Raw genomic sequence first — 72,089 nt, 5'->3', positions numbered from 1 at the left:
GCTAGATTTAATCCATTATTATTCAAATAATTTAAAGGGACTGCTGCTCTTGCTATTTCAAAGACACGTTATCCTGGTTTGTATTCTCCTTCGCATCCAAATTTGACCCCAAATTCAAATTTATTGGCACCTCATTGCAGTGTCGTTTATGTGACATTGGTGGTGCAGATTAATTGCTGTATTTGCCTACATAACAACATTTATTTTCATTCCTCAACTGTATTTTATAGAATACATTGAAACGTCTATTTTATGAGAAAAGTGCTTGATAATTGTAAGTTGTTTTTGGTAACAACAAGAAGTATTGGTGTTTAAAATACAGTATTTCAGAATTCTATTCACCGTCCCTGCCATCCACCCCTCCTGATCCCAACCCCCAGCTCGGGTACAGATCCTTGACTGTGGGTCACCTTAGGACGTGAATGGGTTGTTCCTGGAATTAAATTTTATCAGGCGGAGTTTCTGAAAAATGGAGTGATGTACTTCCTGTTGCTGCATGACTCAAATTCCCTATTAACGAATCCTGTGAAAAATGCCGCATTTTTTACCCTATTATTTGTTAAATTTTCCTCAAAACAATATGCCGCGTTTGGCCCACAAAATATACAGTCAATTTACTTTACAATATATTATGTGAAGCACTTTAGATGTCTCGAAGACGCTAAATCAAATTTCAAAGATTATTATTATTATTACCTAAACAATAGGAATGCTGTTATCTCTTGATAGGCAAAAGCATGAAAGTTGAGAATTGACTAGTATTTTTCCTGTGATGCTGTCTTGCGCCAAAATATAATTGCCCTAAGTGGGATGGCTTTAGTAAGGGAGGGGATGGGGGAGGCTTAGAAGAGACGAAAATGTATACTGAAGAGTGAATCTTTTATTCATTCTTCCAATAGCACTGTGCTTATAAGAAATTGTTGTGGACATTGCTATAAATTAACCAGAATAAAAACTGAATACTTAATTTGTCCAGACTTGATGTAGTTTCACTTTGAGGTGGATCTCACAATGTGCGTGATTCTGACATGGAGTTTATGCTTTTCAATTGTGCTGAGTCCAGAATTTAGTTACCAAATGTGCGCAGAAATGGATGCTTGACTGAGACAATTAACAGAATGGCCATGAACATCTTTTATCAAGAGCTAATAGCATGCCATTGATTAGGTCAGTCTAAGCAGTGCTACTTATAGTAACAATGCTTAATCATATAGACACAGCCTTTACATAACTTAAACGTACAATCACTGCCTTTGAGAAATTTTCAGGGACACCGATTTAGCTGATTTATAAAGGAATGCATCCATCAAAATAACAATCCTTGCTTTTGATATAGTGCCTCATCACGTTAAAACAACTCAAAGCACTTCAGAGTATTCTGTAGAGTGTAATGACTGAGTATTTGTAGGCAAACACAACAGCCAATTTGTGCATAGCAATGTCCGACAAATATCCAGTAAGTGAATGAACTATTTTATCTGGAAGACTGTTGGCCAGGGCAGGGATATGAGGAAAGGGCAGGTAAATGGGAACTGAAAGGACTGCTCATTTCACTTTGAACAAAGGGTCAAATGGCCTTCTTTTATACTGTAAATTTTTATGACATCATGAGAAACTCCCTTTTCTTTTTAAGTAATGCCATGAGCTCTTTAACATCCACCTGAGCAGCAGACAGGTCATCAGTTTAACTTCCTATTTTTTGATATGATTAAATATTACTGATTACATCAGTCTAAGCAGTTCCACTTATAGTAACAATACAATCATATTTGCACAACCCTTACATTAATTAAAGATATTAACCACTGCACTTCATGGACACAGATTGATATCTCACAGGTGAGATCTCATATGAAGGACAGAGATTACAGAGAAAAATGGGTCGTCTTTTTTTCTATGTTTTTTTTCTCTAAATATCACTTATATAATTGAAATGAAGATTCTACGTCAATTTCTTAGCTGTTTCAGTTCCTGGTCTGTATCACTAATATGGTTATAACCGTAGGACTTCAGTCTGGTCTTCAGTTTGCTATTTAAAGCTAATTGAGAACCTTTGCTCTAATTACATGGAACTGCTGGTTGGCGCTGGACTGACACTAATTACAGACCATTGATATCATTAGCTGAAATCCATGTTGTAGCCCTGCAGTGTGACTGAGATGCTTTAACTCTTACACCATTTCATGTTTCAGTATTCATGGTTCTGTAATAATGGTCTGTATGTGACAGCATGGCTCAGTTGGTAGCACTGCCATCTCTGAATCAGAAGGTTGTGGGTTCAAGCCTTACATTGGGACTGCCAAATCTCAGCTGACACTCTCATACAGTGCTGGGGGAGGTGCTGCATTTTTGGGTGGTGGCATTTTTTCTGGTAAGATTTCCTGCCAGCCTTTTCAGATGGATGTTAACAATCTCGTAGTACAATTTGAAAAGAGAAGGGTATTTTTCCTGGTGCTCTGGTCAACAATCAGAGTGGAGGAGAGGCTTGCCCCCGAAGGCTGGGGCCAGTGAGCCTTGCGGTGATAATGGGGGATGGGGCAGTTAGAGTGGCTGCTGCTGGACAGCCAATAGCGAGTGCCACGGTGAGCCTGGCGGAGGATTCTCAGGCTGGAGCAGAGGGAGGCTGTGGGTTGTTCAAATGGGAATAGGAGGTGAGGAGGACGGAGGGAGAGGAGGACCGAGCCAGAGGGCTGATTTTGAAATGGCATCTCTGCACCTGAACCCATTGATGGCCATGAATCCCATGTCGATTCCGTTCATCCACTACTAGTTTTGAACCTCAAGACCTCGGTCCTGCTGCAACCTGCCAATATACAGTATATCCTGTGAAGCGCTTTGAGACATTTCAACGATGTGATAAGGAGCTATATCAAATGCAAGGATTAATATTAATAATAATAATAATAACAGTGCTAGGGAAGACACTGTTTTGTTGGATGTGCCGTCCTTCAGCTGGGACCTAAGCCTTGGTGCTGTCGACCTGTTTAACTGGACATAAAAAATCCCATGGCCCCATTTGAAAAAACATAAGAGAGTTTTTTTCCTGGTGCACTGGTCAACAATCCCCTAGTTAAAAATAAATTGTGATGTGCAGTATATACACTACATTAAATGCAAGGATTTTGTTTAAAACCCAGAAGACTACTTTCAGATGTACCAAGACAGAGAACAAGAGAACAGGTTTAGAGCAATTTCAGGACGGTCCCCATGGAGTGTTTCTTTACCAAGAGGGTAATTAACATAAGAATTTGCTAGAAGAAAGAAGACAAAGATCCATCTAGTTTGCCTTCCACCATCCTGGCAGTCACTTCACATGTCATGTCCCAAACTTTACACTGTATCCTGAGATATTATTTTCTCGCCGAAATCTAGCTAATTTGTTCTTGAAACAAATGATATGTTCTGCTTCCACTATCTCCCGAGAGAACCTGTTCCGTAAGTTTTCTACTCTCTCACTGAAATGGTGTTTCCACAGATTTGTTCTGAATTTACCCCCTTCATTTGTAGTCCATGTCCTCTGGTTCTACTGTTCAGTACAAAATAAAACAGCTTATCATAACAATTGGATCAGATTACTAGGAAGGGTGATTGAGAAGAGGATGCTGGACATCTTGATGCTGAGATGGGGGGAATGGAGTTCTTCATCCAAATTTTTTATCATCTGATTTAATTTAACGGCTTGCACATTATAGTCTGAGATGATACTCCAAGTCAGGGCTTTTGGGATAGCTGCAAGAGAGCTATCTCTTTATGTGAGATGTTAAATCCAGGTCCTGCCTATCTGTTCAGGGAGAATATTGAAGATCCCATGGCAATTCATAAAGAGAAGTTTCTCCTGGTATTCTGGCCAACAATCCTCTGAATAAAGTAACCATTCATTTGGCTATTTATTGGACCTTGTTGTGCACAAATTGACTGCCATATTTGCCTCTAAATACAGTCACTACACTTTGCAGAAATTACTTATGAAACATGAAGACATTTTGAAGTTATAAGCGCTGTATTAAAATACCAGGATTATTATACATACAGGTTAGCTTAGTTCACTCACCAAATACACACAATCACATTACTTTACTGCATATCCTTTGAAGAGCTTTAAGACAACTCAATGATGTGATACGGCATTATATCAAATGCAAGGATTATTATTATTGGTGCGTTAATCCTCATTACTTAGTTAGTATGGAAGTAGGATACACAATTCTTAGTTCAGGTAAGTTCCTCCCCTATATTAGTGACACTTCCTACAGATGTCTTCAAGTAATCAGGTTGGAGAATTTAATGCATTCATTTCTCCATCTGTTAAAGGTGTCTGTGGCATCAAATGAATTCACATTACAATTTGTGACCTATTCCAGCCTGTAAAATTGTACAGAACCTTCATTCAAACTTATGGACCCCAAATTCCCTATCACTCCTGTTTGTGATAAGCAATTCCTTCAGATAGAGATTCATTCAGTCAAGAATGATGGCATTTTCTGAGGAGGGCATGATTATAAAAATCACCCAGAGCGGGATCGATACAACCAAATATGTGGTGAGGTGCCCCACAGGTCAGTATCAATCATGTAGCTCATGTTGCTGTTCAGGTAGAGACTAGAGCTGGCTGCTGTGCACTAATAACTTTAAGCATAAGGAAAATGAATAAAATGGATGTTGTAAGAATGTGATTTTCAGATAAAGTGGTAAATATATCTTGCAACCTCTCTCTGATTCAACTTAACACATTAGCAGAAAACCCACTCTGCAAAGCTATAATAATAATCCTTGCATTTGATATTGTGCCTTATCACATCTTCGAGACGTCTCAAAGAGCTTCACAGAATATACTGTAAAGTGAATTGACTGTATATTTTGTGGGCAAAATGCAGTGAAATGCAATGAAATAAGAACATTATTGGGACATGTTTTTCTGTCATGTTACCCACAGGTTGGATAAAATCATCAAATGTTACAGAAAAGAATAAATTGTTATCACAAACCTCAAGGTTGATGAGACTTCAAGACATGTTTTTCTTCCGTTTGGTTTCTTCCATCAAAAATATAATTTCACAATACCTCTTCAAATGTTTTTGAGGGTCCAGACTTTTCCTGTAAAGATGTGAATGCTTTAATGCAGTAGTGGCCAGCTCATTGCCCACGGCACAGAAGTGGTTTACTCAGTCAATCAAGAAGTTGGCCACCAAATATTCACACTAGTCTAGGTAGTTTGTTTCAAATCAAAGTTTTGTTTCCAATTGCTACTGAGTGGCGATGTTTATGGTGTGACCATAAATCAAGAAATATTCAATCAAGAAAATTTATTTGGTTGGTCGACCAAAAATTTGTCCAACACTGCTTTAATAGCTTGTTTCATGGGCCTGTGTCTGATAGTAATTGCCTACGTCCTGGCAGGCTTCTTGCTACATTCGAGAACCCCTGGCTGATGGCTGAGGTGTGTAAGAGTCGTTGAATATGATAAAGCATAGACGCAATAGTCTATGAAATGCGCTGTTTAAACATTTAACTTGCTTTGTGCAGCTTTGCAAATATATTAATCAAAGCACTGTTGCGTGGAAAGCAAACTGTAGTACTGCAGACGCTGGAGCCGAGGTTAACACTTTGTTTCACTGCCCACCCCTTCCAATTTCTCTACACACTAGATCTCTACAATTGTTACCAGACTCCTGTCCTTGTGCAACCAAAAGAGAGAAGTTAGGGATAACTGCACTTTGTGATTAACTGACCAAAAGATGGCTCTCCCACCCCCCTGAAATTGAGCACTCTTCTGTGTCAGTAGGTTGTCAATAAAATCTCCATTTGGAATCCCTTGCTGGGAGCTTGGTAAACTCAATGAGCATTCAGTTTGAATGATAGTTGAGAATAGGTTTTGAACTGAAGAGGTTCCCTGCCATTTCTGTCTTTGCCTCCTTCAGTCTAATTCTATTTATAATAATCCTTGCATTTGATGTACAGTACGACTCACATAAGTCTTATCTATATAAATCGTATAATTTATATTAAGTACATTTACCCGAGTCCCGTTCAGTTTCCTATCGAAACCATTTAGATTTCTTTGCATTATTCATATTAAGCACCTCCTATCTAGTAACAAAGCTTCCGCAATTATCGGCTGCATTGACTCACGGGAAATGTAGCCTTTAGCCCGCGATTCTATGTGATTCCAATGCTTGCCGGTATGTGTGCATATGGCAACTGGTCAAGACGTATTGAACCCCATGTGCACGTACGTACTGGTTGTAGTGACGAAATGCTGCATTTGCACTTCTGGCTGCACTGATGAACTACCGCATGCATACATACCGGCTGCATTGAATTACACCTGCGCAGTGTAGATTATTGTTTAAATTGGATTTTATATGACTCATACAGGTTTACCTGAAACTCATACTTTGCATAAGTCATTATTACTTGTTATGGTTCTGACTGATACAACTTTTGTGAGTTTTACTGTAGTACTTTGTCATGCTGTGATTTGTGTAATGTGTAGTGACGGTGTATTTGTAAGTAAATCTGGCAGCAATTGCACAAAGCAATGTCCCACAAACAGCCATGAAGTAAATGACCATTTTTTTAATTTGGTGAATTGTTGGCCAGGACACCGGAAGAAACTTCCTTCTCTTTTTGAATAGGCCCATGGGATATTTAACGTCCACCAGAATTATAACAATTTGCATTGAAACAACACCGTTCATTCAGGGTTGTGTCTCGGTACACTTAGGCAGACAGGACCGTGGTTTATAGTCCCATCTGAAGGACGGCACCTCTGACAACATAGCACTCCACCAGCACTGCGTGGATTAGCAGGCTGGACTACAAGCTCAAAGTCCCAATGTGGAGCTTGAACCAACAACCTTCAACCTTAGAGGTGAAAGTGCTACTAACTGAGCCAGGCTGATTTTATGTTGTCCCGTTTGTCTATTTAGGTAGACATTTAAGATCGCATGATAATATTCGAAAAGAGAAGGGAGTTTCTCCCAGTGTCCTAGCCAACAACCTCTCCCTCAATAAAAATTGGTGATTCATTTCATGGCCTTTTGGAGTCCTGTAGCTCAGTGGTTAGAGCACTCGCTTTGCAAGCGAGAGACCTGAGTTCAATTCCAGGCAGAGGGCGAAACCTTGGACAAGTTTCCTTACTCCACACACCTAATAATAATCCCTCCAAAACCAAAAACAATAATAAATTGGTCATTTTCAATCTACGACTGTTTGTGGGACATTGCTGTGCGCAATTGGCTGCCGTGTTCGCCCACAAATATACAGTCAATTCACTTTACAGTGTGTTCTGTGAAGCGCTTTGGGACGTTCTCCCGACGTGAAAAGCGCTATATCAAATGCAAGGATTATTATTATTATTTTGTGGGACACTGCTGCACACAAATTGGCTGCCGCATTTGCCCACAAAAACAAACTTTATAGTATATCCTATGAAGCGCTTTGGAAGTCCTCCTGAAGTGAAAAGGCACCATAGCAAATGTAATTATTATTATTATTGTACATGGGTGTAAAGATTACAGATAGTAACCAAATTACGATACGAACATTCTTGCATTGCTATGCATATGGAATGCATGAGGAAATGGAAGATTTCTCAATTTTGATGCCTGGCATTGACTCCCGCATCTCTATGGGCTGAGGCAAATCACGGGTGGGAGTGCGCATCCCAGCGCATCTTAGTACCACGTTAGGCCTGCCAATAACGCACTGTGATATTCTGCACTGAATGTTAACAATGCATAGCATATACTCTCTTTGTGTTGATGTGATAATATTTTTTCTGAGTATAGCACATACCCTAATTTTAAATATGTTGTTTATAGATTATCTGGTCAGATCACAGTCAATTCTGATTCTGTACAGATAAACAAGGAAGGTGAGACTTTGAGCGATTAAGAAGGCACACAATTCCTAATATTAAAGCGACATCATAAATAATGAAACAACAACATGCCTGTTGTCACAAATTAAAGTTAGTGTGATGAATTGATCAACTTTGCCACGGCTCCTTTGCGACTGTTGTAACTAGCATTACCCTGTTCTGCTTTGTGCAGCATTAATAACAGAGATGTAATACAGGTTGGGGCTCAATATTGATTGATACTTGTATTGGGACACATGTCAGCTAATCTTATGGTAAGTGAGTAATTGACCCAAAAATGCTATTATTCACCGTAGGGACTGAAATCAGCAAATAGAAACGAACATGCTGCTCAGAAAATGCACACACTTTATTATTATTCATAGTCTAACCAGACACTCTAATACATTGTCAGAGGTGCCATTCTTCAGATGAGACAAACCGAGATCCCTTCCGCCACTATTCAAAAAGAGGAGCTTTATCAAATGCAAGGATTATTATTATTGAAACCTCAATGTTGACATGAGCGACACAATTGGTTGCCGCGTTTCACTCACAAAACTATACAGTCAATTCACATTTCAGTATATTCTGTGAAGCGCTTTGAGACGTCTCAATGAAGTGATAATATTAGTACTATATCAAATGCAAGGATTATTATTATTAATATTATTATTATAATGTCTTGCTTAAGAAAAGATTTACTCTAAATTATGAAATAACTTAAATAGCCTAATTATTATTAATTACTTTTATGGAAATACCATAGGGGGAGGGATTATATTGTTAATTTTATGGAATGGTTATTGTAATCATCTTTTTTGTATTCATGGAGTTTGGGTTTTGTTCATTCATTTTGAATTAATTTTAACATTTTAAAAATATTTCAACTTACTTTTAATTTTGGATAAATACAATGGTTCAGAGCTCATACTAATGCATGATCGTATAATGTCAAGATATTTACTCAAGAGCTAAGGATGAAAACAATTCTATCACCGTTATAGTATTGTATATATATTTTAGTATAAATCTAAATATATACTAATACAAATGTAAATTGCATTACATGAATTAATGTGCATGCCTTTCATTTCAAATAGAAGATATTTGAATAAATTTAACATCAAAACCATAATATATCATGGGCTTGTGCTACATTGCAGAGATATGAAAAACCCAGTGGTCCATGAGAACAATGACTGTAATATGTGTGACTGACCTGCATCAGTGATGGCTCTATCCCAATTAGGGATGGGTCACATTCAGATTAAAAATTACTATACCAGGGAAAGAAAAATTACAAAGTTGATACATGGACCTGACAGAAACCCTCTCAGCCTAGAACTATGATCTCAAAATATTTCAACAACGGGATAACCTGATTTAATGTATGTGAGCAGCCTTTAAATGATTCCTTTTATGTGAAACTGGAGATGCTGAGTTTATGAGCGTTATCTCAGCTCCAAAAGTAGTTTTCAGCGTACTGTAGTTGCTTACAGCTACAACATCAATAACACCTTGATTTAGGGGTAATAAATACAAGTTTTGATGCAACCAATAAAGGCAGCAAGAAACAAAAAAGACAGATATTCAGACCCTCAAATTTTGCTTGCAGCATCATTTGCTGGCGTCCTTTAATTTATGACCGCTGTTAATTGGTATTGCTGTACGTGGTGTTTGGTGCTATTTATCATTTTGATTGTCCTTCAGCACAGTGGGATCTAATGTTTCACTGTGATTCAGTTCATCTTCTTGGATAAATTACAGCAACAATACTGGAACCTATTTTGTCACTGATGAACTTGCCTGTCAATGTTAATTATCTTCACAATGCCTTAGGAAGTGTAGGCAATACCAAGAAGAGAACAATCAATCATAGTAAGTTCAGTCTGTATTTTCCTCTATTCCTCTACTTTCCCTCTCTGTCTTTCATCATTTCTCCCTCATCTGTCTTTCTTGACCTCTGCAACATACACAAGCACAGAAACTGACCCAGTACACACTTTATTCAATTGATAATATAAGGCTGTGATTCTACACTGATAGGATTTTTATATGTTTGCTGATAAGGCCACCGCATATGCGCAACAGTAACAATTTATATGATGCCATTCATCTGAAAGAATTCCCAAAGTATTTCACATAACTGACAGGGAGCCAGAGGGAAATCCTTTCATGCCCTAGCCCCTCCCTTCCTCTTTGACCTGTTTGTACCCTAGCTCCTCTGTCCGCCCCGGTGAGGGTCCCTCAACCCTGGCCGTGTCTTCAGCCACTATGACCCAACTCTAGGTACAAAGTTAGCATGACCAGCTTCAAGCCCAACCATTGCCATTGGAGTTGTGGAGTGGGGGCACCTGTCTTTTGTTGTTGACTGTCTCAATTTCATACATCAAAACATGCTAATAATCGCAGGTGATAATTAACAAATCACAAACCGTAATTTTCGCCCCAATGAAAATAAATTAAAGATCAGGAGGAAGGTTAATTGGATTTTTATGACCCTTTGATTTGCCAATAAGTGTAAAAATGATCAAAGAGGGAATAATGCTATCTGCAGGTGGATGCAAAGATTACAGATTGTAACCTACATTTTTGCACGTGTACGTGTGGCAGAAGTATAACAATCCAAATGCGTTGAATAATAGATAATAATATTTGCATTTAGTACAGTATCTTTCACGTCATAGAGTTTATTGTAACATTTTTTTTACTGTATTTTATGGATGAAATGCAGCACCCAGTTGCGCACAGTAATATCCCATAAACAGCCATGGAGTGAGTGACCAATTTTTTGGGGATTGTTGGCCAGGACACCAGGAGAAACTCCCTTCTCTTTTCGAATAGTGCCATGGGATTTTTAATGTTCGCCTGAACAGGCAAACTGGACCTCAGCTTAACGTCTCATCTAAAGGATGGCACCTCCAACAATGCAACATCTCCCCCAGCATTACATTGGTGTGTCATCTTAAACTATGTTATTCCAAGACCTGAGGTAGGACTTGAACCTACAACCTTCTGACTCAGAGGCGAGAGTCCTACCACTGAGCAATATTGCTACAGATACGTGCAACTCATTGAAGAAAATTACTGAAAACTGCATTTATTTTTCAACAAAACACATTATGAAAGATTTGTGCATCTAGAATGATGTGTTCATCAACTCTCTTGAAAAGCATCACCATTCCCGTCTCCTCCCTCTCCCTCCCTTCCCCTTCTCATTGCCCCACCGTTAAATTCAGAAAAACATTTTCTGGGGATTGATGGAAACTCCCTTCACATAGTACCCTGTGATCTTTTAATGTCCACCTAAATGGGCAGACAGGACTTCGATTTTAACGTCTCATCTGAAAAATGGCACCTCTAACAATGCAAAAACACCCCCCGAAGAGTGTTGAAGTGTCAACTTAGAGTTTAGACCACATGAGTTCAAGTCCAGACTTGTCTCTGACTCAGAGGTGTAAGCGCTACCACTGAGCCAAGGTGATATTGTTATTAATATTTAGTTGAGGGCCACAATTCTGAACAAGTTGGGTATAATAGGCAGTGAATTCTCATGGGATTCCATAATATCGAACCCCAAAATGGAAACAAAGTAAACATTTTGATAATTGTGTATCCATCATCGATTTTTTTTTAATAAAACGACAATGTCTGTCTGTCTGACTGACAATCACCCAATACTCGATTGACTAGGGACATGATTTATACCTCATCGGAAAGTTCTTGCAACTGACAGTACCATGGGCATTTTTTTTGGGGGGAGGGGGGCGGAATCTCCTATCATTGATGAGCTGCATTAAAAAATGCTTTAATTAAGCCCCTAAAAATGCTTTAATTAAGCCCCAAAATATGCATCATATTCTGCAACTACCTAGCAAAAGAGGAAAGCACACACCATTCAGAGAGATACATCTATATTCTGCAACAAACGTACGGCACTTTTTTCTGGTTGGCAGGGGAGCTGGAGTCCTCCCATGTGGGACAGACAGAGAGAGAGATTGAGGGAGAGAGACTGAGATACTGGGAGAGAGACACTGAGAGAGAGAGAGAGAGACTAAGAGAGAATGAGAGAGAGATAGAGAGAGAGAAAATATATTAAAGGAGTCCTCCCACAGGAGTCCTCCCAGCTGAGTATAATGTCTAAATGAAATGTCTGTCTGTGTGTCAATATGCATTCCATACGGGAACTTTCTCCTCGTCGGCCTTCCTGGGACTTCCCTCCACAAGCTGCAGGTCATTCAGAACTCTGCAGCTTGTGTACTGTCCCGCACCAGGCTTCGCGACCACATCATTCACACCCTCGCTCGCCTCCACTGGCTCCCCATCCCCCAGAGGATCGAATTCAAGATCCTCATCATCACCTACAAGACCATTCATGACCTTGCACTCTCCTACCTCTCCAACCTACTATCCCTCTACTTACCTGCCCGTACCTTCCGTTCCTCTGTCTGCTCCATATCCCCCGCCCTAACCGCCCTACCATCAGTGGCTGGGCTTTCAGCCTCTTAGCCCCTAGGCTCTGGAACTCCATCCCCCATTGCCTTTGCCTTGCTTCCTCTCTTTCCTCCTTCAAGGCCGGTCTCAAGACCTTTCTCTTCAAGCGTGCCTTCAGCTCCCCTCTCGACTCTCTACCCCCTCCTCGCTCCCTCCCTTCTTTCCCCTCACCCTGACCATTTCCCCCTACTCGGGTCCCGACCCAACTATCCAGCGCCTTGGGACGGCCTCCCGACATGAAAGGCGCTCTATAAATGCAATCTTGTTGTTGATGTTGTTGTTGTTGGATCCTTTGGTGCAAACAAAGCTGCAACTGGTACAACTAGTTTATAATAAATGGCAATGCTGTATTTCCTATTAAAAAAATTAGGCTCTGTAGATTTTTCAGAACTGTCACCCGTACAAACCAACACTAAATTGTAATAATAATATCAAAACAAAACAGAACTTTTCAATGCCTTTTCCTTCAATCCTGGTATGGTATCTTCATTCACGCACACACCAATGCCCTTCCCCCAGACCAGATCTCGTAATAATAATCCTTGCATTTGATATAGCGCTTTTCACGTCGGGAGGACGTCCCAAAGCGCTTCACAGAACACACTGTAAAGTGAATTGACTGTATATTTGTGGGCGAACGCGGCAGTCAATTGTGCACAGCAATGTCCCACAAACAGTCGTAGATTGAAAATGACCAATTTATTATTGTTTTTGGTTTTGGAGGGATTATTATTAGGTGTGTGGAGTAAGGAAACTTGCCCAAGGTTTTGCCCTGCCTGGAATTGAACTCAGGTCTCTCACTTGCAAAGCGAGTGCTCTAACCACTGAGCTACAGGACTCCACAATGGAATGCTGCATTCAATCACCTCATTGAACCTGGCACTGAGATTTCAAATGTCAAAAAATCCTGAATTATAAAGGTCTGTTTGCCCCTTCACAGTGAGATACAGCAGTCCTCTGCCATATCACACTTTCCCTTTTCTCACTGAATAGCTGAGAATGTAGAGGAAGCAGTAATGAATCCCAGTTCTGACATCACCTCTTGGCTGAGCAGGCAATGCATAAGCCCAGAAACACAGTATAGAAGGTCTGTCGAGGGCCACAGGTGACGTGTAGCTGCACCACAAATGGCCAACAGGCTGTTTAATGATCACCAGTAGTTTAGAGTTTTCCTGGAAGGAGCTGTTATCTTTTCATATCCGTTGGACTTCAGTTATGTGAGTTGAAACATTACTGCTCTGAAGGCCGAGAATAATAGCAGGCACATGGCCCTTGCTCCCTGATCTACAGAACCTGTGAACAAAACAAAGACTGGAAGATTGGGTTCACGGTGGAAGAGGAGGTCATTCCATCACCTGATTTTAATTTTTAAAAATCCTGATAAAAAGAGAGAAGTAATCCCAAACTATTCATTTCCCCCCCTTATTTTGAATGCTAAGTAGACCAGGTGGAATGCATCTGAGAATAATTAACAAAATGAGGATAGATGTAAGCTGCAACTGAACCTTTTGCACCTCATTAAACACAAGCTCAAAGTCCAAGAAACAGCCCTGGGGCTTGTGTTGAGTCTGGGATCCTGTGAAACTTATATATCATCACTTATCTAAATGTTATCAGAAACAATTCATTATTACAGTAGTACAAGATTGGGAAACAGGTAATGTTGTTGCAATCTTTAAAGGAAAGTTATAGGGATCCTGAGAGGTCTGTCATCTTGCTATTTGTAGTAACAATAATTTAGTTACTCTACATAGCGTTTTCACATGTTGAGACCGACCATCCCGAAACACTTCACATAGCTAACTGGGGGCAGGAAGTTGAGGGAAGAGAAGGGGGCCCAAAGCCCAGTCGAAAGATGGTCTGAAGGTGAGGGAGAACAAGGTACCAAAACTCTGGAATGGAGTTCCACAGAGTGGAGGCAGAACGGTTTTAAACTCACTCAACAATGGTAGGGTGAATGGGCAGGGGCTACGAAACGGGTCGTTGTTTCAAGCCTGATATGGACATAGTAAAGACATTTTTTGGTATTCTTTGAGGATATTAACAGATTTTGTGAATATTGGTTGTTGGTGTTCTTACACTTCAGCATGCAAGTGATACCTTCTCTCATTATTGACGTTACTAAAGTGAAAGTTTTGCGACAAAGGTAAATTGGTTAATACTGTTAATTATCTGAATAATAGGAAACAAGAGAGCCATGATCATCTGTGGTGAATATAATTTGATAGCTGTGAATATAGTTTGATAGCAACATACAGTCCAAGAAACAGCCCTGGGGCTTGTGTTGAGTCTGGGATCCTGTGAAACTTATATATCATGACTTATCTAAATGTTATCAGAAACAATTCATTATTATAGTAGTACCGTGTTATCAGTGTTACCTAATCTGAAACATACTGAGTCCTGGAGCTGGGCTTAATCTTGGGGCTGCACTGTACCCGGTATGGCTATAATCAAACTACTGATAGAAAGCTGTCTAAAATTGAAGATGATAATTCAATGTTTGAAAAGAGATAATAATACTCATGTTTGCTACATCACCCATACGAAGCTCACTACCTGATGCCTCAACTACTAGATGCTGGTCAATCAACTCCCCTCCTCTGTTTGATGCCACCTGCTGGCAGATGCCATCAAACAATCCCTCAGTCTCAATCCCACTCCTCCCTCAAAACTCTTGTCATCACTCCCCTCTTCAAAAAATACTTCTTTGATCCCTCTAACCTTACAAACTATGGGCCCATTTCTAACTTGCCTTTCCTTGCTAAAGTTCTGGAACATGTTGTTGCAAATCAACTTCTCTCACACCTCTCCTTCCACTCCCAACTTAAACCCCTCCAGTCCGTTTTTGCCAGCAGACACAAGGTCAACTTCCACATGTATGCAGATGATGCCCCAAATTTGCTTCTCCTCCAGCTAGAACTACATGTCCGCTAATGCTCTGTCAGCGTGTTTGTCAGACATCAAGGCCTGGATGAGCACAAACTTCCTGCAGTTGATTGTCAACAAGACGGAACCCACACTCCTTGGCTCTGATTAGTTCTGACTTCCTCAACCTCCCAGGAGAGGACACGAGCTGCAGAGTTCTGGATGATCTGCAGCTTGTGGAGGGAAGAGTTGGGAAGGCTGACAAGCAGCAAGTTGCTGTAGTCGAGCATAGGTGTAACAAATGTATGGTGACCATTAATTTTGTCAACCAGTAGATTGGCAATTAGTGGGATACCGCTTTGTAACTTTGATTCTTTGTGGTTGAGTAAATGGTATTCCACTGATCTTCAATCCATGGGTTATCTTCTTCAGTCAATAAACCTTAGACATGCAACACATTTAAATAATATGAGCCACATTTTCTGGAGTGATCACTGTTCTTCATATAAATAATATGTTTCTAAAAAAGAATCAAAAAGTTCCATGACCTGAAGGGTAAACTCTGTTAGAAATAAAAAACTCTACTGAGAATCAGTTTAATTCAACAGAATGCTCAGATTGGTTTTGTAAAAAGTCAGGTTTCCGACAATCTTTACTGTCATAGGAATCTTTTCTATAACCCTTGTAAGAAATATTATTGTACTTTTCTGAACATCCATTATTCAATAATAGCAGCACTGTTTGATAGTACAATACAGCACTAGTATAATGATGATACTGAAATGAATTGTATATTTAGACAGATAAGTAAGGGTGTGTTTTTCATGATACTATTTGAAGAAATAGATGTTTCTTTCTAGCATATCATTTTAGTTCCATGAAGTTGTGTCTTTGTGTGTTAAAAAGCCACATAATATATATTGAAGGATGTTGTTTCGGAAATAGTAAGAGCTATATCTTTGCTCTGACTTAATTCCATAGTTCCATGCTTTCTGAATGATTGTCCCTTTGAAATGTTTGCCTTTAAGCACATACCAGTACAATTGATGTCCCCATTATACTCCAAGCTCCTTAAAAGCCCCCCAGGGAGTCTTATTCCTGATTCCATGCCACTGTACTCTTAAAGATTATTTCTGCTTCATTGAAATGAACCTTTTTATTTGTATGCATGTGGCAGTGCCATTGATATCTCAGGTGATCATAGTTGACTGAATCTGTTTGGACCCAAGGGGCCAAAATGGTTTTAGATCCATTGTTGAATTCATGTAAAGCTCCTCAGAGAACAATCAGTTCTTTGAGTTATGTAACAACATCAGATTGACTAGCTGGGAGCTTTGAACTCAAATACGCAGATAGGAATGGCTTCTAAATATTGAACTCTTTGAAAGCCCATCATGTATGTTTTGATGTTTATATTTAAAACAAATTTGCAAAGCTTTCTGCAAGTTCGTATAGAACCAGATCCATTATAAAATGCATTGAATATCAATTATTTTTGGTCGATGATCATTTGGCACATTCATTTATTTATGGATGGCTGGGGAGCAAGGAAAGTCTCTTGTGGAAACAGAATGAGATCTAGATATAATAATCCTTGCATTTGATATAATGCCTTATCACAACTCAAAGCGCTTAACAGAATATACTGTAAAGCGAATTGATTGTATATTCTGTGGGTGAAACGTGGCAGCCAATTGCACACCGCAGTGTCCCACACATAGTCATTGAAGTGACCAATTTTTTTTCAAGGAACTATTACCCCCCCGGGAAGTAATTCGCCAATCGGCCAGCAACCGGGTTCATAAGAACATAAGAAATAGGAGCAGGAGTAGGCCATTCGACCCCTCTAACCTGCCCCACCATTCAATAAGATCATGGCTGATCTATTCTAACTCCACCTACCCGCCTTATCCCCATATCCCGTAATCCCAAGTTCCTACTTACTACTAGGTAAGCAGAGGTGTGCGCACAGGGCGCAATATATGAATATCACGGTTTCTAAAGTGGCATTTTTATGCAGATATTTTTTGTTAAAGAAAAATGCCTTTCACAAACTAGAAGACTCCTGAATATACTAATAGTAGCATAACATAACATTTGTCATCTTCTTTGGATTCTTGATTTGTTTTTAAAGGAACCATGTTTTTAGTCTAAAGAACTCCCTAAGATTATTTGTGTTATATAGGTTGTGAGTTCTCATTTGTTTCATCAATGAATTCCATTAAAACTCTTTAAAGGACTTTAAAATTCAAATATCAAATGCAATAATTATTAGTAGTTTGTACTATTAATAGATTTGTAAAGCAAAATTGCCATTATTATTATGAACTTAAATTTTACAGGTACAGTCTTTTTTAATTAAAAAAGTTCCAAAGCAATATTCAGAAAACCATATCAATTTTTAAAGCACTCCTTCAGAATAATTTCTTACAATACAATGAATATAAAGTGTGAAGTGTATCATATGAACAATCATTTTTGTTGACATTTCCAATCTTGCTCACTTGTGCACAATTTTATCATGGTAAAAGATAGTTTAGCTTTGCATAATACAGCCAACTAAGTACATTGTATTCTCAGATAATTTACAAATCAATGAATCTAAAATTACACAGCAATCTTTCTCATTTCCCACTTCACCTTTATAAAGTTCTTCTGGCTTTCTGTTATGATCACTTATCAAATGCTTTCATTCTGTTTACATTCTCAATCTATTTCAACTCATCCATATTTAATGTTTTCCCATTGTTCAAAAGAGAGGTAGACCACCCAAATGCATACAACATAAAGGATTCTGTTTCAGTGATCTGGATAGATTGTCACTCGAAGATACCAACCATGTGAAAGGCCCTATATAAATGCAACTTGTTATTATTGCAGTTTGAGTACTATATTTATAATGATTTTACAATAAAATTTTTACAAATTTTGAATTTTACAAATAGATGTTTGTCTTGTTTTTTCACTTAGTAATTTTGCCTCCCAATGCCTTTGGTTATGTCTGTCTGACCATTTCCTGCTATTCTGTTTACAGCCATTTGAAGTCTTTTTTTTGACCACCAGGAAATTGCAGACTTCTGGCTCTGCAGTCAGACAAGCTAAAAAATCACAACTAGGAACATAATGGTCAAGAGATGAAAGTCAACTAATATTTAATGCATTAACATTCCTAGATTCAGTTGGCTGCCCTCCTGCTACTGAGTCAGAAGCTTGTGCGTTCAAGCCTGATAATAAGAATTGTGCTCACAGTTCAGGCTGACACTCCTCCAATACACTACTGCTGGAACTTAGCCCACTAAAACCGCATAGCTTACCATTGAGAGCACTGTCTGGCAAGCTTTCCTGCTACCTGTCCAGCTGGGATAACCCTATCCTTCAGAGCTTTGACTTGCAGGGTTAACGGCAGCTGAGTGGAAAGAGTCCGTGCCCCCAGTGACTGCTCTGCCCTTTCAAGTCTTGCCAATGAGCCAGCATGGCAGTGCTGTCATCAGCCATGCCCTGAAATACTACAGAAATACCTGGCAGAACTCCATTGCCAAACTTGGAGCCAATTCAGCTCCAAGGAGATCCCACTTACATTCTGCTCAGCCCCCACTACCCCCTCCCTCCCCCCCCACACCACCACCACCAAGGAAGATCATCACAAGTTGGCGATTTGACATTCGGCAAGTGCGGATTTGAACCCTCAAAAGGGGGATGGATAGAGGGTACCAAAAACTCCCTGCCAGATTCCTGATGGGCAACACAGCTCAGCATGAAATGTCACCATCTTCCTGTCCACAGCTCAGACATACCTCCCTTCCCAGCAATATAAAATGCTGTAACAGTGAACATTAATGAACTATATGTTCTTTTAATAGTGAAAAATGTTGTTTTGTACAATCATCACCACAACATCGTATAAAATTCTCCATTAAGATATGGTGAAAGGATCCTTAATTGTATTTAAAAAAAATAAAGTTAGCTAGATTCTCCTGGACAAATTGCAAACACCACAATATTTTACATGTGTTAAAAAGATCTTCAAGATATCTGAACCATATTTTTACAGCATGAAAAATAATCTAACACAGTATTCAAAGGATGACATGAAATATTTATCAGGTAAAATATTTTGAAATGATTACAAAGTTAATAGTGCTGCTGTGACTACTGTCTGTCATATTCCTATCACTGGGGATGACCTTGCATTTGAGATGAAGAAATCATATTTTGACATTTATCAGTAGAACTAATGAAAATGAGTGCCATCTCCCCCGTCAGCTTCCTTTCACTTATGGCCTTCTCAAATTGATTGACTGAAAAAATATTTTAATTGTGTACTGGACATCTGGAGTGCAGCATCAATCACAAACATACTTGGATTGTAATAAATGACTCTGTTGTGTCCAAAATTGCTTAGCATTTTGGATAAACCAGCCACCGGTCTTTGAGAAAGAGTGCTGTGGGCGGAGGTGATAGTGGGGGTGCATCTCGAACCATATCAATGTTGATAGACACTAAAACCCCAATGAGCCCGACTAATAGGGGGGGAAGATCTGGTCTGACAAGCTGAAATGTCTGGCTAAGTGTAATTATATCTACTGGCACCAGGTTTTTACAGTATCGGTAATTGCTGGCACTGGCATTGCAACTGATTGAATCCCACAAGCAGAAGATAATGAATAAGCTATCAATATTAAGTTAGCGAATAAGGATTCAAACAGAGTCAAAGTTGATATTCCTGGCCACTGAAGGCCTGCGAGGATGGTGATTTGGAGGGTGGGGTGCACTAGGACTATTGTTGGGAGTCATTTTATTTGCCTTTATTTGCCTGCTTATTGTTAGCTGATTTTGTGCTATACACTATGAAAGGTCCCAACACTGGCAGCAACAGCAACAACAAAATTACATTTATAGAACGCCTTTCAAGTCGGGAGGACTTCCCAAGGCACTGGACAGTCAGGGGTCAGGACCTGAGCATGGGGGAGGGGAGCGGTGAGGGAAGCAGAGAGGTGGGAGGGTGACTGAAGGCACGATCGAAGAGGAGGGTCTTGAGACTGGCCTTGAAGGAGGCAAGGGAGAAAGTGAGGCAAAGGGACTGTGGGATGGAATTCCAGAGAATGGGGACAGAGAAGCTGAAAGCTCAGCCACTGATGGTAGGGCGGGTCGGGCGGGAGACATGGAGCAGGCCGGAGCCGGCAGAACGGAAGGAGTGGGCAGGTTGGTAGGGAGTCAGCATGTCAGAGAGGTAAGGGGGCAAAGCCATGGATGGCCTTGAAAGTGAGGACAAGGATCTTGAACTCGATCCTCTGGGGAATGGGGAGCCAGTGGAGTCGGGCGAGGGTGGGAGTTATGGGGTCACGGAGCCTGGTGCGTGAGAGTACATGAGCTGCAGAGTTTTGGATGATCTATAGCTTGTGAAGGGAAGAGTTGGGAGGCAGAGGAGGAGGGAGTTTCCATAATTGAGCCTTGATGTGACAAATGCATGGGTGAGGGTCTTGGCAGCCTGAGGGGTGAGGCAGTGGTGGAGTCTGGCAATGTTGCGGAGGTGGTGGTAGGTAGTGCCGGTCATGGCGCGGATGTGGGGGAGAAAGGACAGTTCAGGATCAAGCAAGACACCCAGGTTCCTGACTCTCATAGTGAGGTTGAGTGTGCAGCCAAGAAGGCTGATGCTACCAGCACCTGAGATGCGGAGGTGCTGGCGCGAGCCAATCAGGAGGACCTCGGTCTTGCTGACGTTCAGTTGGAGAAAGTTGTCCCTCGTTAGGACTTGATGTCAGACAGGCAGTCGGTCAGGACACCAGTACTCCTGGATTTGAGGGTGGAGGCAGAGAAATAGAGTTGGGTGTCATCTGCATATATGTGGAAATTTACCCCATGTCTGCGGATGATGTCGAGCTTCATGGAAGATACGGTGGTGATGACAGAGGAGGGGTTGACAGGTTCAAAGGTGTGGGTGCAGGATGGGTAGTGATGGGGTGGAAATTGGAAAGGCAGTGGCAGCTGAGTGGATTCCCTCGATTTTGGACTTGAGGAAGTCCAGCGTTTCCTCGCAGTGGGAGTCGGAGGAAAGAATCTGTGAGGCATGGCGGGGAGGATGGAGGAGCTGGTTGGTGGTGGAGAACAGGAGCCTAGGGTTGCCCTTCGCCTCCAGGACGATTTGGCTGAGGCGAGAGTGGAGCGGGAGGTTTTGATGTGGTCCAGCCAGATGTGCCGGTGGATTGTTTGGCCAGATTTGAGCCAAGTGCGTTTGGCAGCCCGCACCTGGCCCTTGAGCGAGCGGAGATGGCTGGTGAACCAGGGTGAGGATCGGGAATAGAAAGCAGTTCGGGAGGTGAGGGGGGCAAGGGTGTTGAGTGTGGTGGAAAGGGTGCTGTGGAGGAGAGAAACGTAGAGGTTGGGTTGGTGCGGGAGGTGGGCCAGAGGGGGAGGAGTTCAGAGTCTCCAGGGCAGCGGAGAGGGATTGTGGGAAGATCTTCTTCCAACGGTGGTAGAAGATGGTGGTAGAAGATTTGGAGGCAGTGGGGGGAGGGATATAGGAGTTGAGGGAGATGAAATGGTGGTCAGAGATGGCCTTGTTGGTGATGGTGATATCCGAGATACTGAGACCCCGGGTGATCACCAGGTTGAGCGGGTAACCGTGAACGTGGATAGCAGAGTGGATGTGGAGTGAGAGGTTGAGAGAGGAGAGGAGAGGGGAAGTCTGAGGAGGTGGAGCAAGGGTGGGGTGGTGGGAGGTGTGAAGTGGAGGTTGAAGGTCACTTAGGATGATGAGGCGGTCGGAGCAGAGGCAGAGGGAAGCTAGAAGGGTGGAGATGCATGGGCAAGGTAAAAAAGCATCAAACTTATGTGTTAGATAATAGTATTTACATCTGATATACCGCTGTGCCTTTCACATTGAGGGGACGTTTCAAAGTTCTTAAAAGTCCTAAAATGTGGTGACTGTACATTTGTAGGTGACAGCAGCAGCCAATTTGCACAAATGTCCACCTTTAATGTCCACTTGAACACCCGATTAAATCTCAGTTTCATTCCTAAGGATGGCACCTTCTTGCAATACTCCCTCAACATTGTATTGGAGTGTCAGCCTAGACTCTGAGTTTAGCAGTTCTGACATGGTGCTTGAATCCACATGCTTGGGACTCAGGCGAGAATGGTACTAACTGAGTCAGCCTAACCATTAGTCCAGGGAAAACCTAATGTCACCACCAATAACACCACAAGGTTTATAAAGCATCCCTCACATAGGGTAGCATCCCAGAGCGCTTGACACTGGCGGAGCATGTCACTAAGCCAGGGGGATGGGGGAAGTGACTGTAGACATAGTCGAAAAGGAAAATCTACAGAGATGACTTGAAGATGGGGAAGGAGAGGTCAAGATGGAGGGTGTTCCAGAGTTGTAGGACGTAGTGGCTGAAAGCGCAGCCACTGATGGTGGAACAGAGGGCACAAGGGACAAGGAGGAGGCTGAAGACAGTTGAGGGGAGGCAGTAGGTTGTGGGTTAGAGTAAGCAGGTCAGAGAGGTAGGGAGGCGCCAGGGTATGACGGGATTTCACTAGCCATTCTTTGTGTAAAATTATTTTTTTTTAACTTTCAAGGTGAAGGGCAAAGCCCGCACTGCAAGACACTAAATAAAGTTGACAAAAATAAAAGAACATCAATCAAGAAATAATGGTTAAGTAATGCCAGGCTTTACTTTTAACAAGATTGCTGGAGAGGGTTGAATGAATGCCTGCTTCCACAATATAAACCTTACTGTCCTTACAGAATTAAACTACTTAAATGCGTCCAGTGTCCTGGCCTTGACAAGACCTGTGACATCAGAGACAATGTACACAAACTTCACCCATCCTCAGCAGACCAATCACAGAAAATAAATATTAGACAACAAAAATCTTTGAGGCTGATGTAGCCTTGTTTCAAAATCATTGTTTCAAGTTCAATAAAACAAAATAACAGATGCTGGATGTGAAAAGGGAGAAACCACTTACAGGGAGAGGTGTGCTGCCAATTAATGGACAATAATAATCTTTGCATTTGATATAGCACCTTATCACATCATTTGAGATGTCTTAAAGTGTTTCACATGATATACTGTAAAGTTGTGCGACTGTATTTTGTGGGCAAAACGTGGCAGTCAATCTCGTAAACAGCAATGGAGTTAATGACCAATTTTATTTGGGAGATTGTTGGCCAGGAAACCAGGAGAAACTCTCTTCTCTTTTCAAATAATAACATGGGGTCTTTAACGTCCACTGAACAGGTAGGCAGAAACTCAGTTTAACTTCTCATCCGAAGAGTGGTACCCCCGACAATGCAGTGCAACCCCAACACTGCATTGGAGTGTCATCGTAGACTACTGTTTCCAAGTACCCACATGGGGCTTGAATGAATAACCTTGTAACACAGAGATGAGAACGCAATCAACTTTGCCAGGCTGATATTCAATGCGACAGATAGTTTTGAAATGCCACAAACCTTTATTCCATATTCTCATTTTGTCAATCAGATTATGTTTGTGGTGGAAATACACTTTTCAAATTCTAGTCAACAGCTTGGCTTCCTCTGTGAATAAAACATCTACATTACTAAATAATCACTAATCTAGGTGAATTGTATTTGATCAGTTCGGGATTAGATCAAGGATCTAGGTGAATTGTATTTGATCAGTTCGGGATTAGATCAGGGATCTGCTTGAATGCATCACGTTAAGACTACAGGGTTCAGACTAAAAATCAACTAGAACGACATTTACTTTGGCTACTCTATTTGAAACTTGCATTAAAGTTGGTAAAATGCCAGTGTGGGTAAGCAGAGAAATGCACATGGTGGTGCAGTGCAACACATTTTAAAGCTATTTGTGCTCTCAGACCTGGAAGAAGATTCAACAAATTCAGTGAATCTACCTGTACTAACCCAATGGGCAGAAAACTAAGATGAGGCAAAACCTGTTATGAAATTATAACTGGGAATGTGAAAGAGTAAACAAGGAAGAATTGTTTTTCCCAGAGTGTTATCAAATTATGAAACATCAGTGCTGGTTGTTGGTCAATTCTGGCACTTAAAAGGGAACATACAAAAGATTTACAAAGCATGGAAATAGGCCCAACTAATCTGTGGAGTTTATACTCCACACAAGTCTCCACCCACTCCTTACTCCTTCTATTCCACTCTTCCTCACGTAAAGGTCTAGCTTCCTCTTGAATGCATCTATACTATCTGATTCAAACACCATCTTGGGCAGTGAGTTCTATAAACACACTACCGTCTGTATGAAGTAGTTCCTCCTACGTTTTCTTTTAGATCCCTGAGTTGCTCTTATACTGGTGTCCCCTGGTTAAGGACTCCCAAACCGGAAGGGCAGCCTATTTATGCAACCCTTATTGAACCCTTTTATAATTTTAAACACCTCTATAAGGTCCCCTCTTACACATCTCTTCTCTAGCAAAAAAAGGCCAATTTTAGTCAGTCTATCTTGATAGCAGTAACCTGTCAGCCCAAATATCATCCTAATTGACCTCAGCTGTACTACTTTCTTTGCGGCTATATCCTTCCTATATTATGGAGAACAGATTTGGACATAATATTCCAAATGTCAACCAACTACAAATTCAACCTTACCTCCTCACTTTCTTTGTTCTTTTAATTCTCTTAGGTTCCTACCATCTAGCCTATAAATGGCTTTTTTATTTTTTCTACCAAAGTGAATTCCTTTGCATTTTTGTATATTAAACTTGATTTGCTATGTGTCTGCCCCTTTTCCTAGCCTGTTATGTCTTCCCATATTCTTCTGCAATCCCCTTCACCACTTACCACAGTACAACAGATGGCCAATTTGGCACATTGATGACGTACGCAGTGGGACAGCAACAGACCTGCCCCGAGCATATGCCTTGCCTGCCGTCCTTCAGGTGAGACTTTAAACCAAGAACCTGTCTACTTCTTCAGGTGGAAATTAAAGATCTCTAGGCACTATTCGAAAAGAGAAAGGAGTTTCTCCTGGTGTCCTGGCCAACAATCCTCCAAATAAAATTGATCATGGGTGTTTATGCGACATTGATAATGTTTAACACACATTTGCCCACAAAATATCTTGACAATGCGAAGGGTACAAATGCAAAGATTATTATGATTATTATTATTTTATGGACGTTCCTTGTGTGGGATTTCAAGACACCAAATGTGAATTTGCAATTGTGCTGGCCAAATACTACAACAGCAACTTACATTTGGATAGTGCCCTTCAAGATGGATAATGTCTTAGTGTGCTTCACAGTAGTAGGGTCGGATATCAAGCAAGGGAGGAGTGAGAAGTGACCGTAGGCACTGTCGACCAAGTAGGTTTTAATGTTGGATTTAAGAATAGGGGATGAAGCGGAGATGTAGAGGCAGGGTGTTATAGATATCAGAGACATAGTGATTAAAGGCTTGACCATCGATGGTGGTGCAGTGGGTTGGGCACCTGCAGCAGGTCTTTGTTAGCTGAGCGCAGAGGGTGAGCAGAGGAGTGGAATATGAGAAGATCAGAGAGATAGGGAGGTGCTAGGGTGTGAAGGGCTTTTACGTGAGGATGACAACCTTGAAGTTGATCCGTGGCGAGACAAAGGCAGTGAAACCTGGGAATGTTTGGGGTGATGGGAGTGCGGAGCTTGACACAGGTTAGGATATGGGGTACCATCTAGTTTTGTATCAGCTGCATCTTGTAAATCGAGGAACTGGGGAAAACAGGAAGGAAAGAACTGAGAATCAAAGTGGACGCAGAGGTTGTGCAGAGGTTCAGTGGATTTGAGAAAGAGATCAGGGAGTTCAAAGAGGTCAGAGCTAGGCTAAAGACAACCGAAGAAAGCATTTCCTTTGGATTTTTTCAATGATTTTTTTCAACAGAGAATGAGTGTAACACAAAATCCTTAATCAGACACACATTAAACACACTTGAAAGCAATGACTTCACATTGCATCCAAAGTTTGCTAATCATTCCGTGCAAAACAGATTTTAAATTGAATTTTAATTGAATAAGAACAACATTCTTCTTGGTTCCAGGAATTCTGCCTTGGAATTGCAGTGCACTAAAATATTTATTTTAGAATCACAATTCATTTTAGAATGTTTAATGAACAAGAAGCAGCCTGTTGTGGATATTTTATGAATATATCATCGAATGAAAAAAACAATATATTTCACCATCTGCTTCCTAAAATTCATTAGCTAATTTTGAGTATTGTGCTATTCCACAAATAACAGACCAGCACATTGATTTATACAATTATCTTTGACTCCTCAAATAAAAATACCAATAAAGACAAGATCTATAGATGTACACAATAGACATCCACAAAGTCTGACTTATCTGAAATGTATCATTTATAACACTCTACATTGGTTGACATATGTTTAGAATGCTTTGAGTCAAAATAATTTTTTAACATTTCTCTTTGTCAGATTATGAAAAATAATGTGAAAATCTGTGAGGATGCTCCAAATATAATTTAGGCAATGTTATGGTTGTATGTCTCTTCTGCAAATTTAACCAGTTTTTTTTCACAATGCCTTACATCCCTTCACATTTAAACCAGCTTGGAAATCTTGAAGGTAACTTGGTTACTTGCACCTCAGAAGGGTAACAACAGGTTAGGGTTTAGAACCTTAGTCATGGATATAATATACACAATGCCTTTAATACTAACTATACTGACTACAATAACATTAGTATTCTACAATAATACTCCCCTACACCAGGCTCCTCACTACCATCCTTGCTAGGCTCGTCTGAATCACCTACACATACACAGTTAATATTACTTTACAGATAACTATGTAAAACACTTGAGATGCTATATCAAATGCATTATTATTATTATTATCCCAGTGGATCAACTCTCAGAATCTTCAAGGAGGAGAAATTCGAATTGGGTCTAACCTTTCACTATTTTCTTAGCATTTCAGAGCTGAAGAATTAATCAAAAATAGGATTGAACCTCACTACCTCTGAAATCTCAAACCTAATCTGCCCATATCATCCAATTCTGGTCTATTGCTTGTTTGTCACTCACTCCAACCCACCATTTGGAGCCTTCAACTACTACAGCTCTGCCCTCTGGAACTCTCTGCTAAAACCTCTTGTCAAGCTTCTTCTCTGTGTTTTCAAAACCCTATTAAAAATGTATATTTTCCACCGTGCTTTTAGTCAGCATTGTTAAGTCTTTTGATTCGGTGTTCCCTATTGTTAAGCATTTTTAGATGTTCATTCTAGTTAAAGGCACTACTTTAAGAAAGACCTCCATCTCTATTACTTTAGGCTTTGGCTTCTCATAAAATGTTGCATTGGAAAGTTCTGATGCCTTTTCATGGCATAACTAAATGATTAATGTAAGACCTCAGGAATATTTATCATTTTACAGTCTTGGATTCATTTCTGAATTTCGCATTGCAGATAAATTGCCAAAGTAACATATTTCTAAGATTTCTAGCTAAAACTGAACTTTGGCAATCATTAATGACATTTTTATCAGGTTTTGCACTAGCAAAAAAATATTATGTTTTTACTGCCAATATGGAATAAAGCTATTAATAAAACACTACTCAGTTCAATTCTACTTTACTTTGTAAAAAAGTCTGAGATACAAAAATTAGAAATATTAAGTAAGAACTCCAAAACCAGGTTAATATATTCTACACATAACACGTGCAAACTTTCGTGAACATAGAATAATAACTTGTATTCATACAGTGCCTTTTACATAAATGTCTTGAAGGTCTTTACAAAATAAAATGTACTAGAAATGAATATTTTGTAAGCAAATATAGCATCTAATCTGCAACAACAACATCCCATCAACCACTAAAATTAGTGGACAGTTAAGTTCAATGGGTGAGTGAATTTGGATGAAGAGCACCTGTACCTTTGCATTTGATGTAACGTCTTTCACCATGTCAGGAGGAAATCTCAATTTTTTTTGCAGGATTTACTGTAAAATGCAGTGACTGTATATTTTATGCATTCTGTGTATACAAAGCCAAACTAACTGAGAAAAACTTTGGAAAAAATGATTGGGAGAGGTAAAGAATGTCAGTTTAGGTATACCTGAAGTGAGAAAGGGTTGTATAGTAGAAAAAATGTGTGAGATTAATAATTTTCCCTATAGCTTCTTGAAAATTAGTTAATACATAAGACATTGTTCACAACAGCTGTCCCCAGCTAACAGGCTTGAATTCTAATATAATTCAAATAAAGTATGTAATATGTGAGCTTCATTGGGGTGGGTGTTGAAAGTATCATTATTTCACTACAGGAGAACATGGGTAATCTGGGAGGTAAATGGAATCTCCTTGGAGCTGAGGTAACACCAAGGTGACATGTTTGGCAACAGAATGTTAGAACTGAGTTAACCTTCTATGGTAGTCTTTGTAGTCCAGTGCCTCAGCCAGGTGGGTCCGCACTACTCCAGGGCACTGATGATGACAAAACAGCCAGTCTGGCTTCTCATCAGGACCTGGAGGGGCATCCTGGTCACAGGGATTCTTCTGAGGCATTCCTCTTGGCCTCTGTTAACACTGCAAGTCATAGCCCTAATGGATAGGGTGGCCATAACTGAACAGTGTTTTCATAGGCAAGCCGTACAGATTTAGCTGGTTAAACTCCAGTGATATTCCAATGCACATTCTAGGTCCCCTAACCTTGGGGTATGCTATCTGTGCCTAATTCTCTCTGGAATTAGGCACCCAGGGACAGAGTGGCATTCCATTCCAGACAGGAAATTTCTATGTGCAGGTAGCATACACATTTGCAAATTTCAATCTGGTTTAGCTACTCTTAAGCACGGTGATTAATTTCCATATGTTTCAAACAACCGATTGTACAAAACAAATATTGATTATATGTACACCAAATATCCATATGTTCATTTATCTAGATTGGGCTCCAATGCTAAAATAGACATGAGGCAGTGAAATACTGAAAAAAAATCCATTTGTATGTGCACTAGATTACGCTATTCTGATTTCTCAGCATGGAGAAATTTGTGAAATTTGTGTTTATTCAATAATCTATTAAAGGAATAAAAAATGAATAGGCGTATAATAATAATAATAATCCTTGCATTTGATATAGTGCTTTTCACGTCTTCTAGACGTCCCAAAGCACTTCACAGAATATACTGTAAAGTGAATTGACGGTATATTTGTGGGCAAACGCGGCAGCCAATTGCGCACAGCGATGTCCCACAAACAGTCATGGATTGAAAATGACCAATTTATTATTGTTTTGTTTTGGAGGGATTATTATTAGGCATATACATAGATGTAGAGAAAGACATAGCGGTAGATAGAATGTTAGAGATACTCAGAGAGTGAGAGAGAAAAAGAAAAATAGAGACAGAGAAAGATACTGGCAAGGAAGAGTAATGAGAGAAAGAAGGGGTGGCACAGTGTGGGATAAGGCCTGGTGGAATATTTTTTTGTTTGCACTGAAACCAGCTTCTATTTTGTGTGATATTCATTTATCAAAATATTTGCTTATCTGCAATGGGGCCAATCCCAATTAGTATGGATAATTGTATTTCTAATGCAATTACAACAGCAGGGCTGTGATTTTCTACACTACATTATTTGTGTATATGTATGCATGTAAAAATGTAAATATGTTTGAAATTGAAGGGTAAAAAGTTATATCTAGCAGCAATGAATTATTTGTTAAGTCCACTTCATTAATGAATTGAATAATTTTCTATTTCACACAAGAGAATAGAAGAATGTGCACAAATAAGCTGATTTGATTGCCCTTGATATTCAATCATATCCCTTTTTTAAGGCTCTATGACAGTACAGGTAAACTGTGATATGTATCTTCAGTTTGACTGTATAGGGTAGCAATAGTCTTTTACCTACCCAAATTTTAAAAAAATCATCTTGATTTGGTATTTTTCATGGATGCATTTTCACTTAATACTGTTTAACAGTATTAAGTGAAAAATCATCAAGGGACCACTGATCATAGACACCTTTCCTTCAGTTGGTAAACGCCCCTGAAACACCTCATGTTACATTAATATAATATTCTTGTTTGATTACCATTGCATTGAATCTCAAGGGGATAAGTGAATCATCATCTTCCTAAGAAGATACAGAAGTTGACTCAATGTTCTCAGATGCTTTATTGTTAGTATCAAAGGGCCACTATGCTTTGACTCCACTTGCACCATTTTGGACAAATTGAAACTGCCTTGGTTCACCATGCCTGTGTTGTCCACGGTTTCTTTGTTTTGTTGTGAAACAATACTGTTTAGAAAGTCAAACTTTGGTTTCAAGATTCCATGTTCAAACAGATAGTTGGTCAGGTGGGAAATGACAATGATGCTCAAAAGGGAAACTAACATTGCCATGCTTTTAAAAGGAAACCTTTGAATATACAATTGTTGGTTGCTTTCATCTAAATAACATCCAGGATAACAGACAAATGGGTCCAGTTGTAAATATGGTTCGCCTCCACTGATTCGCAGGATTAACCCAAGAAAGAAACCAACAATTGAGCCGTATGCATTGCTTGATTTGATAAAAAGTACTGATACCAACTGAGGAAAAAGAATCACATAAACAAAATCCGAGCTCAGATACCACAAACCATAGACAGAATTGGACAGCAATGCCAACACTGTTGAAATTAGTCCAAATACGCATATGCTGATTCGCATGACCCACTTCATTTCATTGTCTGAAGCCTGTAACAAATAAGTTATATTGTGAAAAACCATCACTTGTGGTGAAATGAATATTATAAAATGAATGAAATGTTTATTTTTTCAAGTTATTCAAATATTATTATTTGAGGAATAAATCTCATTTAATAATACAGTACTTAATACTTGCATTTGATATATCTTATCACATTGTTGAGATGTCTCAAATCGCTTCACAAGATGTACTGTAAAGTGATGCAATTGTGTGTATTTTGTGGGCAAAAGCAGCAGCTAATTCGCAGATAGCAATGTTCCACGAACAACCATGGAGTGAGTAACCAATTTAATGTAGGGGATTGTTGGCCAGGACACTGGAGAAACTCTCTTCTCTGTTTGAATAGTCCCATGGTTACGGTTAGTTTATGCCTGAACAGGCAGATGGGACCTTGGTTTAACATCTCATCCAAAGAATGTCATTTCCAACAATGCAGCATTCCTTCAACATTACACTGGAGTGTCAGCGCAGACAATGTGGTTCCCAAGTCCCGAAGTAGGGCTTGAACTCACATCCTCCTGATTCAGAGGCAAGAGTTCTACCATCTGAACCAGGCTGACACATGAATGATAATGGTAGCTCAACGGCCTTTTGACTAAAACATACTTATATAATAACAGCAACAGAATTACATTTGTATAGTGTCTTTCACGTCGGTTTAATCCAAACAATGATACTAACAAAAGTCAATGGTTTTAATCTATGTAAACATAGAAATCTATATTACAGAGGAGACCATTCACTTCTATTAACTTTCTCAACTTTCTAAAAAAGCATTTTGTCATACGTTCTGTTTTGTCTCCATAACTTGTAGCTCAATTGTAAAGATGATTATTATATAACGGAGCACAAGTCCTTTCTTAACTCATCAATTTATTTACTAATTGTTGCTCAGTGGTTAGAGCACTTGCCTCACAAGCGAGAGGACCTGGGTTTGATTCCCGGGTAGGGCGAAATGTTGGGCTGTTTCATGTTATGTGTGTACAACAACAATAAGATTACATTTGTGTAGCACCTTTCATGTTGGGAGGATGTCCCAAGGCGCTGGACCGTGTACAGCATTTCAGACCCGAGCTGGGGTCAGAGAGGGAGAAGGGAGGGGAAGGGCAGGGGGTGACCGATGGCAGGGTCGAAGAGGAAGGTTTTGAGGCAGGACTTGAAGGAAGCTTAGAAGGGGGCGAGGCGGAGTGACTGGGGGATGGAATTCCAGAGGTTGGGGCAGAGTGGCTGAAGGCTCTTCTACCAATGGTGGGACAGGTGGGTCGGGGCACATGGAGCAGGCCAGAGCCGGCTGAGCGGAGGGAGTGGGCGGTTTGGTAGGGGTTAGGAGGTTGCAGAGGTAGGGTGGGACGAGGCCATGGAAGGCTTTGTAGGTGAGGACCAGGATCTTGAACTGGATCCTCTGAAGGATAGGGAGCCAATGGAGTTGGGCGAGAATGGGGAAGATGGGGTCATGGAGTTTTGTGCGGGAGAGGACATGGGCTGCAGAGTTCTGGATTATCTGCAGTGGCGGAGTCAGGCGATGTTACAGAGGTGAGGGAAGGCAGAGTGGGTCCTGGCTTGGATGTGGGGAAGAAAAGACAGTTGAGGGTCGAACAAGACACCTAGGGTCCTGACTGGCTTGGTGAGTTGTAGTGTGCAACCATGGAGGTTGATGTTGCCAGAGCCTGAGGCACAGAGGTGCTGGCGCGAGCCAATCAGGAGGGCCTCAGTCTTGTTCACATTCAACTGGAGGAAATTTGCCCTCATCCAGGAATTGATGTCCGACAGGCAGCCTGTCAGGACAGTATTGTACAATGTATTTAATAATTTAATAAATCAATTGGCTGCCGTGCTTCACCCACAAAACAGTCACTACACTTTATGGTATATTCTGTAAAACGGTTTGAGGCACCTCAACTATGTGATAAGATGCTATATCAAATGCAAGGATTAATATTATTATATATTAAGTATTTCTGGTTTGTAAGTCCTCTCAGGGTAGTATTGTGTGTGAATTAGCTATTTCAAATCCTGAACAGAATTGAATTAACTTTTGGAATCTCACATAATATAGTTGATGGAGCTAATGCTGGATTTTACATTGCAGCACTCGGCTCACTGAAATTACTGTACATTAACATATTCAGGTTCAAAGATGATAAGCATCAGAGGATGCTAGGCCTATAATTGATCTAATATTTCTTTAATCATGGTACTGCTTGATTTCCTGTTTCGCAACTGCAGTTTCTTTACTCCACATGTGTCTGTTTACCCAGCAGTAAGCAGAAACCCGGTTGTTAGTCAATTGGCGGATCACTTTGCTGAGGGTAATAACCCCTTATAAAAAATAATAATAATAATATGGTCACTCAACCCATGACTGTTTGTGTGACACTGCACGTTTCGTTCACAAAATACGCAGTCACTCCAAGTTAAAGTATGTGAAGCGCTTTGAGATGTTTCAACGACGTGATGAGGGGCTATATCAAATGAAAGGATTATTATTAATGTTATTATTATTATTATTATTATTATCTGAATCCTCCATCCTGGAGTTGCTCATGGCTGAACGGAGCCGCTCGAGATACAGAGTAAGGAGAACCAGCGGCAACCAGCACGGCATTTTGCCTGGATTAATGGGATTTTCATTCAAATTAACAGGCATATTTTAAACAGGTAAGAATACAAATGAATCGGGGTTGGGTGTTTCATCCGATTTACTCAGTGTTTGGGGTTTCTACACCTGGGCCCGGGGAAAAAGTAGTAATGATTTGTATTTTGTAATTGATTATTAAAACTAGTTTGATTTATGGGTTTGTATGTGCAATGTATTTTTCCATACACTTATACACTTAGAAATTCTACACACACCAACAGCTACCTTTACATAAAGACCACTTTGGTCCAATCCGCTGAGTGTTTGCTGAAAACAGGCTTGATTGTTTTTTTCACACTGGCTCTCTCACTTTTTCAGACTTGTGTATGTGAATCCTATGTCTCTCTGTTCTCCAACTCTTTTTAAATTTTTACCATTTACTGTATATGTCTTTCCTTATTCTTCCTCCCTTCCTGTATTGCCTCACGCTTTTCAGCATTATATGTCATTTGCTATCTATCTACCCAATCCAGTGACTATTTATACTTCACAGTTAGTTGCGGTCCCTATGTCATCTGCAAATTGTTACCCCCTTTCCAATACTTGAGCCCAAGAATAACAGTGAACAACTGCACTTAGAATTTAGAACATGACGATTCATTTTACGGGGTGAGGCTGTTTCAATTCTCCTCTTGTCCTCAACTCAGTGAAGTACAGACGGGATTCATTGTTAGCATTCAATCACAGTTTCTGCTCCCTTTTCAGCGACTATTTATTTATTTGCTCCTTTTCCACTTCCTCTGAAAATAACACCTACATCTATAATATTTCTCTTGTAACCTTGTCTTACCTGGCGCCTGATTATAAGTTGGTAGACGTTCCGAGTAAACATAGAACTTGCAGATAGGATACATGAGTCCGCTGATGACATCACGGCAGCAGAGACTGCTCCAAGGCCAAAAATAGAAATGGTTGGCGGACAAAGATAATGGATCACTATTGGCAAAATCATATCAGATTGATTGCTGTTCTTAGGATCTGGTAAACCATAGGAAGTCTGATTCCAGTCTATGTGGAGAAAAAGAACATCTGAATGTAAATCATGCTTGCCCTTCAGATAAAATAATCTGCATTTGATATAGCATCTGTCACATCAGGAGGATGTCTCAAAGCGCTTCACATGATTTACTGTAAAATGTAGTGACTATGGTATGTATTACAAATGTAGCAACCAATTTGTTCATAATGACCTAAAGTCATGAAGTGAATGATCAATTTTATCTAGGGCATTGGTGGCCACGACACTGTGAGAAACTCCTTTTTCTTTTTTAAATAGTGCAATGGGATCTTTAATATCCACCTGAAGAGGCAGACAGTAACTCAGTTTAACATCTCATCTTCTATCCTATCTGCAAATGATGGCATCTCCAACAATGCAGTGTGTCCTAAGCCCTGCACTGCAAAGTCCCAACATGTGGCTTGAATCAACAACCTTCTGATTCAGAGGCGAGAGTACAACCAAATGACCCAGGCTGACACTTGATTCAAACTATTCATCTGCTTTTAGATGAATACTGGATATGGAAAAATATAAATGTTTGGCACCTTTGTAAGTAACGTTTGTGGTAACATTTGGCACAATTATTTTTTCAGTCAGACCACTGTGTCATTCCTGTGAAGTGATTTGACATGCGAAATGTGGCAGCCAATTGCGCACAGCAATGTCCCATGGAGTAAGTGACCAATTTTATTTGGGGGATTTGTCGGCCAAGTCACTGGGAGAAACTCTGCTCTGTTTTGGAATAGTACTATGGGATCTTTAACATCCATCTCAACAGGCAGATGGGACCTCAGTTTAATGTCTAATCCAAAAAAAGAGATCATAGTTTACTGAAAAGATTACATTACCAGTTGACGCGGCTATTGCACCGATAAGTATGGATGGAATTGCCATTATCGCGCAGCCAAAGGCGGCCGCAATAGATAGGAGTTTTGCAGAGCTTACAGAGGATGTTGCGAGAATTCTCTGATAGTACACCTGCCATGGAATTCCTCCCAGTATCTGAAAAAGAGGAGTTATTAATTGCACCGTAAGATCACTGTGTAAATATTATTGTGTTGCCAACATCATGGTTTAAATTGAGACACAAAATATAAATTAATACTGCTAGTTATGATATGAAGCAAGGTGTGTCAAACTAATTTGGCCTTTGTGGACAGATGAGAAGATAAACATGAACCATGATGCTGGGTAGGCTGATTTATATTTATATTTAAATTTCCACCTACTAACTGCACCACATTATTTATTTTCAATTGTCTTTAGTAATGACTAATTACATATTGCTGTGAAGTTTAACATACAAACATCAACTAATCAAGTTACAAGAGAGCCTATGTGTTGGAATGGAATGCACACTCTCTCCCTGGAGGGATGCAGGCTGCTTACCTAATTCTGGAAAGTATTAGGCACATTATCAAATGTAAGAATTATCATCATTATTTATAGTAGTCCAAAGTATTATTGATGGATGACCATCCTGTCTGGATGTAAAATATAATTTGCACAAAAAAGAGCCAAGGTTTGGGGACCCCAGATGCAGAGTGTGCTTTAGGGTACTGCTGGAGTCTAACCAGCTTGTCCAGCTTGGGCTATCCTACCCATTAGGGCTTTTGCTTGCAGGGTTAACAGAAGTTGAGTTTGTCCTTCCATGAGCCAGCATGGCTGTTTTGCCAGCAGCTGAGCCCTCGTTCAGGTACAGGATATATTGTAAAGTGTGATGACCGTGGATTTTAAAGGGGAACAATATCGCGTTTCGCCCACAAATATACGGTCAATTCACTTTACAGTCTATTCTGTGAAGCGCTATGAGACATCGATAAGATGAGAAAAACGCTATATCAAATGCAAGGATTATTATTATTATCAAATATCTTGGAATTATGTTTGGTTTTCATGCTTATCTTATTGGAGCCAGATCAAAGCCAAGGAGTCTTCTCTCAGGCAGTTATTTTTAGACAGAATAAGAGGCTCAGTGGTCCCTCAGAAACTCACATCCAAAACTTGGTTGCAAGTCCAGTGCTCAACCAATATTTCACGTGGGCTGGTCTATATTTTACAATTATAATATGAATAGTAATAAACATTAACCACATGTGCCATACCAATAAAAAGAAGTTGTCGAACCACAAGAAGAGATCTACTTTATCTATATGTCCAATCCAAGACTCCTGGTATACCTCCTTCTTTGCAGTGATGCCGATGTTTGTAACTGCTGGATGAAGCATGGCATTGGGTATACTTAGCCACTGAGAAAAGATAATTGAAATATTACCATACTGGCTTTATGTAACCAAGAAACAACAACTTATGATCATACAGTGTTCTATTCAGATAAAAGTAAATGTTTTAAAGCTTTACCGAATTGAAGTTAAATGAATGTTGGTTGTATAGGCCAAAAAAGCTCCACAATTCTTTGAGGTGGTCGAGACATAAGGGGCGTGGGGGAATTAAGGGGAGTTCCTTTAACCTCCAGTTGAATCAGAGGCTGATGGAACCTGAATTTTGGTTCAATCAAAAAGAATATGTGAAATACATTATATTTTAGTAAATATAAATAAAATAGACCAGAAAGGGGTTGGGCCACTTAGAATTGAAAGTGGAAAATTGGTGGTAGAGGAGCAGAGTGGTTTAATGAATACTTTGCCTCAATTTTCACTTAGGAGAGCAGTACTGCAATGGTAGAATTAAAGGATGGAACTTTGGAACAGCTACTTGGGATAATAAATAATAATAATCATTGCATTTAATATAGTATCTTATCACGTCAGAAGGATGTCTCAAAGCGCTTTACAGGAATTACTTGGAAATGAAGTGACTGTGTATTTTGTAGGAAAATGAGGTAGCACAATTGCTCCTAGCAATGTCCCACAAAAAAACGTGAAATTAATGACCATTTTTATTTTTTGATTTTGTGGGACACTGAGAGAAACTCCCTTCTCTTTTCAAATAGTGGCATGGGATCTTTAACATCCACCTGAAGAGGTAGGTTAACGTCTCATCTGAAGGACGGCACCTCTGACAATACAACACCCCATCCCCCCCTCTCACTCACACATACGCATTGCATGTGCGCACACACACACACACGCACACACAAAGTTTGCCACACATAGTTAGGTTTTAGCACTTCTGTCTTATTCATCAACTTCTTTTTTAAGTTTAGCAGTTTAGTAATCTATTGTATAGTCAAATATTCAAATGTGAATAAATCATTCAACACTTAATTCTTGTTTCTTGGTTACTCTACTTAACATCTCCTTCCCCTTCTGCACCAATGAATTGGTCAGACAACAAGTGGAGGACTGTGTTCAGTTTTGGGCACCTCACTTCAGGACAGATGTTAAGGACTTGGAGGAAGTGCGTAGAAGATTTATGGGAATGATAACAGATATGAGGAGCTACAGATATGATGAGAAGCTGGAGAAGTCGGGTCCATTTTCATGTAGCAGCAAAAGTTGAGAAGTGACCTGATACAGGGGGTGTACAAAATTATGAGTTTTGACAAGATAAATAGCAAGAAACTATTTCCACTGATATAGGAGTTAGAAACAAGAGGACATATATATATATTGTCAAAATAAAAGCAAAATAAGAATAATAATCCTTGCATTTGATATAGTTCAGAGTTTAGGAGAATTTTATATGATACATAAATGCGACATGAGAGCTTAGGAGAATTTTGTTCATGCAGAGAGTTATGGAATACCATACCAACTAAGTGTTAGAGAGTCAGAGTCCATTGTGTGTTCAAGAGGGAACAACAACAACAAAATTATATTTATAGAGCGCCTTTCACAACGGGAGGATGTCCCATCGTGCTGAACAGTCAGGGGTCAGGATCCGAACATGGGGGAGGGGTGGGGTAGGGGTAAGGAAGGCAGAGAGGTGGGAGGGAGACTGAAGGCATGATCGAACAGGAGGGTCTTGAGATTGGCCTTGAAGGAGACAAGGGAGGAAGCGAGTGAAGGAACTGTTGGATGGAGTTCCAGAGTGTGGGGGCAGAGAGGCTGAAAGCCCGGCCACCGATGGTAGGGTGGGTCGGGCGGGAGACATGGAGCAGACTGGAGCCCGCTGAACAGAGGGAGAGGGCAGGTTGGTAGGGAGTCACAGGTCAGAGAGGTAGGAGGGGGCAAGGCCATAAATGGCCTTGAAAGTGAGGACGAGGATCTTGAACTCGATCCTCTGGGGAATGGGGAGCCAGTGGAGTCGGGCGAGGGTGGGAGTGATGGGGTCACGGAGCCTGGTGCATGAGAGTACACGAGCTGCAGAGTTTTGGATGATCTGCAGCTTGTGAAGGGAAGAGTTGGGAAGGCCGATGAGGAGAGAGTTTCCATAATCGAGCCTTGAGGTGATGAATGCGTGGGTGAGGGTTTCGGCAGCCTGAGGGGTGAGGCAGTGGTGGAGTCTGGCAATGTTGCGGAGGTGGTGGTAGGCAGTGCCGGTCATGGCGCGGATGTGGGGAGAAAGGACAGTTCAGGGTCAAACAAGACACCCAGGTTCCTGACTGGCTTAGTGAGGTTGAGTGTGCAGCCGTGGTGTAGGTATACGAAAAATATAGGCTTGAAGGAGTAAAGGAATAGGGCTGGTAGTGGAACAGTTTGAACAGTTTGCTTTGAGGGCTGGTGCAGACTCTGTGGGCCGAAAGGCCTCCTTCAGTGTAAATTTCTATGATTCTATAAATAATAAATACGGTTCATTTCAATTATACATCAAAAGTCCACTTTCAAATAACTGCCAAGCTTACCAATCCTGTGAAGATAAAGAATAGTTGGACCACATCCGTGTATACTACTGAGTACAATCCACCTAGCAGTGTGTAAAATACTGTGATCACAGCAGAAATGATAACGGCGACTTTGACGTCAATCGCCGCAATAATACTCAACGTTGAACCTGAAAAATTGCTCTGGTTAATGTTGACCTCTTAATGCATATCAATAAATATAAACCTTTGTTTGCTTCACATTGAAATAAAAGCTATAATTTGTTATGTCTATGCAGAAGTGATTCACTGCAGTTAAACTTGTAACATGTGTGATCTTAAAATTAGAGGTAAACTGGGAAAGAGGTGAGAACAGAAACAATTTCTTCATACAGAGGGTTATGAAAATGTGAAATGCATTATCGAAGAAGGCTCCAGAGACAGAATCAATTGGAATGTTTAAAAGGAAAAACATTGGATAGATATTTGGGAAGTAGGGAATTAAGGGACATGGAGAAATGATAGGGGAATGGGATTAAAAGACCTACCATTATCTGATACTATAATAGGCTTGATGGGCTGTGTGGCTTCCTCCAGTTCCTGTGCAATTCAAGTTTTTTAATTTTTAAACTTAAAAATCCACAGCTCTGCACTCCAAGTACAACAACCACAAATTACAATTGCATAGCTCCTTTCACTTAGTAGACTGTCTCAAAGCACTTTACAAAGTCAGAGCCTGAGTTGTATAGATGATAGTGGGGAGGTGGTCAATGGCAAGGTCAAAGAGAAGTGTTTTTAGATGGGGATTTGAAACCAAAGAGGGAGGAAGTAAGGTGGAGGGATTTTGGAAGAGAATTCCATAGAGCGGAGGCAGAATAGCTGAAAGCTCATCCGCGAATGGTGGAACAGATGAGGGGCAAATGAAGCAGATGACCCAAAAATAGGGAGTTTAACTAAGAATGAAAAAGATTGTAAGCAACTTCAGGAGGACATAGACAGATTAGTTGATTGGGCAGAGAAACAGCAAATTAAATTTAGTGTGGACAAATGTGATGTTATATGTTTTGGGATGAAGAATAAGAGAGCAATAAATAGAATAAGAGAAGAATAAAAGAGTCAGCAATCGGGGTAAGGGGAAGTGGCAGACAACTGTGCCTGAAAGGATTGCCCTTGAGGCACATACACGTCTTCTGTACTGTACGTTTCTATGGTTCTAAATTTGTATTATATTGTACATACAATGAGGCATATACATGATGATTGGGAGAAAGTCTTTACCTAGTGCAGAAAGAATAGCTGCCGACCAGAACAGCTCACCCAGAACAGCAGGGATGAAGAGCATCCCTCCTATCCATTTGTTATAGATCTTCTCAAAGGGATCCAGCATGGTTAGATAACCTTGTAACCGCATGGGTTTAGCAAAAAACAACCCCCCTGCCAAATAGAGAAACAGCTCTTAATTTTGGATGGCAAAATTCATACCTAACTTAATTGGCATTTACAGTTACTAAAATCAAGGGCAAAAAATTGCCACTTAATCATCTTCCCTACCATTAATCTACTGCAATCCTGTAACCGAAAAAATCAGCAGGAAGTCTTAAAGCGCTTCACAGCTTAAAGCAAAGTTACTTTTTTTTGTGTGGGAGAACATGGCAGCCAATGGCAGCTAATTTGCGCACAGCAATGTCCCATTAAAAGGCTTGCCACTTGAGGATTTGTTTCCAACTTCCTGTTTTAATACCTTTGTCAGAAATGAATTAAATATTCCCAGTGGCAAACAAATGAACAATTCTAAGTTTTCCTCCTTGTATTATCTTATTTTCATCCTCCCATAACCATATCCCATCCTTGCAAGTCTCGTCCTCCATAGCGCCAGGCTCCGCGAGCACCCCTATCCTTGCTGGCTCCACTGACTCCCAGTACTGAAGCGCATTGAATTCAAGATCCTTGTCCTCACTTTCAAATGTCTCTATGGCCTACCTCTGTGACCTCTTTGTGAGCTCCTTCCACTCAACAAACACTGGCCTGCTTCATTTCCCTCGCCTGATCTGCCAATGCTTGTGGATGAGCTTTCAGCCATTTTACCCCCACTCTGGAACTCTAGCCCAGAGTGGCTCTTTGCCTTCAAAACGTGCCTTGCGATCTATCTTTTTGAATGTGCTTTCAGCCACTCTAACTATGGTCTAATTGGTGATTTATACAAGTCAAGCATCACCTCTTTGGTTTTATTGTCCATGCCCCAATTTACAGAATCTATTAGTTTAAGCTGGGTTGCTCTCTGATTGACCTGTTGCTAATTTTGAGCTTTGCCAATTAATAAGCTATTTATATTAGACATAGCAGTACAGCATTTTCAAGTAAGTGACAGGATAACTCTAATTACACAAGTGAATAAGTTAATATGTTTGACAGTATAACCAAATTATAGTGTTATGTAAAAATAATATTTGTCCTTTGTGTACTACTCTAAGATCGCCTTGGATATTGACTTTAATGCTTTCAAAATGTTTAGGCAACCAAAGCTAAATTATAAACTGTTTGAGTTAAATGGCCATGATATTTATTGACCCTGAACATACAGTTTAGATGGTTAATAATCCATAAATATTAAATATTTGCTCACTCCAAAACATTGCAAGAATCTAGTGGTTATTTATTAAATTATATGAAAATCATTATCAGTGTTAGTAATAATAATAATAATCCTTACATTTGATATAGTACCTTTCAAATCAGCAGGAAGTCTTAAACCGATTCACAGGATAAATCTAAACACTGTAAAGCGATGTGACCTGCAAGTTTATCACATCCAGGCTATACCACTCCAACTTTCTGATTACCAGACTACCTGCCTCTTCCCTTTACAACCTGCTGACTATCCAGAACCCTGCAGCTCATGGCTTTTTCTTCACTAGGCTGTGCGAGTCTATCACTTCCATCCTCCCCAGCTCAAGTGGCTCCCCATCTCCCAGTGGATCATGTCAAGTCCTTGTGCTAACCTTTAATCGATCTACGGTCTTATCTCTTTGCAATCTCCTTAAACCCTACCAACACGGCCACTCCCTCCACTCAGCGGACACAGCTTCATGACCGCTGGCCTAACCTCCCCACCATTGTGGAGTCCTGTAGCTCAGTGGTTAGAGCACTCGCCTTGCAAGCGAAACACCTATGTTCAATTCCAGGCAGGGCAAAACCTTGGGCAAGTTTCCTTAATCCACACACCGATTAATAATCCCTCCGAAACCAAAAATAATAATAAGTTGTTCATTTTCAAGCCACGACTGTTTGTGGGACACTGCTGTGCCAATTGGCTGCCACGTTTTGCCCACAAATATACGGTCAATTCATTTTACAGTATATTCTGTGAAGCACTTTGAGACGTCTAGAAGACGTGAAAAGCGCTATATCAAATGCAAGGATTATTATTATTATTATTATTATTATTGGCACTCTGGCTTTCAGTGATTCTGCCCCCACTCCTGGAACTCCATCCCAGAGTCCTTTTGACTCATCCCTTTCTACACCTCCTTCAAGGTCTGCTTCAAGACCTTCCTCTTTGACCACACTTTTGGCCATCTTTCCCCCTCTTTCCCCGATCCCCTGGTCCTAACCCCCAGCTCAGATGCAAACACTGGACTTACCAATGCCTTGGGACATCCTACTGATATGAAAGGTGCTATATAAATGTAAATTGGTATTGGATTATATTGTAAACCCATCATCATCCTTAAGAATATCCAAACCAGAGTTCAATGCATTCAATGTATGCATAGAATTTTTTGTGGATTGGAATGGAATGCGCATTCTCTGCACGGAGGGACGCATTTTGTTTACCTGATTCCAAAGAGTATTAGGCACAGGTTAAGAGCCAAGGCTTTGGGGCCCCAGAGTGTTCGTTGGGTACCTCTGGTGTCTAACCAGCTAAAACTGTTCATCCTCCACCGAACACCCACACCAGTCTTAGGCCCGGGATGACCTATGCCTAACTAGCCCCTCTGGTTAACTAGTTGCTGAGTCCTTTTCCCTTGGGTGATGATTTATCAGGAGTTTACTATAATTCCGATAATCGCTCTTTGTTAAAGCTTCCTGCAAAATAGCATCTCGTTCATTGTTATAGGCATCTTTGTCCACAGATTGCTGATGATATAAATGTGAATGGCTGATACTGTACTTGATTTCAGTTATAGATTTGTTTTCATACCTATAAACAGGCTAAGCGCATATCCAATTGGAGCCTGTGCCCATGCCAAGCCGTGCCCAGGGATGTAAATTGCCTCTGCTGTGCCATTGATATATCCACCACCAACCCAGGTCGCTGTAATATGAAATAAGTAAACAATTGTTCTAGAGCAGCACAAAAACAGGCGAGAGAGGCATCTACAAATTGAATACAACGGCTACAGAATGTGAATTGTGCTGTACAGTCAATGGTGACAACATATACATTCTAACATCAGTTTATATATGAGATTAATCTTAGGTCTTATAAACTGCTGGAAATGTTAAAAGGAAACTGTGAGAGGCAACACACAAAATACAAGCAAATGTTGTACTGAAAGATCTAAACAATTTTTAAAAAGTGGGCAAGGTACTGCAAATGCTGGAATTCTGAAATAAAAACAAAAGTCGCTGGAAACACTCAGCAGGTCAGGCAGCATCTATGGAGAGAGTAAGCTTAATTCTGACAAAAGGTTATCAATCTGAAACGTTGATTCACTTTCCTCTCTCCATAGATGCTGCCTGACCTGTTCAGTGTTCCCAGCAAACTTCTGTTTTTATTTGTTTTTAACGTGGGTGTGAGTTAGGGTGAGGCATTTAGGTTTACCTAAATTATCAACACTCAAAAAAAACTTTGACTGAACAAATTGAATTTTGGCTAATTTGTAATATTTGATGATTAATTAATAGGAACAAAAAGCGACAGGGCTAAATCTCTAAAGGTACATTGCTTAATTTATCTATTATAGTAATCAAATTTACACATCTACAAAAACTGGTGATTAACTTTAGTCGGAATTGCCATCTCAAACATTAATGTATTGCTTCTTCTGCACAATATAAAGACAAGGGAATAAACATTCAACAATTGCTATTCTGATTGACTTAATCTTGTACTTAGGGATAATGGCTAGCTCTTTGGATAGCTCTTTTCAAAGAGCTGGCACAGACAGGGTGGTCTGAAAGGCCACCTTCTGTGCTGTATAATTCTATAATTCTATGAATGTACAATGTTAGTATTTTTTAATGAATACTCACTTGAACACCTAAGAAGAGTTAAAGCAACGATAAGACCTTCAGAATAGCATAACTTCAGAATATGATAAAAGACGCTCAAGACTCACCAGTCAGGGTGAAACTGCCAATCAATACTCCAAGGTCTCTTCCTCCAACTATGCTCCTTTCCATAAAACCAATGCCTCTTTCTACTCCAACATTTTTAGTTCTCCAAGCAGCCCATACCCCAACCAACAAAATTAAAAAATAAAACAAGGCGACACCTATTATTCCTTCAATCTGTAAACTCATATTGAGTTATATAACGTAGCTGATGAGGTTCGCCAACCATGGAGATCTGAAGGAGAAAGAAAATATAAATGCATAATACTGTATTTTTCGTTTTAGACCAGATTATAGAGCAGTTCACCACGAGGTCCAGGTCGGTTTTTTAAATGTCTACTATATTTGCAATACTGTGCAGTGTATCTCACGTTTCCATGTCTGTAACGTGTGTACAAGTATAACCTGGTGGGGAAGGTGTTCCAGTGTAGGATGTTCCTTCCAAAACAGCCCTGTTCAGGAATGGGCTTTAATCAGGAATTCCGCTCAGAGACAGTGAACTCAACGAACAGACAGACACAAGTCACCAGAAAGGTTGTGATGGCAATTATTGGCGGAGTATCTGCTGTGTGGACGCGGCTCAGGAACACAGCGGCTCGAATCAAAACATCTCAGCTCTGCTCAACCTGATGTAGTTCTGAAGATCGACCGTTTGTAACTGTAACCTGTAACTGCCCGTCTGTGTGAGGGCGGGAACTGGAGATATATATATGTATATAACCCGCCGGCAGCAGCTTTAATGTACAAGATGGGGATCCAGAATTAACCTCATATATAGCTGAACACTGCCGAATACCCGACAACATCTCATCCCAATAATGTTGGACTAAATGGTCCGAAAAGATGTCCAGGGCTGGAGACCCAAGTGATGTTCAGGAAAGTGAAGCTGCTGTTTACTGGAGGGGAACCTGGACATGAAGCCAACAGATGGAATCAGCCTTTTTTTTTGTGGTGAGGAACTTGGCTTCAAACATCAGCTGCAAAAGGGAAACACAACCACTGCACAAACGCTTGTGACGTTATTCCAACAAAGAGGGTTTCTTTGCAGCAAATGCACAGAGAAGGTGATCACCACTGGACTTACCTTTGGGGGGGATTGTGTTGCCCTGTACTTGGGGGCGCATGTGGTCCCTTTGGCTCCCGACAGCAGATGGTCAATCGGCAGCAGTGGTTTGGAGAGGGGATCTCTCGGTGTCTCCGGTAACTGACACTTTTCAAATGGCTTTGTATAAAGGAGGGGTTTGGGCAGCGGTTCCAGAAGAGGCGAACGTCACTGAGATGTGAGTGAGGGCTCCATGTGGATGGTTCTGGCGGCTCCAGGGATGGCCTCAGACTGGGGTGAGGGGCTTATTGCAGAGCAGAGGGCAGAGGGCGGACAGGGATGGAAAGGACAATACGGGGGGAATTAATGTCATCATTTAAAATATATATATTTTAAAAATCTGCAAACTATACAGTCCCGAGACAGCTCAACGACGTGATAGGAGCTCTATCACATGCAATGCTTATTGTTATTATTATTATTATATTTAGTTATGTTACTGAGTGAATGTTGTGTGTTTTTCGATAACGTGAAAGTGATTATTTGTCCGTCAGCGTAATAAATCCCCAAATAAACGAGTCTAAATCCCAAACAGAAATAAATCTAAAGCTAAATTTAATTTAATTCTAAATCTGTATTGCAATAGATAGAAGAAAAAGTACAGTGGAGGGTGAGGTGTCATATAAAAGTCAAAGTTAACTGAAAGGAGTACTGGAAAGCAAAGAATTGTGAGAAGGTGTTAATGCACTAACCCGATCCACAGATAAGATAGTAAAGAATGTGTTTATGAAAAACAGAATGAATTAAGGAGGTTGTATGGTACAAGGATTAGTGGAGAGATTGTTTTGACAATCAGAAAAAAATAAAGTTGATATTCCACAGTACCTATATAAGAATTATTATGTAAGACCGTAATTATATATTATATTATTATAATATATCATTATATAATTATTAGATAAGAACATAAGAATTTGCGAGGTGAAATAAAACCGAGATCCATCTAGTTTGCCTTCCACCACCCAAGCAGTTGTATCCCAAACTATATACTCTATCCCGAGATATTATTTTCTTACAGAAATCTATCTAATTTGTTCTTAAAACAAACCCGAGGAACCTGTTCCATAAGTTTACTACTCACTCACTGAAGTAGTGTTTCCGCACATTTGTTCTGAATTTAACCCTCTTCAATTGCAGACCATGCCCTCTGGTTCTACTGTCCAGTACAAGATAAAGCAGCTTATCATGGTCTATATTATCTCGTCCCTTCAGAACCTTAAAGACCGTAATCATATCACTCCTCAACCTTCTTTTCTCCAGCGTGAACATGCCCAGTTTATCTAATCACTCCTTGTAGTCTATTCCCTCCATCCCCTCAATCATTTTGGTTGCCCTCCTCTGTATTCTCTCAATCATTGTAATATCCTTTTTATATTGTGGCACACAGTACTCCAAGTACAGTCTCACCAGTGATTATTAAAGTGGCAGGATTACCCCACTATTTCAGCTCAATCATGCCCTTTTAATACAGCCCAGCATCTGGATGCCATACTCATTGCTACCAAGCACTGTTGGGATAGTTTCAATTCATTAGCAATCAGGACACCCAGGTCCTTTTCATTTTCCGTACAGATTATTTTCTTTCCATTTAAATAATAGTCCCTTCCTGAATTTCTTGTCCCCATGTGAAGCACTTTGCATTTCTTTACATTGAATTTCATCTGCTATTGATCTGCCCAATTCTCCAAACTGTTCAAGTCCTCGTGGAAGCTATCCTGTTCATCTTTGCAGTCTACCATCTTCATTATCTTTGTGTCATCTGTAAATTTTCCCAATGTGCATGTGCATGATGAGTGTAATTTACATGCTAATCACCATCATTCAGCTTGCCATTTCTGACTTGAGATTGAGACAACAGCTGCTGGAAGGCATTATGTGGAATCCAGGTTCATGAACAGACAGGGTTCCACCTTGATTCGTATGCAGAGAGCAAAGATGATGCTCAAGCTCTGCACTTCCAACTATAGCTCAATCAATAATGATGTGTGTTGTTGTGGGTAGGAAGGAGGGGGAAGTTTTCTCATGGGTTACGTGCTGAGCTGAGCTGCTCGTCAGGAAGCTTGCAGAGTTCCTGATACCTGCCATCCACCTAGTGAGGGCTCAAATCTATGCTTGTCAGATGTCAAATGACCAATTAGTGACTCTTCTTCTTGGGTAGGAGTTAAGCAGGGATTGCTTGGATCTGAAATGGCTCTAAGGTGACATGCTTGGCAACAGAATGTTGCATGGTCTCCACTCACAGACCCATTACACTGCCCCACTCTTACATCGACTTGCCCCAAATAACATCCCTCACAGGCACTTTTTCACTGGCTGTTCCCTGGCAAACAAATCTTGGTGCATGCATGCTCGGTTCTTGTGGTGCCCCACAGCACACTATCTCCTCTTGGGCCACATGTTACTTTTGGTTCATCCACCTGGTTTTCCCCTGCTACTTGCCGGAGAACCTACCACAACCTGTGCCAAACTAACAACAACAACTTGCATTTATATAGCATCCTCCACGCCGGGTGGCGTCCCTGAGTGCTTCGAAACTAACCAGACTTGTTCCATAGTTATGTTGTTTGTGGCATGTTGGCCTCCTCTTGAGTCTCTTGTCTGCCTTTCCCCACAGCATGTGTGAGAGGTCTCTCATGACCTGACTTTGATAACACACCAACTGCATTCCTTGCTGTTTGTGGCTAATGCTCCCTGCAATTCCTGTTTCACAGTTGCTCTCAGAAAAGGATTGCCATAACGTGGGTCATATGATGACCTTTAGAAGGGGCAGCCCATCACTTTCTCCTTGAAAACCTCACACCTTTGGTGGGTTCAGCTGACTTTCATCTGACCTTTCCAAAGGGTCCATCATATCCTATGGTGGGCAATATGGCAGAGACAGAGGAAAGAGGTACTGGTCAGGGACCTGACGCCTAGGTTGCGCACAAGTTTTGTGTGCATCAAACTCACACTTAGTTCTCCCACCATCCCCTCCTCTATCTCTTTCTCTCCATTCTCTCATACATACTCTCTGACTCTTTCTCTGCCTCTCCCTGTTTCCTCTAGATCATGCCATGTTTTAATATGGCACAGCATCTAAACAGCCACTGCTGACATTATTTCCTGCATCTTGTGCATGTGATGAATACCCAAGAAGCACTGCAGATGTCAGAGAAGCTGACATTCATTACTACCATTTGTGGCCAGGTTTCCTGATGTCAGTACCTGGGGAAGTTGGAAAGATAAGAGAGAGAACAATGAGAAGTAGGAGAAAAGAGTGTAGATAAGAGAGACAGTGTTGTTGTGTGTGCCTTGGATTTTATTTGAATAGATAAAGGCACAGAGAGAGAGGATTTTTCTAAATTGCTGCAATATTACTGTAATAGTCAGAATAGTTTAAAAGCTGGAGACACCTTGTGAAACTAGATGTTTCTCATTAGCTTTCAGATGTACCAAAGTAACAATTGAAAGGTGTAATGCTGCTGTTGGGACTGAGCCAGTGTGAGATTGCATGGGAGGGTATCACATGATATTTTTGATTCAAAGGAACACAAGATTGGTCTGGATAAAGAAGGCCTTCAGCCAATCTGATATCGACCCTCCAGTACACCCATCCTATCAATCCCCTTCCCCCTATCACTGGATCAAGCTGCTTTTTAATTTAGTCTAGATTAATTTTGTGGCCTCTACCAACTTTTCTGTCAACCGGTTATAGACGTTGATTAACCTCTGTGTAAAGAACAACTTCCTGGTATCTGTCCTGAAATTGCCCTTTACAATTCTAAACCCATATCCTTGTTCTACTATCTTAATGCATCCTAAAGTATTGATCTTGGTTTACTAACTGAATCCCATATCAAATTGTATACACCTCCTTGAGGTGATCTTGAGGCTCCCTCTGAGTCGTCTTCTCTCAAGCCTGAAGAGTCCAAGCATGTGTAATTGTTCCTCATAGCTCATCCTTCAAACACTGAGGACCATCCTTGTTGCTCTTCTTTGCACTGCCTCAAGGGTGGGGAATCTCCATGTTGCATGGACCAGAACTGTATGCAGTATTCAAAATGCAGTCAGATCAGAGCACTGTACAGCTCAATGTGATGTCTGGGGATCTAAGCTTAACTGATTTAGGAATATAGCCCAGCATTCTGTTTGCATTGTTTATTGCTACTTCACACTGTTTTGACATAGTAAGCAAGGAGTCAACTAACAACCCATGATTTATAATAAAATAATCCTTGCATTTGATATAGCGCCTTATCATGTCTTCCAGACATCTCAAAGAGCTTCACAGAATATATTGCAAAGTGAATTGACTGTATATTTTTTGGGCGAAACGCAGCAACCAAATGTGCACAGCAGTGTCCCACAAACAGTCATGGATTGAGTGACCATATTTTTTAAGGCATTATTTTCCCCTGGAAAGCGATCTGCCAACTAACTAACAAACGGGTTCCGACTTACTGCTAGGTAAACAGAGTACCAATTGGAGCTCACCGCTCACTCCACTCTCATCCCACTCGCTGGAAGATGAGCCCAGACTAGCCAAGCTCTGAGAGGCAACACATCAGATCTCTTTCAGGAGAGGACCCGGATTTGATTCCCGGGAGGGGCGAAACCTTGGGCAAGTGTCCTTACTCCACATACCTCCATTTACCTATATCAAATGCAAATAGGAGCCCAGTTGTTAGTCAATTGGCAGATCGCTTTTCCTAGGATAATAATTCCTTAAAAAACAAATAAATGGTTACTCAATCCACGATTGTTTGTGGGACACTAGTGTGCACAATTGGCTGTTGTGTTTTGCCCACAAAATACAGTCAATTCACTGTACAGTATATTCTGTGAAACACTTTGAGATGTCTCGAAGTCGTGATATGATGCTATATCAAATGCAACGATTATTGTTCTGTGAAGTGCTTTGTCTCGAAGATGTGATAAAGCGCTATATCAAATGCAAGGATTATTACATTATTATCTCATCCATGGAGTACTTGTATATCGCATTCTTGGATCCTTTATGTAATATCTTGTATTTATCAGTATTAAACATTATCAGACCATGTGCATAGCCTATCAAGCTCTCTTTGTAGGATCTTTGCTGCTTCCTCTGTTTCACAGTTCCCCCTAACTTGATGTTATGGCAAATTTAACTCTCTTACACTGATGTAAAAGTCCAGGTCAATAATATCTAATTATAGCTGCCCTAACAAAGACCCTCTGCTTCATTCCCTTTAGCCAATTTTGAATCCATGTCCATATCTTGGCTTTAATACCCAGTGACCACAATTTGTGAAGTAATCTGATTGTTAACAATCATTTTAGGTTTCTCTAGAAATATCTGGGATAGAATTTTTTTCTAACGGATTTATTTCCTAATAAATAGGCTATGGTATTCATTATTTTGTTTCGTTGAGGCTCCTCAAAACTACCTAATCCAAAACACTGTGGTGTTATGTATATTCATGGTAACACTATTAGAATAGTTAATAGTCTAAAACCTATCCAATTTCTTTTGATTGCATTTTGTCAACTGCCTGTGCAGAAGGGAAGGAATCCGATAAGTGTGTGTGAGAAGTTGGGGGGTGGGGAGGTGGAGGGGGATTGTTGCTTTACTGAAATGATTGTGTCGATTTCATCACCTGTCTTCGTTGAGGCTCCTCAAAACTACCCAATCCAAAACACTGTGGCGTTATGTATCTTCATTGTAATACTATTATAATAATACTCTAAAATAGTCTAAAACCTATCCAATTCAGAAACTTCAGTTTAATTAGATTTTTTTGAAAATGTACACACATTCAAACAATACTGTACAATAGGATTTAAATGAAACATTGGTAAAATGTTGGTTAAAAACAAAAATTCCTGAAACACCTCACTTTATGTAATTAATTTTTCCTTGTTCAATTTATGATTGAATCTCAAGCGGATGGAAAGGAAGGTGACTGTTTGGCTGTCTTGGAAGATTCAGGACTTGACTCAGTGTCCTCGAATCCTATCATGTGAGCATCAGGAGAGTCATTTTGTGTTGGATTCACTTGCACTAGCTCGGATTTTTTGCCATGCTTTCTCATGCTCATCCTTTCTATTTTTACTTTTTCCGATCGTGAAACAAGATTAAAAATGTCATATTTTTCTGGCAAGATTTCATGTTCAAACAGGAACTTGGTTAGAGAAGAAACAAGAATGTTGGTCAAAAAGGAAACTAGCATTGCTATGGTTTTAAAGGGGAATGTCTGAACATAGACTTCTCTATTTGTATAGATATGATTTATGTAACATCCAGGATAACAAACAAATGGCTTCAGGTGTAAATATGGTTCACCTCCACTAATTCGTAGCAATAAACCAATTATATATCCAGCAATGGAGCCATATGTGTTAGTTACGTTGATGAAGAGTACTGATACCAACTGAGGAAAGACAATAACATAAACCAGATCCGAGCTCAGATACCACAAGCCATAGACAGATTTGGCTAGCAATGCCAATGATGTTGAAGCTGCTCCAAACATGAATATGCTGATTCGCATAACCCACACGATTTCTTTGTCTGTAGCCTGCAACAAATAAGTTATATTGTGAAAAAACATCACTTGTGGTGTAATGAATTTAATAAAATTAATACAATATTTTTTTTCAAGTTATTCGAATAGTATTAGCTGAGAACTGATTCTATTTGTTTCCTCATACAGTGTACCTCACTTATATTATAAACATACATAATCTTTTCATTTATAGTGCCTTCTCACATCGTCAATGTCTCAAAGCATGTCACGTGATTTACATCTGACTGTATATTTGTAGATACAACAACAACAATAAGATTACCTTTGTATAGCGCCTTTCACGTCGGGAGGACGTCCCAAGGAAGACAATTTGTGAACAACAATATCCCACAGTCATGAAGTGAATGACTAATTTATGTCAAGAATCATTGGCCAGGGCACCAGAAGAAATTTCTTTATCTTTTTGAATATTTACTCATGCATGGGAAATTTCCATAGTCACTACAAGGTATTAAAAAGAACAAACAAACAAACAAACAGGGCCCAAACCAACTTCATCTATAATACCTGTGTGAATTATTGTCTTGAAGCCTGAGCTTACCTGCTGTCTGAATGCAAGACTGTAGATATTTCGAGCAAACATAGAACTTGCTGATAGAATAGAAGAGTCTGCTGATGACATCACGGCAGCAGAGACAGCTCCAAGGCCAAAGAAGGAAATGTATGGTGGACAATGGTGCTGCAGTATTATTGGCAAAATCATATCACTCTGATTCCTGTCCATAGGGGTTGGTAATCCATAGGTGGTCTGATTCCAGTCTATATAGATCAAAAGAACATTTGAATGTAATTTGCTCTGCAGAAAAAAATGGTTTTAAAATTATACAAGATTTGGAGACTGTGCAGTAGTAGATTTGTTTGACACCTTTGCAAATAACTCTTGTGATAGTCTGTGATAATTTGATGCAATGTATTTTTCTTTCATTTAAAAAAGTTATTAGCTAGCTACTTTTATCAAATAAAAATATATATTTGCATTTGATATACACCTTGTCATGTCAAAGCACATTTAATAATAATAATAATCCTTGCATTTGATATAGCGCTTTTCACGTCGGGAGGACGTCCCAAAGCGCTTCACAGAACACACTGTAAAGTGAATTGACTGTATATTTGCGAGCGAACGCAGCAGCCAATTGCGCACAGCAATGTCCCACAAACAGTCGTAGATTGAAAATGACCAATTTATTATTGTTTTTGGTTTTGGAGGGATTATTATTAGGCATGTGGAGTAAGGAAAATTGCCCAAGGTTTCGCCCTGCCTGGAATTGAACTCAGGTCTCTCGCTTGCAAAGCGAGTGCTCTAACCACTGAGCTACAGGATCCACATTTCACAGTAATTGAGGACTTTATGTCCGACAGTAATAATAATAATAATGCTTGCACTTGTAAATTGCTGTGTATTCCAGTGCTCCAAGACACGATCACCTGTGAAGGCTGTCCAGGCTATACAGTCATGTGCAACAGTCCTCAAGGCTCTATCCTTGGTACTCTCCACTTTAATATCTACATGCTCCCGCTCATGATATCATCCGCTGGCATTGGCATTAACCCATATGTATACAGATGACACCAACTCTATCTCTCCACCTCTATCTTCAATTCCAGGAGCCACTGCTGTTCTGACCATTGCCTGTTGGACATAAAGTCCTAAATGAGAGCTAACTTTCTCCAATTGAATGTCAACAAGACTGAGGCTCTTCTGCTTGGCTCTCATCAATACCTTCTCACCTCAGGCACTGACAGCATCAATTTGTATGGATGCACTTCATGATTCCAGTGTGGAACCTCGGTATCTTATCCATCTCTCAACTGTCCTTTAAACCCCACATCTGTGCTCCAACGCATTCAGCTTACCCCCCACCTCAACAACATTATACGTCTCTGCTACTACCTCTCCCTCTCTCCTCAGGTCACTGGGACCCCTAACCATACTTTTAGCACATGCCAACTCTCTGCTCACCAGATTTCCCAATTCTTCCCTCCTTGAGGTCTCCAAGCCTTGCACCTAATACTTTCCACAATTAGGTAAGCAACAACAACAACAGCATTACATTTATATAGTGCCTTTCACATCAAGAGGACAATCCAAGGTGCTGAACAATCAGTGTTTTGGACCTGAGCCGGGGGGCAGGATCGGGGAAGATGGAGCCCACGAGGGGAAGGAGGGTCACCGAAGGCATGGTCGAGGAGGAGGTCTTGAAACTGGGGCAAGGGAGGAAGGAGTTGGGGAGGCCGACAAGCAGGGAGTTTGCGTATTCGAGCCTGGATGTTATGAATGCATGTATGAGGGTGTCGGCGGCCTGTGGTGTGAGACAGTGGCAGAGCCGAGCAACATTGCGGAGGTGGGGGAAGGCAAAGTGGGTAATGGCACGGATATGGGGTAGAAAGGACAGTTGAGGGTCAAACAAGACGCCTAGGTTCCGGACCGGCTCAGTGAGGTGGAGTGTGGATCCTTGGATGGCGATGCCATTAGCGCTTGAGGTGTGGAGGTTCTGGCAGCAGTCAATCAGGCGGTTCTCGGTCTTGTTGACGTTCAACTGCAGAAAGTTAGCTCTCATCCAATACTTGATGTCTGACAGACGTTCTGTCAGGACAGCAGTGGTCCTGGAGTTGAAGGTGGAGGCAGAGAGAAAGAGTTGGTTGTCATCTACACACATGTGGAAGTTGATCCCATGTCTGCGGATGATGCCACCAGGAGGAAGCATATAGGTAAGAGGAGGGGACCAAGGACAGAGCCCTGAGGAATTTCCCCCAGACGGTGTGGGGCTAGGAGAAGCCATAAAGATGAAGTGGAGACAGTGCGAGAGGTAGAATCTGAACCATTCAAGGACAGAACCATGAAGGTTGAAGTTAGAGGAGAGGCAGTGGAGCAGGATAGAGTGGTCGAAAGGGTGTCCTCCGCAATTCCCTCTCCACCATTCTCGATACCCTTGCTCCCCTCACTTCCCGAACCACCTCCTACTCACGGAAGTCATTCTGGTACACCAGTCACCTCTACTCCTTCAAGGCACAGGTATCAAAGGCAGCAGAGAGGTCAAGGAGGATAAAGAGGCAAAAGGAGCTCTGATCGCAGATGGACAAAATGTAATTTGTCACTTTGACCAAAGCTGTTTCTGTGCTGTGGGCAGCACTGAAACTCGATTGGAGTGTTTCGTGAAGGGAGTGGCGGAAGAGGAAGGAACGAAGCTGAAAAGCAACACTTGTTCCCGGATTTTGGAAAGGAAAGAGCGGTTGGAGAGTAGGGATGGGTCCGGGGAGGGTTTTTTAAGGATAGGAGTGATGACGGACATTTTAAAGGGGTTGGAATGGTGCCAGTGGACAGGGAGAGGCTTATAATGTCTGTAAGCAGGGGTCAAGGAAGTGGAGCTGGAAAGTAAGGAGAGGCGTAGGGAAGGGGTCGAGGGAGCAGATGGTCGGTTTCATGTGGGTTATAGTGGTAGTGAGAGAGAAGGGGGAGACAGGTTTGAAGGTGTGGAGGGACTGGGATGTGAGGGGGAGATGGGGAGGGTGTAGTAGTCGGAAGGGCAGAGGCAGCTGAGTGGATCCCCTCGATTTTGGTTTCAAGGAAGTCCAGCATCTCCTAACAGTTGGCTTTGGAGGAGAGGATGGGCGAGGCATGAAAGGTTGGGCGGAGGAGCTGGTTGGTTATGGAGAAGATGAGCTTGGGGTTGTACATGGCCTCCAAGATTGTCTTGGAGAAGGAAGATTTAGAGGAGGCAAGGGCAGAGCGGTAGGTTTTCAAAATAAGGTCCAGTAACATCTGCCAATGGACTGTTAAATTAGATTTGAGCCAGGTTTGTTGGGTGGCACGCACCTGTGCCTTGAAGGAGTGGGGGTGGCTGGTATACCAGGATGACTTCCGTGAGTAGGAGGTGTTTCGGGAAGTGAGGGGAGCAAGGGCATCGAGAATGGTGGAGAGGGAGTTGTGGAGGAGAGTGACTGAGGAGGATGTATCCCTCCAGGGAGAGAGTGCACATTCCATTCCAACATTCTATCTCTGGAATTTCCATGTCTAGGTGGGATGTATGGAATTCTCAGTTTGGTTTGGATACATAAGTCTTGTTGAATGTGAACAAGACTGAGGCCCTCCTGATTGGCTCGCGCCAGCACCTCGGCACCCCAGGCTCTGGCAACATCAACCTCCATGGTTGCACACTACAACTCATCAAGTCTGTCAGGAACCCAGGTGTCTTGTTCAACCCTCAACTGTCTTTTCTCCCCCACATTCAATCCCCCACATTCAAGCCATGACCCGCTCTGCTTTCCCTCACCACTGTAACATCGCCTGATCCTATCCTTCAGAGGATCCAGTTCAAGATCCTGGTCCTCACCTACAAAGCCCTCCATGGCCTCGCCCCACCCGACCTCTGCGACCTCCTAACCCCCTACCAACCCGCCCGTTCTCTCCGCTCAGCCGGCTCTGGCCTACTCCACGTCTCCCGACCTACCCACCCCACCATTTGTGGGAGAGTCTTCAGCCACTCTGCCCCCAATCTCTGGAATTCCATACCCCAGTCACTCCGCCTCACCCCCTCCTTAGCTTCCTTCAAGTACCACCTCAAGACCCTCCTCTTCGACCATGCCATCCGCCCCCCACCCTTCCCCTCCCCTCCCCCCCCAACCCGGGTCTGAAATGCTATACTCGCTCCAGCACCTTGGGACGTCCTCCAGACTTGCTATACAAATGTAATCTTGTTGTTGTTGTTGATAAGCATGGTGATGGGTCTCCGCATGTGTCAGACACCCGGCTGACCGAAACATACTTTTTCAAAATATCTTACTGTTAAATTATAATAGAATGAAATGGTGGTTTGCTGAGAAAGGTACATTACCAGTTGATGCACCAATTGCACCAAAAATCACAGATGGAATCGCCATTGCCATGCAGCCAAAGGAAGCCAGAAGAGACAAGATTTGTGCAGTGGTTGCAGAGGAAGCTGAGAGAACCCTCTGAAAGTAGGCCTGCCATGGAAGTCCTCCGAACATCTGAAAAAGAGCAGTTATTTATTGTACTGTAAGCTCACTTTTCATTCAGAGTCCTGTAGCTCAGTGGTTAGAGCACTCGCCTTGCAAGCGAGACACCTGGGTTCAATTCCAGGCAGGGCAAAACCTTGGGCAAGTTTCCTTACTCCATATACCTAATGATAATCCCTCCAAAACAAAAAACAATAATAAATTGGTCATTTTCAATCCACGACTGTTTCTGGGACACTGCTGTGCGCAATTGGCTGCCGCTTTTCACCCACAAATATATAGTCAATTCACTTTACAGTCTATTCTGTGAAGTGCTTTGAGACGTCAAGAAGATTTGAAAAGCGCTATATCAAATGTAAGGATTATTATTATTTATATTATTAGTATGTTGCTCATGTGATGATATAAATTGACACACTATGGACGTAATATACATTAATACTTGCATTTATTATTTCATTAAACATTCAGATAACATTATAAGTTATCAATCTGTCCACTCACCCCACTCAGCAGGTTCCAGCCTACTCCATGTCCCCCACCCGGCACGGCCCGCCCCACTATCAGCGGTCATGCCTTCAGCCTCTCTGCCCCCACCTTCCGGAACTCCATCCCACATTCCCTCCACCTCACTCCCTCTTTTGCCTCCTTCAAGGCACACCTCAAGACCCTCCTCTCGACCATGCCTGACCGTTCAGCGCCCTGGGATGCCCTCCCAACATGAAAGGCACTTTACAAATGTAATTTTGTATTGTATTGTAAACAATATTTTCTGGTTAGCCCTGGTCACATATAGAGAATATCGATGGGGACTTTCACCAGGGTAATCTCAGTGCTGTGGGCAGCAGGGAAGCCAGATTGGAGGGATTTGTGCATGGAGCACCAGGAAAGGAAAGAGTGGAGCTGGGAAGCAACAACTCATTTCAGTACTTTGAAACAAAAGGTAAGTTGGAGATAGGGTGGTAGTTAGGGAACAAGGTTGGGTGGAGGGAAGACTTTTTAAGAACAGGAGTGATGACAGCTGTTTTGAGAGGCATGGGGACTGTGCCAAGAGTGGTTTATGATCTGGTTTTTGCCCGACCAACTATCCAGCAAAATATATCTTATAATAACCATGCAACATGTTCGAATCCAGCTTGGACTGTCTTGCATCATAGGGCTTTGACTTTCAAAGCTGGCAACATTTCTACACTTCCAATTCCCATTCAAGAACCAGACAGACTGGTCAACCATCAATAATGTCTTGGATTGCTACACAACACCTTGGGTTTTTCAAATATACTTCGTTGGAGCCACTTCCATTTCAATAAGGCCAGATTAACTTCTCCCAGGAAGATATTCTTACATAGAGCACCCACAGAACCTGAAGTCCAAATCCTGGTTGGAAGTTCGGTGTTCAACCAATCAGTCATATGTGCATATTTTATTATATTTATATAAAATACTTTACAAATAGAATATAAATTGTGTATGTATTGTAATATACATCAGACAAATCTTCCATACCAATAAAAAGAAATTGTCGAGCCACAGAAAGGTATCTGGCAGATGTATCTCCCCGAGCCAAGCATCCTGGTAAACATACTTTGTTGCTGTCAGGGCGATGTTTGTAACTGATGGATGACTCAAGGCACTGGGTACGCTGATCCACTGAGAAGAGAGGATTAAAAGCTTCTATACTGGCTCTCTTCAATGGTGAAACAACAACTTGCAATTATTTAGGGCTTTTCAAGTAAAAACAACATTTTCAAAGCTTTACAACGATTAATTAGAAGTTAAATGATTGTTGTTACAGCAGGTAATGTGAATCAGTAACTTGCTACAAACAACAAGGCTATTGTAGTAGCTAATGTAACTAATTGGTTCAAATATGTTATAATTTAGAGGAGGAGGGAATATAACCAGGTATATCCAGGGGGAAAACTACATGGTTCTTTGAGGTGCTGGCAATGATGCTGGGGAGTGGGTGGAGGGGAACAACAAGGGAGGGGCGGAAGGGTGAAAAGAGAGGGTTCCCTTAACATCAAGGAACATAGAACTGAATAATTGGCTAATGATCTGCAAATAAATAATATTCGACAAAATAATAAATACGGTTTCTTTCAATTATTCATCAAACGCATGCAATACACTTTCAAATAACTGTTAATCTTACCAATCCTATAAAGATGCAGAATAGTTGGACCACATCTGTATAGGCAACCGAGTACAATCCACCCACCAGTGTGTAAAAGACTGCGATCACAGCAGAAACAATAATGGAGATGTTGATATTGATGTCCACAATAACACTCAATGTTGCACCTGGAAAATGGATCTGGTTAATATTCACTTCCCACATACATATTTAATAAACCTTTGTTTGCTTCACCTGAAAATAAAAGCAAATAATTCCATTGACCGACTGGAAGCAATTCACAACAGATATTTTTGTAGAAGGTGCATTCCTAAAATTGTAAGTGAGAATTGAAAATATATCTTCATATAGATTTGTGAAACCCAGCTGCAGAATTATTGAGGTGTTACAACAGGAGCTAGATATTTGGAAAGTAAAGATATGGAAAAATGATAGCGGAATGAGATTAAAAGATCTGCCATGATATAACAGAATGGCCATGATGTTAGAATGGCCTCCTCCTTATTCAATATATGTCGGCATTTCCAAAGTAAAAGCCATTCAATTTTGCATTCTGAGTACTTCAGTAAAAAGACTGAAGATAATAAGACATTTAATTGATGATTGGGAAGAACCTCTTTACCTAATGAGGAGAGAACTGCAGCTGACCAGAACATCTCACCCAACACAGCGGGGATGAAGAGCAGCCCTCCCATCCGTTTGCCATAGATCTTCTGAAAGGGATCCAACATGGTCACATAACCTCTTAACCGCATGGGTTTAGCGAAAAACAACCCCCCTGCCAAATGGAAAAGCAATCTTGTGATTATTCCAAAAATTATATTCAAATCATTAGCAATAATTGAATAAATCATATGGAAACTTGAGTATTAATTAAGCAACTAGGTAGAATTAGATTGGAGATTGATCAGGTGATTCCAAGGATAACTGAAATACTGTTAACTAGTTTTACATTGGGTGACATTGGCAAGTTAAAAGTTGTGTGGTGTGGATTATTGGTGTCAAAGGCTCTGAGACATTTTATGTGAAGAGCGTTATGTAAATGCAACTTGTTATAATTAATTGTAGTTATATGTATGCATAGCTTGTATGCACAGATCGCTTGAAGATATATGTGTAAATTTGGCTGATTCTAATTATTAACTACTTCAGATTTTGTTTTCATACCTACAGCCAAACTAAGTGAATTTCCGATCGGAGCTTGTGCCCATGCCAAGCCGTGCCCAACCGTGTAAACTGCCTCTGCTGTGCCATTGATATAACCACCACCAACCCAGGTTGCTGTAATATGAAATGATAAGTAAGCAATTGCTATAGTCTGGCACCATAATAGTGGAGAGAAGAATCTATAAATTAATGTAACGGCTATACAATTTGAATTATACTGTTCAGAAAAGACAAATTAACGTCAGCTAGATATATGAGATTAGCTTTAGTTCTTATAGCCTGTACAAAACATTAAAAAGAAACAGTGACAGGCAACACATAAAATACATGCAAATGCTCGTCTGAAAGGTCAAACCAGTTATATTAACACTTACTTTAAGAATAATTTCATATTTAGTATCCAAACCAATTCCACCGATATGTCATCTACACATGGCAATTTTCCTGTGTCTGGAGAATTGAAAATGTACTTTTTCACTCTCCTTGGAGGGATTCACCCTGCTTGACTAATTCATGAGAGTAGTAGGCACAGGTTGTCAAGAGCCAAGGCTTGGGAACCCCAGAATATGCATTGGTTTACTGCTGGGATTTAAACAGCTACCACTGCATAGTTTACATAAATCATATAAAGATAACAGAAATAAACATTCAGCTGTTGCATCAGAGACACATTGATTATGATGTTCCAGTTTTTTGTCTTCACTGCCGTTTTGTGGAACAGACTTGTTGACTGCATAACCTGTTCTTGTTCCTGCTTTCCTGTGTGCTCAGGATAATAAGCGACATTAACTTTTTTGAATTAATTCGCAATTCAAAATGTAAAAAGACTTAAAGCAACTTTAAGAACCTCAGAATATGATAAAAGCCGCCTTAGGACTCACCAGTCATGGTGAAAATGCCAACCAATAAGCCAATGTCTCTTCCTCCAACCATTATGGATTCACTGATACCAAGCCCTTTTTTGGTTCCAACATTTTTAGATCTCCAAGCAGCCCATATGCCAACAAACAGGATTAACAAGTAAAATATGATGATGGCTAATACCCCTTCTATGTGAACGCCCATGATCAATGATAAAACGTTGCTAACCCACGGCGATCTGAAGGAGGAAGAAAATATACATAATATTTTTGATTACGGAATAGAAATCGCGTATAAATGATTACAAAACACGACTGTTTATGGGACAAAACAGTGCGCAATAGGCTGTTTTGCCCACAAAATACAGTTAATCCACTTTATAACAACTTGCATTTACATAGCGCCATTCATGCAGGGTAGTGTCCCAGAGCGCTTAAATTACAATATATTCTGTGAAGCACTTTGAGATGTCTCAATGACATAATAAGGCGCTATATCAAATGCAATTATTATTATTATGTTTTAAGTGTTATCAGCAGTTCACCACGAGGTCCAGGTCGGTTTTTTAAATGTCTACTATATTTGCAATACTGTGCAGTGTATCTCACGTTTCCATGTCTGTAACGTGTGTACAAGTATAACCTGGTGGGGAAGGTGTTCCAGTGTAGGATGTTCCTTCCAAAACAGCCCTGTTCAGGAATGGGCTTTAATCAGGAATTCCGCCTCAGAGACAGTGAACTCAACGAACAGACAGACACAAGTCACCAGAAAGGTTGTGATGGCAATTATTGGCGGAGTATCTGCTGTGTGGACGCGGCTCAGGAACACAGCGGCTCGAATCAAAACATCTCAGCTCTGCTCAACCTGATGTAGTTCTGAAGATCGACCGTTTGTAACTGTAACCTGTAACTGCCCGTCTGTGCGAGGGCGGGAACTGGAGATATATATATATATATATGTGTATATAACCCGCCGGCAGCAGCTTTAATGTACAAGATGGGGATCCAGAATTAACCTCATATATAGCTGAACACTGCCGAATACCCGACAACATCTCATCCCGAGTCCAAACGAATAATACAAGGAAATAACTGCTGTCGCCCACGTCCCCATTGCCTTCACGTCGCTCTGCTCCACCTCAGCAATGGCAGGTCAGAAGGGGCAGTCAATCCCAACTGTGAGTGGGGAATAACTCGTGGAATTCCCTCCTGGTGTACAGCATAACACAGTACAGCAAGGCATGGCAAGGCATGGCAAGGCTTGGCAAGGCAAGGCATGGCATGGCATGGCAAGGCAAGGCATGGCAAGGCAAGGCATGGCATGGCAAGGCAAGGCATGGCAAGGCAAGGCATGGCAAGGCAAGGCATGGCATGGCAAGGCAAGGCAAGGCATGGCAAGGCATGGCATGGCAAGGCATGGCAAGGCATGGCATGGCATGGCAAGGCATGGCAAGGCAAGGCGAGGGAATGCCACACGCTATTATGGGACCAGTGGTTTGAAAAGAGACCCAAGTGATGTTCAGGAAAGTGAAGCTGCTGTTTACTGGAGGGGAACCTGGACATGAAGCCAACAGATGGAATCAGCCTTTTTTTGTGGTGAGGAACTTGGCTTCAAACATCAGCTGCAAAAGGGAAACACAACCACTGCGTCCAAGTCACCACAGAAAAGCTTGTGCACTGTCCACAACAAGGGGGGGGGGGGGGGGTTCGTGGTGACCTGACACTGCTGAGGTGGGGAAGAGGATTGTGGAGGAAAGTTCTGTGGTCGAGATCAGCTATTTCCGTGTATTGTGTCCTCGTATTTGGAATCGTTTTCAGATTTTTTGAGATATTTGGCAATATCTGCAATGCACAGAGAAGGTGATCACCACTGGACTTACCTTTGGGGGGGATTGTGTTGCCCTGTACTTGGGGGCGCATGTGGTCCCTTTGGCTCCCGACAGCAGATGGTCAATCGGCAGCAGTGGTTTGGAGAGGGGATCTCTCGGTGTCTCCGGTAACTGACACTTTTCAAATGGCTTTGTATAAAGGAGGGGTTTGGGCAGCGGTTCCAGAAGAGGCGAACGTCACTGAGATGTGAGTGAGGGCTCCATGTGGATGGTTCTGGCGGCTCCAGGGATGGCCTCAGACTGGGGTGAGTGTTTTATGTTTAAAACAACAATAACAATGTTAAAAGTGTGGAAATGCAATTCAAATATCTGCCATTAGCTGAAGGTGGTGGGAGAGGCGCACCCGCACTGGCCTCTGGCTATTCCACGGTGAGACCTGTGGCTCAGTGGTTAGAGCACTCGCTTTGCAAGTGAGGGACCTGAGTTCAATTCCAGGCAAGTTTCCTTACTCCACACAGAGCCTAATAATAATCGCTCCAAAACCAAAAACAATAATAAAAATTGGTCATTTTCAATCTACGACTGTTTGTGGGACATTGCTGTGCGCCATCGGCTGCCGCGTTCGCCCACAAATATACAGTCAATTCACTTTACAGTGTGTTCTGTGAAGCGCTTTGGGACGTCCTCCCGACGTGAAAAGCGCTATATCAAATGCAAGGATTATTATTATTATTATTATTATTATACAGGGATTCCTGGAACCCCCATCCTCGCTCTTTGTATCAAAATGAAGATCTTTGTCCTCTCTTTCAAATGCCTTTAGTCCGTGGATCAAGTAGACAGTAGTACAAATTGTGTTGATGAAAAATCACAGAATTAACGAAGGGCTGTTTGTGTTTGGTGTTAATATTATCGTTACTTTTTGAGGGTGACTCGAAAGATTGTGTGTGTCATCATCAAACAGGACTAATGTTTTATACTACCTACAATATAGCTGTTGAAAATGTCGCCATGGATGATGAACTGCCTGCTATGCGCGAGGAGGGAATGATTGAGTTATTTATTATTGAGCCAAGGAATAAATTGTACAACTGAAGATCAGTATATGAGGAGATACTTTCTTACCGAATGTGATTGAGGATCATTATGTGAGGAGGTCCTAACTGACTGAGTGTGATTGAGGATCAGTATATGGGAAGGGTCTGTCTATGAGGCCAATGCTAGAGCTGCAGTACCTCATCATTGATGATGTGACTCCAGAGTCAGCTGTGAGTACTGCACTATTACTGGCCTGAAAACTACTGCAGGATTCAACTTTTGTGACCTCTACTGGAGATGGTGATGCAGAGAGAGGGTATACAACAACAACAACAAGATTCCATTTATAGAGCGCCTTTCACGTTGGGAGGACGTCCCAAGGCGCTGGACAGTTGGGTCAGGACCCGAGCAGGGGGGAAATGGTCAGGGTGAGGGGAGGGAAGGGAGGGAGCGAGGATTAGAACCTGCAATATTTTGGTTTGTGTAGTTAATTGTACCATTACCTAATACTCCATGGGGGGGGGGTGGGTGTTCAAATGCTGCACTTTCCAATTCTCATCAGAGTATTCAACAATACTGCCCTTGAAGGATATGCAGGTAGATTTACATAATGATAGCTTAGTTGAAGGAGCTCTTTATGAAGGCAAAATGAGCAAACTGGGGCAGTACTTCCTTGAATGGAGAGACTGAGGAGTGATCTGATCAAGGTGTTTGAGACAGTAAAGGGAATTGATAGAGTGGATAAGGAGAGACTTGGTTCCTGTAATAAAGAATCCAAGACAAGAGGGGCATACTCTAAAAACTAGAATTAGACCCATTAGTAGTGAACTTGGAAGTGAAATTGAGTGAAATACTCAAAGAGTTGTGGAATTGTTTAATTTACTTTATTTACTATTTTAAATAATAGTTTCACTAAAAGCAATAGAAGCTCAATCTTGACTGCATCACTTTTTTCTGAATATGGATTCATTAATCTTCTGCTATAATTGCTGCTCTCATGTAAACATGCAGGTACAGCGTGAAGTGGAGGGCACTATATAAATCCAAGTTGTTGTTTATTTCAATTGGAAGAATCTCAGAAATTTGCATATATTCTTCTGAGTGATATCTATATGCTCTTCTTTAAAAAACATAGTTATAACATTTATTGTAAAATGCGAATTGCCGATTAAAGGCTGCCTCCCAGTACCCTGTTCTTCCTTTTTATTGAAAAGAGGTTACAGATAATAGTGTTATCAGTGCATCAAAACTTAAAGGACGTTTATAGCTCAATTGAAAAATACTCAGTTCTACTAAATAAATTCATGCTAGTATACACCTGAGTAGAGATGTAGACTTCTTTATCAATAATAGGAAGTGAACTATGTCACCACATCACATTGAACTGTTTTAAAGCATTTATATTTTTGTCTTAAAAGTAGGATGGGATGCAAATTATTCAAAAGAATGTATTATCAATCCTTGCACAATTGCTGAATAGTAAACTCACATATGATATGCACAGAATTGTATGAAGTAATCAACAAATTAGAGCTCTATACATATTCATTTTTCACAGATTGATTTGTACCACTTTGAAAGAGTCAATGGCAGACTCAATTATGTACCCCATTGTACATCAATTTTGTTCACATTGGAAGATATATAAATGTTCACTATTATTGGGAAATAAGTCAACATGGTGTCAGCCTGATGTAGTACAGAGTACAATGTAAAACATGGAGAATTTTAAGGGGTTATATTGCAGTGCTACTCCTCAGATCCAGTAGGTCAAATAAATTGTGGCTCAACAACAACACATTTATATAATGCCCCTCCTGCAGAGTAGCATCCCAGAGCACTAAGTAGTCACAAACTGATCCAAATGCTTTAGATCATCTATCTACACCTAAGGGTATTTCACCAAAAACAAGATTTTATGCTTTTTCAATTTATCAACGAATTGATACATTTCCAGAGAGGAAAAAAAAAGGATTTTATACACCATGGGTGGTAGAATTTAAACCAGCAATATATGGACTGAATTGAAGTTTGCCGGTATCATTTGTTCTACTACTTTGTTTATGTTTTCAGATATCAACAATGATGATAACCTTAACAGCAGACAAAATTTCACACCTCTGAGACACAAATTTCACAAGAGTTCAGCACCATGCAGTGAAAGCTTGTGTGTGATTACTGCAAAACTGTGCCATCTTCCTACTTCTTATGGGGGCTATTACACATCTCATACTGAGTTTGTCTCACAATATTAGGTGCCTTGACAATCCTATAATTTGTATAGATAGTCCATATTGCCTGATATCTAGCTGTGGAGTACAGAATATCAAGTCTTGGATTATCAAAATGCTCATTGATGCCACAGGAAGCTTTGGTGGATGGGCTTGGGTAAATAAAGAGGACGTGTGTGTGTGGTGTGGTGGGGTGTGGGGGGGGCGGAGTGAGTGAGTTTGCTCATGGAGATGAGAATCCTGAGGTCTGGGTCAAATAGTTAAAGGTATAGTGATTACATTTTGAAAATACAGCAATGTTGAAGAATATCTGCTACCTTTTGCAGTGGTAGCTGCACTCTAATAGTCCAGGATATAACAAATTTCAGTACAGTCAGAATGGTTTTCTTGAGCGACTGAACATATTGTATTCATTCTTTTTTAGATAATTCAAAATAACTTGCCTCTGTGGGTGTCTTCTTACATCTTTACACCAATCTATGAAGTTTCTTCAGCAAATCTAGGTGCTGATGCTGGTTCTGCTGCTCCATCAGAAACAGTGACATGCCTCTCTTACTTAGTCCTTGCAGTAACCACCTACCGCATACAATTATGATAAACAACCTTAGTGGGGTGCATGGAAATGTAAAAATATAACATAAATCAACAACCTGACGTAAAACATTGGTGAGAATAAAGTTCCTCAATCTTACCGTCTGGGTTGCTCCCTGGCCCCACTGCGTTGATTTCGACTTGCCCCGTTCTCATTAAGAGCGTGACCAGTGCTGAGACAATGTAAGTATCTCTGCCTTAATTTAGGATTGTAATTTCAACTGAAAACCAATTAAAGCTTCAGGCTATTTCAATGGGAAATGATTTGATTTCTCAGCATTAAATTTAATATTTGCTAAAACAAANGAGCAGAATTGTTTAAATACATTTTTCCATGGATTTTCACCAAAGCAATAAGAGCACAATTAATAGCAGATACAACCTATCTACAATTCAATCTTGAAGGGCAAGCCTTATACTTCCACTTTAGAGAGAGGAAACTTTACTGGAAGCATCATAGATACTTTAAATAAATGCACTGATGTAATATGTATTTGTTAACACACCTCATTTCAGTTTTATACTGTTGTAATAATGCTTTCAATAAACTTGTAAGTCGTCTTTAAATGTAAAGCAGAGTATGGAATCCATGCAGCAGATTTGAGGGATCTATTTTTCAGTAGTTACAATTTAATTGACAGTAGAGAGTTTCTGGAGCACCGACCATTAGAAAGTATAGAATTCCAAACTCATGGCTACTAAAAATGGACTGCATTCATAATATATTTACCTCATGGAAGTTTCAAATCTGGGATCAAAAGACACCAGTTGGAAAATTAGAGGTATCATCAAATACTGAGAGTGTACTGAGAAAAATAGCATTCAGTTTGTTTCAGACATTTTGAAAGCATCTTCCAAAAAAAGAGACCAAATTAGTATTTTCAACAGGTTTAGAGTCACACTTAATGAATTCAGTCAATGTGCAAACAATATATGCCATGAATTAAATCTGTAAGAAATGTTTCTTTTTAAATCAGAGGATTTATTTGAATAGTATTCCATAATGAACACGAGAAACAACCTGTACAAAGAACCATTGTTCTGTAAGATGAACAAAACAAACATATTGCACAGTCTGCTTCCTGAATTCTATTTGGCACATTTGAATATTGTACTATACCACAAATGATGGATACGCATAGCGCTTTATACAACTATGTTTGATAGATTCATCTGATGATAACTCTGATACAGACAAAATATACATATATATATACACACACTGTACATTCACTGACTCATTTGAGGCTTACAGTACATTACACTATCTACATTACAATCTACATTAGATTAAATATACTTGGAACGACTAGTCAAAATAATCTTTTGAAGCATCTGAATATTGGATTATGGACAACTGGTTTTGATAAACTATGAAGTTCTTCATATCCTATGGCCAATTTGAATGTAATGTCTCTTGTGTAATTGTAAGCACTTTACATGGGTTAGATATCTGAATATTGGCATTTCATATATTGCCACTGCATCCATCGTCTTTCATATTGATCTTCCCTTCCATACATACATTCAAGCCAACTGACCAACTGTGCATTGGGTATTTTGAAATAAGATCAATCGCTTCCACCCAGAAACTTAAAAGCAACCAATGGGGGTTTAAATATTTAGTCACAGACAGAACACACACAATGTTTCTTGTATTCACTGTACTGGTAAGAAATAAAAATAAGGATATTTAGATAGAACTGAACTTTGATAATTTCTACATCAGGTTTTAACAGATTCTCCAGAACTTTTGCTTTTTACAATGCAAATTAGTTTAACAGTAACATAGAATAAAATATCAAATTATTTCCAATATGCAGTAAGAATCGCTTGAGAACCAACTAACCAATCTATTAGATTCTGCATAATGTAAAATGGAACTGATGAATGAGGAAACCTACTGTTCTTAAACATTCTTGGGAGGTACACAATCCAGATAAGGGGGAAATTATCACTAACTGGTGTAGGGGTAACACAGCGAATTGATCCAGAAGGCATTTAAGATGCTACTGAGAGTGGATGGTAAAACAGAAAATACTGAAATAATAAACCTGTCCAATAAGATGGTAAAAACTCAATTAAAATTAAGTGCTCTATTCTGCTGCACTGGCTTTCAGAAAAATGTGTAATATATATATTATATAATATATAACATATATATATTATATATACACACATTAGATATATATAGTAATATTGAAATAAATGGGGTATACATTACACTAGGTATAAGCCCTGCAAATGTTGACCAGGTGGTCAAATTAACAATGCATCACCTGTAAAGATGAATAAACTACCCAAGGTTACAAAACATTTATAATGTTGCTAGTTATACCCTTTACTGTATTTAACGTACAATATATATTTTCCTTTCAATTACATTAATGTTGGATGACACAATATGGAATAGAATATGACCTTAATACATAACTTTTGTATAACTTTTAATAATTTTGTGCGTTTATTATATTTTAACAGTTTTAACCTTTGGAGCAACTGCAGCATGATTATTGCTAATGAAAGGTCGTCTTGTTTTTTTAACAAGACAAGCTGGCACATTTGTATCCAATTCTGGGCATCACACTTTAGGAAAGATATCACGGCCTTGGAGAGAGGGCGGAGGATATTTCCCAGAATGGTACCAGGGATGAGGGACTTTAGTTAGAGAGACTGGAGAAGCTGGCATTATTCTCCTTAGAGCAGAGAAGGTTAAGGGGACATTTATTAGAGGTGTTCAAAATTATGAGGAGTGTTGATAGAGTAGACAGGGAGAAACTGTTTCCACCGGCAGGTGGGTCAGTAACCAGAGCACATAGATTTAAGATAATTGGCAAAAAAAAGAGGGGAAGAAATGTTTTGGACACAAAGAGTTATTATTGTTTTGAATGCATTACCTAAAAGGGTGGTGGATTAAATAATTACTTTTAAAAGGGAATTGGATAGATACTTGAAAAAGAAAAATTTGCAAGGATATGGGGAAAGAGCTGGGGAGTGGGACTAATTGGGTAGTTCTTCCAAAGAGCCGGCACAAGGCACAATGGGCTAAATGGTCTCCTGTGCTGTAATATTCTATGATTCTATGACGTGCGCATATTTTGAACATTGTATTATTTAACTTGGTGACAGACTGGATTTGTGTCTGATCCCCAGTATTCAAAGAATCAGTTATGAGGAACAATTAGTTAAACTAGGGCTCTACAGCCTTGAAAAGAGGGGCCTCTGAATGTATCTTGTAGAGATATATAAGAGCTTGAATGGAATGGAGAAAGTAAACCACAATAATACTTTCATATGTGCTAAGGCAATAGGACAAGAGCCCACAGATTGTAGGTTATAAAGGGTAAGTTTAGAATTGGAACCAATAACAGCAACCAGGTAGCTGAGGCGAAAACACAGGAAACATTTAAGAAACCACTTCAGAACATAATAGGAAGACATAATAATAATAACAATCCTTGCATTTGATATAGCGCTTTTCAAGTCTTCTAGACCTCTCAAAGCATTTCACAGAATATACTTCACAGAATTCGCCCACAAATTGACTGTATATTTGTGGGCAGAAATAATGGTTGTATTTTGGAAGACATAATAACATAATGGTTGTATTTTGGAAGACATAATAACATAATGGTTGTATTTTGGAAAGATTGAATGGAGTAAATGTCCTTCTTCATCCAAATATTTCTTGTGATTTCATCTTGTGACATATCCTATAAGTAGTATTATCTGGTATCAGCAGCTAAATGTCATTCAGATACCACATGTAGTTCTAGATTTTACTATAACTGATTTTAGTGAATGGTCACATTAATTTCTAGCAAGAGATTTTATCTTCTGATGGCTGTGCAGTATATATAAATAAGGTTAGCCTTCCACGATTATGATTTGAAACTGCATTGATTAGTTCTACACTACTGACCAGTGGATCTGTTCTGAATTAACTGATTATAGTTATAGTACATTTGGGGTGTGGCAACTGACTTGATTACCTCTGAGAGAAAGAGGGAATTAGGCAGGATTTATGCTCATGATCCCTATACAATTACCCAATTTACAGCCTTAATTGTAATCTAAGTTATATATGTAATAAGTATATGTGGGCACAATTGAGGCTCTTGAATACTTCACCATTTTGTCAATGAAACGTGGCAATGATAGGGATCACTGTTTTGAATTTATTGTTTGGATGTAGGAATGCAAGTAAGCATGTAAAATCCAGATATGTGTCAAATGAAAGCCAAAATTGTATCCAACAGTAAGAAACATAAATATTTGAAATTGGCAGCAGGTCAATGAGCATCTGAAAGAGAAGAATAGTTGGACATGCCAGAAATGTCAATTTACCTTTCACTTTCAGATGATTGATGTGCTGTTTACATTTCCGATTTCCAGCATTTTCACTTTTTCCTTTAATTCCAATAGCAATTAGTGAGTCAGCAGCTATTTGATAAGTGCAGTCCATTAGAGTTCAATTCAATTTCAATTTGACTTAAGAGAGTGGAGAATAGTGGAGCAATTAATTATTATTTTGATAGCCCTTAATATTCTGCCACATCCCTTCTGTAAGGCCTCACAACACCCGTCAATCCAGGTAACCTGTGGTATCTTGTATCTGCAGTGTGACTATATGAGGTAACAAGAGTCTACAAACTATCCAAATTCAAAAACTATAGCTTAATTTAATATTTGTTCATGTATGCGTTAAAATAATACTGTTTAACAGTATTTAAGTGAATAATTATCAGGGAACCACTGACAATAGAAAACTTTCTTTCAGTTTCTGAACACACTGATAAATCCTGAAACACTATATTATTAACATAATATCCTTGTGTGATTATGATTACACTAAAATTCAAGGGAATGGAGAGGAGCTCAGTCATTGTCTAACTTGGAAAACTCAGGACTTGAGTCAATATCCTGAAATGCTTCTGTGTTAGTAAAACTGGCATTAACTGAGGCATTCTGTTTTGGATTCACGTGCACCAAC

At 40.4% G+C, this 72,089-nt stretch overlaps 3 protein-coding genes across 3 annotated transcripts in view; all 3 read right to left on the bottom strand.

Annotated features, from left to right (window-relative positions):
• Nucleotides 1-30,290: 30,290 nt before the first annotated feature.
• LOC103185773 (high-affinity choline transporter 1-like) lies at nucleotides 30,291-44,805 on the bottom strand. The gene is made up of 8 exons (XM_007904447.2): nucleotides 44,622-44,805; nucleotides 43,481-43,594; nucleotides 40,558-40,713; nucleotides 39,322-39,470; nucleotides 36,680-36,823; nucleotides 35,423-35,576; nucleotides 34,365-34,582; nucleotides 30,291-30,923 (listed from the first exon to the last, which is right to left on the bottom strand). Exons 1-8 carry the CDS (start codon nucleotides 44,803-44,805, stop codon nucleotides 30,291-30,293), a joined length of 1,752 nt encoding a protein of 583 aa, XP_007902638.2.
• Nucleotides 44,806-51,601: 6,796 nt separating this feature from the next.
• On the bottom strand, nucleotides 51,602-61,612 carry LOC103185754 (high-affinity choline transporter 1-like). The gene is made up of 8 exons (XM_007904412.2): nucleotides 61,429-61,612; nucleotides 60,548-60,661; nucleotides 60,003-60,158; nucleotides 59,399-59,547; nucleotides 58,750-58,893; nucleotides 57,102-57,255; nucleotides 52,808-53,025; nucleotides 51,602-52,257 (listed from the first exon to the last, which is right to left on the bottom strand). Exons 1-8 carry the CDS (start codon nucleotides 61,610-61,612, stop codon nucleotides 51,619-51,621), a joined length of 1,758 nt encoding a protein of 585 aa, XP_007902603.1. The 3' UTR covers nucleotides 51,602-51,618.
• Nucleotides 61,613-71,974: 10,362 nt separating this feature from the next.
• LOC103185772 (high-affinity choline transporter 1-like) overlaps nucleotides 71,975-72,089 on the bottom strand; it is a 6,145-nt gene continuing 6,030 nt past the window's right edge. The window contains exon 8 of the mRNA XM_007904446.1: nucleotides 71,975-72,089. This exon is cut by the window's right edge and continues 521 nt beyond it. Within this exon, the coding sequence (XP_007902637.1) occupies nucleotides 71,975-72,089 (115 nt within the window).

The sequence above is a fragment of the Callorhinchus milii genome, unplaced genomic scaffold (genome assembly GCF_018977255.1).
Source record: "Callorhinchus milii isolate IMCB2004 unplaced genomic scaffold, IMCB_Cmil_1.0 Scaffold4, whole genome shotgun sequence".
NCBI classification, from domain to species: domain Eukaryota; kingdom Metazoa; phylum Chordata; class Chondrichthyes; order Chimaeriformes; family Callorhinchidae; genus Callorhinchus; species Callorhinchus milii.
Note: the sequence above shows the minus strand (reverse complement) of the source record. Positions and strands in the feature narration are given on the sequence as shown.

Bases quoted from the DNA above. Each gene is read 5' to 3' on its own strand.
- LOC103185754 (XM_007904412.2), bottom strand. From the start codon at position 61,612: ATGGGCGTTCACATAGAAGGGGTATTAGCCATCATCATATTTTACTTG. The intron at 60,662-61,428 runs GTGAGTCCTAAG...TTCATATTACAG, and splicing joins TGGCATTTTCACCATGACTG to CAACCTGGGTTGGTGGTGGT. The intron at 53,026-57,101 runs GTAATGTACCTT...TGATCTATATAG, and splicing joins TGCAATTGGTGCATCAACTG to ACTGGAATCAGACCACCTAT.
- LOC103185773 (XM_007904447.2), bottom strand. From the start codon at position 44,805: ATGAGTTTACAGATTGAAGGAATAATAGGTGTCGCCTTGTTTTATTTT. The intron at 35,577-36,679 runs GTATGGCACATG...CCTCTTTTTCAG, and splicing joins TCGACAACTTCTTTTTATTG to ATACTGGGAGGAATTCCATG. The intron at 30,924-34,364 runs GTAAGACAAGGT...TATTTGTTACAG, and splicing joins AACTTATAATCAGGCGCCAG to GCTTCAGACAATGAAATGAA.